This window comes from Oryzias latipes, chromosome 24 (genome assembly GCF_002234675.1).
Source record: "Oryzias latipes chromosome 24, ASM223467v1".
Taxonomy (NCBI): Eukaryota; Metazoa; Chordata; class Actinopteri; order Beloniformes; family Adrianichthyidae; genus Oryzias; species Oryzias latipes.
Window position 1 is genome coordinate 7188296 of NC_019882.2, and position 60948 is coordinate 7249243.

General features: G+C 39.8%; 3 protein-coding genes across 5 annotated transcripts; all 3 read right to left on the reverse strand.

Annotated features, from left to right (window-relative positions):
- Positions 1–33458: 33458 nt before the first annotated feature.
- Positions 33459–46133, reverse strand: ppp4r3a (protein phosphatase 4 regulatory subunit 3A). The gene is made up of 16 exons (XM_004083465.4): positions 46004–46133; positions 45074–45283; positions 44695–44750; positions 44495–44593; positions 43758–44375; positions 43009–43086; positions 42779–42895; positions 41861–41977; positions 41642–41773; positions 41297–41399; positions 41053–41211; positions 40758–40927; positions 40128–40270; positions 36339–36529; positions 35530–35741; positions 33459–34822 (listed from the first exon to the last, which is right to left on the reverse strand). Exons 2-16 carry the CDS (start codon positions 45213–45215, stop codon positions 34691–34693), a joined length of 2469 nt encoding a protein of 822 aa, XP_004083513.1. The 5' UTR covers positions 45216–45283; positions 46004–46133; the 3' UTR covers positions 33459–34690.
- A 998-nt stretch (positions 46134–47131) lies between these two features.
- On the reverse strand, positions 47132–49455 carry LOC101174968 (enhancer of rudimentary homolog). The gene is made up of 4 exons (XM_004083466.4): positions 49322–49455; positions 48819–48906; positions 47810–47930; positions 47132–47730 (listed from the first exon to the last, which is right to left on the reverse strand). The coding sequence occupies exons 1-4, from the start codon at positions 49322–49324 to the stop codon at positions 47628–47630; spliced, it is 315 nt and encodes a 104-aa protein (XP_004083514.1). The 5' UTR covers positions 49325–49455; the 3' UTR covers positions 47132–47627.
- Positions 49456–49947: 492 nt separating this feature from the next.
- Positions 49948–60400, reverse strand: LOC101161692 (papilin). 3 transcript variants are annotated; one of them, XM_011491596.3, is made up of 20 exons: positions 60217–60399; positions 56934–58406; positions 56710–56799; positions 55614–55723; positions 55480–55540; positions 55303–55405; positions 54303–54439; positions 53852–54172; positions 53582–53758; positions 53358–53508; positions 53203–53283; positions 53074–53092; positions 52901–52982; positions 52210–52482; positions 51957–52133; positions 51724–51874; positions 51568–51648; positions 51212–51368; positions 51059–51137; positions 49948–50763 (listed from the first exon to the last, which is right to left on the reverse strand). In XM_011491596.3, the coding sequence occupies exons 3-20, from the start codon at positions 56764–56766 to the stop codon at positions 50461–50463; spliced, it is 2520 nt and encodes an 839-aa protein (XP_011489898.1). In that variant the 5' UTR covers positions 56767–56799; positions 56934–58406; positions 60217–60399; the 3' UTR covers positions 49948–50460. The 3 variants fall into 3 exon arrangements, with proteins under 3 accessions (XP_011489898.1, XP_011489897.1, XP_020570258.1); XM_011491595.3 differs by having other exon boundaries at positions 53074–53089; positions 56710–58406; positions 60217–60400; XM_020714599.2 differs by having other exon boundaries at positions 56710–58406; positions 60217–60400.
- Positions 60401–60948: the final 548 nt, after the last annotated feature.

Genomic DNA, 60948 nt, shown 5'->3' on the forward strand with positions numbered 1-60948 from the left:
GTGTATCGGAATACAGATTGGGCACATATTTTTAGCGCTGCAAAGTGCCAAACCACTTCCAGACCCCTTAGAACCACATCAACTAGGGTTAACATGTTTGATTTTTTTAAATGTAAGACATTAGACCAAAGCATCTCGTTTTTTGAGGAACCGTTTTTCTAAGGAACCAGGAGCTGCTCTCTGACCCATCTTTCGAGGTGTCTCCATTTTTTTCCCAATCTAAGTTTGTTTCCTCACTCTGAACAGGCTTAGCGTTTGAAGCAGAACATCTGAACTAAACTGGCCACTGTAGCTGGGCATTGTAGGATGTAAACAGAGTAGTTCAGGACCAAATTAAGCAAACTTGGTCCAAACCAACAGCTTTTTCAGTCTGAATACACCCTAAGACACTTTCATTTAGTGACTTTAGGTTAATTTGGTTTATATAATTTTAGGTTTTACTATCTTTGTTTTATGTTTTGTACTTTTATAATTTTTTTTACTCTTTTTTTTAACTGCTCTTTTGTATTGGGATGCACGTTGTGATTTATATCTATGAAAGGTGCTTTTCAATTAAACTTACTTGATGCGCTTGGTCCTTTCATTTAGCCATTTCTACTCAAGATTAAGTCATTCTATTCCATTTTTACAATAGATTGAGGGTTCTTGCAGTTGTACCTTCGTATCAGCAGTGTTGAGAAACAGTTTAGCAGAATGAAGGAAAGGTGGATCAGACTCATTCACCGCAGTCATGAGGAAACCAACTAATCTATTTCATTCATCATGTGAGGAGACAACATCGCTACAGTTTTCCACAAGGCACCAAACGTGTCACAAAGCGTAAATGTAGTAATGATAATGAGGAACAGGCTGGTTTGAAATGCACCGCCAAAGTGCTGATGGGAAAACCTACCAGTATGTGATGAGTTGAGGGTGAGTGTGTGAGAGAGAAAAATACAACATCTCAGAGTGTGGAGCTGAAAAATGTGCAGAGTGCATCTTTAGATTTGCTAAACCTGTTGCTTATGTTTTTCTCAAACTTGTAGTTCTCAACCACATTAGTGACAACTTTCATAACACTCCGAAACAGTTCAGTGAACTGTTTGGTGGAGTTTTCCTTCCGGGGATGTGGGAGTCAGGTTGTCTGTAGGAACAATGCATGGCTTTAAAAAATTTCAGCAACATTTTTTTTTTAAAGTCAAGCTTTTATTGAGGCTTTGGCCTCTCAAGTCATTCAGACACAGGCAGATGTAAACGTAAAGCCATATGCTCTTATCTTCTCAAGAGTACATTAAACGTTAAAATCAAACAAGTGCAATTACCCTGTAAATTTCAACATTGTGGCATTACAACCAATAATATTGTGTAAAAGTTTTTGCCACCTGTCTCTCTTGGCCTCAGTGTACCTTAAGCAAACTCATTGCTCAGCCTGGAATCTGCTCTGTCTACACAGAGTCTCTTTAAGCAGGGAGAGGCCCGTGAAGACAGACTCAAGGCTGGAGTATTGACTCACCATTCGGATCGCTATCACGGTGGGAGCCTGCACACATGAAGAATGAGTCTGTGGTGCAGCAGATAAGGCGGCAGGTTAGCGGAAGGGTCACGGATACCTAGAGTTGAATGCTGCACTGTAACTGCTGCAGAATGTATGTATAAGCTGAGCATATATGTCTCCTTTGTCTCACTCCGGTTTAGACGAAGGTCAGCAGGATGACTGACAGTCAAGGATGTAAAGCGGAAGCTCAAACAGGTCAATCTACCTTTAAAAGTACGTTAGCCACATAGAAGTTGTGAAAACACGCTTGGCCACTCTGCAAGAGAGTGAAGAAAAGACATATAAACACAATAGAGCGTTTACACACAAACACACACACACTTATTGAGTTCAAGGGGCCACAGAGTGCAATGTGTTAGGTGTTAGATTACAGCAGCAGAAGCATCCAAAGCGCCGCCTGGTCCTATCTTTATTTAACCGCTGATTAGAGCAGCCCTTTGAAGGCCTCTTTAATTGCTGCAGTAATAGGGCAGTTAAAGGGAGTGTTTTTTTCACTTCTTTTATTGATTTTGCCCCTAAAGCCTATAAAAACGCCCACGCTCAAATCCGAAGGACTTTTAGTTTCTACGGCATCCGCCTCCTTTCTTTCTAACCGCTCTTTTCAGCTGCTCGTTTCCTTGTGATTTCTTTGACCCTATTTCATCACACATGCTTTGAGCCGCTCTTGTCTTTCAACCCCTGTATTGTTGTGCTTTCAAATTTAAATTTCACCAGCAAGGTGGAATTACCACTTACCAGTTTAAAAGCGTGGTCAGTCAAACTAATAAATGTACACTAGATGTTCTGGACATTTCTAATTAGGCACATCAAGGTCAATCATAAGTGAGAAATATTGGAGATTTTCAGGTTTTGCTTCAGTGTATGGGTTGACACTAACAGTCTGCAAGTGGATATTTATAGCGGTTTTCCAACATTAAGCAGCACAAAGATAGTTTTTTATACTTCAGAATCTTCTGGAATTACGTTAAATGCGTAAAACGGTTGTAGAGTTACAGCAATCGAAAGAATGTCAACATAAAAAGGGTTAAAAGGAATTAACGGATGAACAGTATGGTACTCAAAGGAATCTACATTTTTCTCATTATATTTTTCATGTTAACATGATTTTTTTTGTCTCATTCACTCATAATAAAGAGTTTTCATAATTTTTTTTTTCATTCTGTCACAAGATTTAGCTTCATGAAACGAGTGAACGTTTCTATCTGATGTCAACAAGCAATTTTAGGTTGGGCAAGAATAAGGCCGAAAACACACGAAGTGTACTGATATCCCATGCAAAATATAAAACACATAACTACTTTTAATACTTCAAAGATGAAATTATTAATTTTTGCAGGCAAGCAAATTCCTTTGACAACTGAGAATGTCAAAAAATGCTCCACTGACAGTGACTGCCCCCTTGCTCCTTGTCACGTACTGTTTTTGACGGTCATTGCCATAATAGGTCACTCTTGGGGGGCTGCTGACGAAGGGCGCAGTTTATGGCTGTCTGTAGATGGACGACGCTTTGGACAAGGCCTTGATCCTTGACCTTCCACCCTCCTAGTTGAGATCCCAGCTGATTCAGCTGTCCTCTTCCGCATTTGTCCGTGACCCCTGTCAAATTCGAATGCCAGGAACCAAATGCAGTGTCCCTGCCCTTACTACAGACGTGACACTTTCTTTTTCTCATTGATTATTTAATTGAGTTCCAAATGTTCTCATAATCGGTTATTTTAATTAATATAATGGTATTTTTAACTGAAAATGGTCAGAGCCAAGCCAAAGTCATAACCTGGAATTTCGCAGTAGAGGGTTGACTTATCTATTGAATTATTGTAAAAAATATATATATCATTAAATTGCAATAACAACATTCAGACTGCATTGGAATTACAGAAAATGAATGGAAGTGCTCACCAGTTCCAGTCAACTCAAAATGTGATGCTAAGAAACTGTAGGTGATTTTATTTTACTGATTACATTAAGTAGGAATGCGCTTTGCTCGATTTGCAGGCACCAACTCCTGGTTAAATACCACAAACTTTAAATAACTGTGACCTTCTGAAAGCCTTGCATTTCTTCTCCTGCTCATTCTTCCCTGAGTTGAAGGCATGCGACGTGACAGCTAAGTTGGAGACTGGCACCCTGAAACAGATTAGAGGCATGTAATTAGGGATTCCTCATCAACTTATTTACAGCGCAATCCCCTGCACCAAGCAAGACCTCTGACCTGACCCAGAAAAGTCCTGACATGGTCTTTTCAACCCTAAACAGCAAGGGTGTCTAATCGTTGCGGTCATGACGGGGCTGAAGCTGAGGGATAGGAGGGCAATACGGGAGGGGGGATTAAGGGGCAGGACAAAAAAAGATTACGCAAAAAGGAGAAGATGGGGACATCTTCAAAAGGTATGTTGAATATTCTTGTGTTAAAATTCGCTTCAAATGCTGAAAACATAGAAAATTCTACCCGTGTACAGGTGTGAGTAATGTCCAGGTAGGTATGAGGAAAAAGAAAAAAAAACTCAGTTGAGTAATCCTATCAGTGACCTGATAGGTCCTGGTTTTAAGAGGTTGGATAACAATGTTATGGGAACTGAGTGATTCACTGAAGACGGCCAAATCCAAACCTCGTCAGCTGATTGTTCCAACCCCTCCCACAAAAAAATCAGCTGATTTGGTTGTCCCTGAATAGCTGACTACATCCTTTATCCAGTCTGGACCCTCCATTCTCAAAGCCCTCCTTAAGAGAGTCATACAGCTCTGTGACATACAAAAAGATTGTGCACCTAATTAAAAAACATTGAGGATTTTAAATGAAGTTCAAAATACTATTTCCTGAGGTCAACTTAAAATCATCTACTCCAGTCGTAATCACTCCTAACGTGATCCCACCAAGCTCCATGGTGAGACACAACACTTGGTCATCTACTGTTATCCCCGGCTCAGCCATGTTCAAATCCCAAGCGTAGTTTAGAGCATGCAAGGTCCAGCATGCAAAGTGGACATTCTTGCAGCAAAGGCGGGATTAGAGCAATAGAATCTGGGTTACAGACACTATGCTCTCCATCTGTTGTTTTGATCATTCCTTCACATGACCTCACGCAACGTTACCCTCCCCCAACCTTAAGTCGTATCCCCCACTATTTCTGCAGAATAAGCAGGCGGTGTACATGCAGCAGCAATGACGGTGAAAGAAGCGTCAAAGCTGATTAGTGCTGTATTGGTAGGAAATTAGCAAAAATAATAGTAATATTAGTTGCATATTGAAACTTTTTAATCAAAATTTTAAAATAATCATAAATGTAAACACATGACAATGGAAAAATTGTGATGATTATTTTCTTTAGAGACTGTTTGCACATAATTTTCTAAATGCGTGTGCCCAGTGCTGAACTCTCTTCTTGGCCGCATGGACCAGAGGAAGGGTTATGGTTACATTTAGGGTTATGGTTTGGTTAATATGTGCGACCAACAACAACATTTAGCCTTGGAGGCACTTAAAAAACATACGGGCGATGCAACAATGGCCAGGAATTTCCATAACTTTTTGTGCTTGGTTGCACGCAAATACATACAAATAAAATCAACCTTTTTTTTTATTTCTCTTGCTGGTGTCTTATTATAGTAATATTCTAATAGGCCAGTCCTGTCTACTCCTCAGTACCACCAAAACTCTGCAGATGCAATAAATGCACATCTTCAGAATCTAAATATTGTTGCACATATTACCTCCTCTGACATGTTTAATGACTTTGATGTAAACATGACCTAATTAAGCCATTCAGAGGGCGGATTCGGCATATGGGTATGTCGACACAATTAGTTCAATAACTCCAATGTATGCATTCATCACCATTACAATTTACAGAAGAGAACACCTTTTTATATTCCATCTATCACATCACATATGCAATGTAAAATAAATAGTTTTCCATGAATCTTAAAACTAGCAGAATTTACATCAGAATCCATTGAAACCTCACAACAAAACTGGTTTTCAAAGATTTTAGTATTCCATTAAAAGTTACACGATTGTGTTTTTATGACTTGTTTTTGGCAGTATAAGCTTCTTTTAAAGCTGTCAAATAAAGATATTATAAACTGATATATTTATTTAGAACAAAAATAAGTATCTCTCATTGTACAGTCTCATCTTTTGTTGTACAAATGAAATATAATCACAGCACACGTTCCTGATGTAAGGGTGGTATCTCAACGTGTCTAAAAGTGAATGATTATCCTACTGAAAAGGTGTAAAAGAATCAAAGAGATGCAGTAAAGGGGCTGGAGCACCTGCCTCTTTTGCCTTTTTCTACTAAAGTGTTCATTTCCCAAAGACTTTTTTTCTAATTATTTATTTTAGAGCCACAATGTGGCCTTTGGCAAGAACAACGATGTTTGTGTGTCTCTTTTCCTGTGTGGTATAGTTTTGTGACTTTCTGGACACAAGTGAGAATTCAGGACATCTTTGAATTACTTGCAGATTTGCAGGTTTTATAATGACTAGCAGGTGCGGGATTAGAGCGAAAGACGCAAGTAGATAAAATGTTGGGAAAGAGACTCACAGTGTGGATGAACGAAGCTTGGCATGAAATGGACAGCAATGATGGATTGCCCCGATTCAGAAAAAAAAAAAGATCCAGAGGTGATTTTCATCAGCCACATAAGATACAAATGTCAAGTGATCTGAAAGAAAAAGTTGGAAAAAATGTGATATTTTTAGGGTATTTAAGAACATTTATTTTTCGAGTTTGTAAAAAAAATACAAAATACCATGATAAAATAAAATAAAAAACTGTAATTGTGGCAAAGAACAGAATATTTAAAAAAAAAACGAACAGTAAGTAAAAGGAAGTGAAGATGCATGAAAAACTGGAAAATATTCAATAATCATAAATTAGACAAGTAGATCAGGGAAATTTTAAAAGAAACCAGGACTGGATTGGAGCAAGTCACAGAATGTTATCAATGCTTATTAGGTATCAAATCAAAATCAGAGGGTAAATTATGGTGGGTTACGCCAAAAAGCCATTTTTCAAACACCTAGCTTTTTTATACAGTCTCTCTTTTTCGGAATTTATTTAAAAGCTGCAGCGGTGTTCTGGCTACTCTACATTCTGTTAAAAAAGGATTATTGTAAAATAAGTTTTTACAAACTTTCGTAAGCTGAGCCTGAGGTTGGACAGTGAGATTTCATTTTAAATTTGGTTTAAATCAGTATTTGTTCAAAACAGCAGATTTATAACCATGAAAAACAGCTAATTTTTGATCATGCGCTTCACCAAATTTCCTTCTATCATCACGTTAACATGAATTTGGTGAAGGCAGAAATTAAACTGTGATCGGGACAGATCCTGCAGACTCTCAGGTGGAAGAATCAATCGCTGAATCGTTTTACCACAAATGTCATTCAGACTAAGTTCCAAATGTTGGAGAGTATTTGCCTCAGTCTCCCAAGAAAATTCCTTTGCCATTTCTCATCGAGATGGCTCTGAGAAGGCTTTTAAAGACCTTGACATTTCATCAGATGTGTTTTCCTTCAGAAAGTCATAATTTTACTGGGCAGGATTCCTAAGTAAAAGCAAATTCTGTTTTAACATTTTTTGGCGTGAAGAGCCTTTATTGATCCATGAGATAAGACCGAAAGATACAAACACCGATGCTTTTCGTAATGGATGTTTGGCGATGATTAGCTCTCTTGAAATTTGTTTTGTTCTCCAACAAAACTAGTTAATACTGATAAAACTTAAAGTTTAGTCTCTGAATACACAAAAGACATAATATCAAGTATGACAGCAAGAAAAAACAATTCTCTCTTGTGTTTGCACACAAAACAATGGCAAGATTTTTGCCTTGAGCTTTAAGGAAACTACTGAAACATAATACCCGGGAAAAGATAAAGCAAATAAAAGATAAAACAAAGAATTCAAACTGAGGTCAGTGAGAGATACAAACAGTTGTCCCTCTCTGATAGTGAAGTGTTTCTTTTTCCGTCATTTTGCATGATCTGTGTGATCATAGCAGGGCAAAAGACAATATTACACACTCAAAAAAGGACCAATGAGAAAATGATGGATGGAAAGCCAAGCCTGCAGAAAGACAAAAGCAACTGGCCGAAGGGGCCCTAAGTGTCATTTTCCTCCACTTGGGGTGAAAAGAATGGTGTGGAAAAAAAGGGAAGTCTAGAATTTACCAGAGTAAAGTTTTCTTTCTTTTCTTGGACAGCTGAGAGTCTTATTATGGGATTAAATTTAACCAGTGTCCCCCCTCAGGAATGTGGAACAGAGAGCTGGTGGTAACGGGTGGGTGGAAGAATTTTGGGGGGATGATGTGGGTTGGGAGTGTAGCTTGTGGGTGGGTGGGGTGCAAGGTGGTGGTGGTAGTGGTGGGGGATCAGGGAGGCAGTATGAGGGAGAGTTTGGAAGGGTGCCTACAGCAGGAGGGGGATAGCTCACAGGGCCCCGCATGGCCCCTTGCCAACAGTGCAATTACTCCACATTTGAAACAGCTGGCACATAATGGGCATTCGGGCACTTTGGTCCTTTGATAGGACTTGGATTCCAGGTTGTCCCAGCGCACGTGCTTCACCACAACATGGAAACTAGATATCATATCAGCCAGGAGCTGAGGATGCCAACACTGCCAGTCAGAGTACTGTCATGGATAAGACGACGTCACATAAAAAAAAGTAACTTAAAAAAATGTCATCCCCCACCACAGAAGTGGTGACAAAGCAATGGCGAGCACACAATTGGGTGGGAATACAAAGATCCTCCTCGTCTGCGTTTGATCCACAGTAATATGCATGCAGGCTAGGACCCGTGACTCGAGTCTGGGGGAATTCTGTGTTTATAAATTCAGCGTGTTTGAAACTTGGTCCAAGTTTATAATCCACCCACTGTGTGGCGGCTTTGTGCTTTCCCTCAAAGCGCTCACACAATGTAAACACCGTGTTTAAAAAGGAGGTCTTTTTTATATTAGTTCTAAAACAAAGGGAGCACAGGAAATGGGCTCTGTCTTGAAGAGAAAAACAAACAGGCGGCCTGTCACTCAAGCTCATATGGTGCCGTGGTGTCATGGGGCTTTGAGGCTCCAGCACCGGTAGCTCACATATTGAGTGCATGTGACATGTGCTGAATGCTGCATCCGTTAGCAATAAGGCTGACATTCTGTGCGCAGATTCCCTTCTCTCTGTCAGGTGGTGAATGCAAAGACGATGATTGATAACTCGTGTGATCAAGCGCAGAAACCCTCCCAGAACCCAGCCAGCGAGGCCAAAACCACGCAAGTCTCTTTGTGACTTGCAGAATGCCTCATCGCACTTCCTCCCTCTGAAGATCACACACAGGACGCGCGCTGCCATCAAAGAGGATGTGTAGGTTGAGAAATAAAACCAATAGAACTGTGTGCACGCATTTTCAACTTGGCAACAGTGCGGGGTACAAACCAGATGAGCACCGTATGCTAAACATTATAAAACACTCAAGCCATCTGATAGAGTTTAACTTGCATGTTCCACTTCACTAAAGGTGCCGCAAACAAGGGGAGTCTCAACGCACATGCTAAGTCAACAGAGGTTTCCCCTCTTCTAAAAAAAATCTTAATAAAACAATTTTTAGAGTTTACTTATCTGCTTATCTTCTCAGCTGCTGTTCAGTTTGTGTATCAGTGGAATAATAAACAAAAACTGTAGGAGCCTCTCAACTACACGTGTTTGGATTATTTCAATTCATAAATGTTTATCCACAGAGGAGTTTTTTTCTGTGGGTCCATCAGCTGTTACTGCTGTCCTAAAGTGCTGCTTGAAGCTCCTAAATTGAATTAAAATACAATTAATCATTCTTTAAAAGTCTCTCAGTACATGTTTTTAAATTTGGTAAACTCAATATTAGACTTGTTAACTATTTTTGTAAACCACTTCCTTTCGAGAAATGTCTTCTTTTATGGTCAAAATTTAGAAAACTGTGGTAAATGGCATATGGCGTATACTTATATAGCGCTTTTCTACCTACAAGGCCCAAAGTGCTTTACAGTCACAGACACCCAGTCACACACACGTTCACACATCAGCGGCTCCGCTGCTGAACGCTGGCGCCAACCTACCACCAGGGGCAAGGTGGGATTCAGTGTCTTGCCCAAGGACACATTGACTCATGGGCGTGCAAGGTGGGAATCGAACCTGCAAAATTACAATCATGGGTCGACCGCCTTACCGCTGCACCACAGCCGCCCAGAACTATTAATTAATTCATCTTTCAAATAGCAATATTTTTCTCATACATGACACGTTTCAACTTTGAATGAGAAAAATGTAAACATTGTGATGAAGTAGCGTCACAGTTTGCAGAACAGCGCCTAAACACCAGCCTAAATTGTTTGTTTTTTAGTTCTTTTCTCCCAGCCCAGTAGCAGTTGTCAGTTTCACTGCACACACCCAGACAAACAAATCACTCACATTTCATATTTTGTCTATATGTAATGGTGCACACTTTGTTTTGAACAGAATCTTACTCACCATCTTACTCACCAAGTTTCTCTCCACAAACAGCCAAACCAGAGCACTGTACACATCAGCATACATATCCACAGGAAACAGGAAGTGACTTCACATGTCAGAATTGTTGTTTTTTTCCTCTTTGTTCCCTTTTCTGTCTAATTGATTTTGTTTCAAACCTATTTCTGTATTTCAATTGTTTCAATGTTTTTTCTGCTAAATATCTGTAATTTTGGAGTTATTTTTAAGAATCCTCCAGGAACATTTTTAAGGAATTGTTTTGTTAATTGGCCTGTGGGAGGGGCTAAGTCTTTATAAATGGATGAACCTTTCCCAGTTGAGGGAGAGCATTCTTGGTTGCAGTGGTGGCAACAGGCTCGCCTAGAAAATTTGTATTCTTTCTTTGATTATTGTTTTGGAATCAATAAAATCCCATTGTTTCGAGTCTGCTGGCTTGGTCATCTTATTTCAGAGTAATTTATTTATTCACTGCTAAGAAGAACCCCATCATAAACATACATAGGTATCATGAAATTGATCATCTTTCCTAGCAATTTTCTTATTGGCCCTGAAATTAAACACTAACAGCAATTAATCAGTTGAATTGGTAAAATACTAATTACAGTTTAAATAACTGTCATTAAGTTTCCATTGATCAGGGTGATGACATCAATGAAACTCTGATAAAGGGGTGGGTTTAAGCATTGGGGTGTTTGGTAACACACATGTAACTATTTATCCGATCACTCAGATCATCTTTGGATCTATTTTAAAAGTATTTGTAGTGGTTCTTCAATTGTGATAGTTCCTCCAAAGTAGCAGTTCATTAGAAACGCACTGAATTGTGGGCTTGACCCCTGGTTTAGGAGCAAGTCCGCCCCCACTTTCCATCACCCATTTGTTAACACTCTTTCCCGCTAGCTTACAGCCCCTCATACCCGACCTAACATTACCGGTGTAACAAAAATGGTGAGCAATATTGGCCGTACATTTTTTAGCCTGATGTCAGCTTAGTTGAGGAAAACAAAGACTTACATGAATCCAAATTTGTCTACAAGTGGATGCAACAAGGGGAATAGGGAGCTTGTGGCACACCGATTCTAGCTTCTACATCACAACTACAAGCTTTTTCAAACAGCATATTTTTGTCCCAATGATTTTAATACGGACATTTTCAGCAAAATTTTCTTTAAATATGTCCTCCATCATCAGAAATATGCCACAAGAACATGGAAACAACCTGGTTTTCATCAGAATGGGTCTAACAAAGATATAAAAGCAGTGTGGGATGGGTGGGATGACTAAGGCTTGGATGGCTGGGCAGGGATGGGATTCCGTATTGTACATGAACATTACTAGTGTACCCTTGTTCTTTTTCTATTCGTTCATGGTGTAACAGTGTTTGACTAGCCTACAAAGTCACCCAAACTGAAGTCAAGAGCAAAATGATGGGTTGTTGTCAAAAGGACCCGGAGAGACATCAGTCCAAACAAGGGATGAAGTGATACACCTTTTTTCTTGATTCGGTTCAAACCTGGATTTTTTTATAACACACAGTACAGAGTACAGACCAAAATTAATTCCCATTCATTCGAAAGAATGGGAAGGTGTGTCCAAACTTTTGGTCCGTACTGTGTATATATATATATATATATATATATATATATATATATATATATATATATATATATATATATATATATATATATATATATATATATATATATATATGTACATATATATACAGTTGTTATAGTCAGCTCACTACATGGGAAAAAAAACAATAATCTTTGTTTGTTCATTAGGATTACAGTGATTTATGCATCATTTCAAAGGCAAAGCTTTCCAGCGCACAGTCAAAAATGTTTATCCGCCGACGGCTTTCCAAGAACATCAACTTGCAGCTGACTGTAATGTGATTACATGCAGACAACATAAGTCACTGCCTCACAACCATGGCTCCCATGACTGTGTTGGAATTATGCTAATGTGAGGTAGTTTGTGTGTGTGTGTGTGTGTGTGTATGTGTGTATGCAACAGACTGGTCCGGAAAAAAGCAGCTTATTATAACAGATCAAAACACTAATTTAGTTGACATTTTTCACACATCCTGTTTGAAAATTCCAGTTTTCTTTTCTTTTTTTTGCATGCATTCTCCTTAATCTTTCATTTGCTTTTGGGGTTTTCCTTCAGTTTCAGGTGGCCAGGCCTCAGCATCTGCTCAGTTGGCACAAATTCTGTCAGATGCTGCCAGAAGAGGCTCAGTAGCACCATGATGTCAGAAGAATCTCTTTCATCTAAACTGGCCTCTTTCACCAATTCCACTCTATGGCCTGTACTTGATTCTGAGCCTTCTTTTGTACGTATGGGTGCACGCGAATGTACATATTTACTATTAGCGTCATTTTCTCTATTTGGTGGTCCTCATTTAATTCCTCCATCTATTTGAAGAAAGATGGTAAAGGATAAAAAAGAAGGAAGGAAAAACTGCACTTGCAAAAGTGGACTGTACCGCAAAAAAAAAAAGAACCCAAGAAGAAAATCGGCCAGACCAGCAAGTTGTCAGACTGGGTTCTCTCTCAAGCTTTGTCACCATGCTAAGCATTGTCCAACTTTTGAATGTTTTGTTCTTCTATTGTTTCACATTGCAGGCTATGTTTTCTTTTCCCCGTGCGCAAATCCCTTCTGCACTTCAGTTTGCTAGATAGTCCATTCACCTTCTGACAAGGGTTCACATGTAAGTACAGTGTTCCCTTGCTGTATCGCAGTTTACTCTTTTGCGGTATTGATGTTTTGCTGATTTTTTTAATTTTTCATGCTCTTTTCTTTTATCAAACAGGGAACTAACTGTGTTCTGCATCCTGATTGGCTGGAGACCTTGACAACCAATCTCCTCCATGTCTTGTCTGCTGTACAGATACGCCCAGCTTTCCAAATCTAGATAAATCTTTATTTCATCCCGTAAGACCGTACTTTTCAACAAAGGTTTGAACTTTCAGAGTTCAAACAATCATCAGAGAAGCATTAAAACATCTGTAATTCTACTTTGCGGATTTCCCACCCAAAAAATTGGTAAGAACTGTAAGAGTACCAAATCATCTTTAGTAGCTCAGGAAGTGCAATATGTTCATGTGCAGTACATTTTTTATAATTATTGAAACAGCTGGAGATCTCTGAGATTTTCATTGTGTCATAAGTGTCTTGTGTGACATGACAAAAAAAAAGGATTTCTGATTCATCCATCGCGGCTTATTTATGGAACGTAGCAATAAAGAAGGGAACACTGTAAACCAAGACTGTCATTTTCTAGTTGAAGTTTATTTGTTTAGTACACATAAGACTTTAAAATCTTTTCAATTTTTCACAAAAAAGGGACTACCCAATGGTGCAGATTTTGGCATTAACCAGACAGTTCTAGTGTGTAAGTATCGTAAAGACTCCCTTGGGTCAATATTAACCTACTTCTTATCCTTGAACCCTGTCATTCAAAAACATCTTGAAGTTTAAGGTCAAGTGACATCTAGATAGTTCCTCAAACTTTTTACAGCGTATGTCTGGCCTTTTTTTCTAGGAAAACTGATCTAAAATAAAGCGGCAGTGCTCTTTAAAATGTTCATTCTCTTCAAAAACAAAGCCAGGGAGCTAAAACTCAAACCACCCAGGGGTCAGACAGACCAAGCCCAACACCACTCCTGGTGTCTGGAGACATTTATGACGTCTGGCCTCAGAGTGACTTATAGCACTAATCTGATAGGTTATTCAACCCCTGTGAGCTTACAACAGAGTGAGCTTTGATGTCGTATATTGTTATGGCATCTGAGCGTGCTCCATGGCTCACGGACGTGATTGGGTTGTGTTCTTCATTGCACATCTGTGTGTTTGGATTTAACAGCTTGTTTACCGCAGACCGGCTTGAATGTTTTCAGCTTCCAAACTCGATGTATTTCATATCAAAAGAATCTCTGTCACTCAGACAGAATGAAATCTATACTGAAGGGAGTTTTCTCCCCGATACTCTTAAGATAAGGCTCCACTCTGAGCCAAATTCATCTAACACTCCAACAAATGGATTTATGTTCAGGTGACACATGTGTCTTCCAGATCAGATGGAATGAAAGAGTGTGAGTGATTGGCGCCACAGGTGGCAGGACGCGTTCACCACAAGTTCAGTGTTGACCTCGTCAGCTGTCATGATGTCCCTGGGCGCTTCAGCTGAATTTCTTCTTCGCCTTTATGCGGCTCCCCGCCTGATGGCACAGAAACACGGGAGCTCATTATCATTTCACTCCCTAGGGAATTGTAATTTAGTTTCATAATTACTTTGGGGATCTCAAAGTGCAGTGGGAAAGTAGGCTAATGTGCGAGTAAAGACGACCATGAAGTTCTTCAGCTCTTTTCCTGTTTTTTACACTTCCTCTGTTTCTGTCCACAGAACATAAAGCCAAAGGAGTTTCCATTACTTTACTGTGTGTCTGTTGTGTCATTGCTTTCCATTGTGTGTACTCTCTGCAGGTCAAAGGTCACCACAGGAGGTCACGTTGCAGTGAAAGTGTCCAGACAGCTCACTTTGACGCTTTTTATTGGGGATCCTTGAACTTTTATGGAGCTAATGTCTGAAAACGATACGCATCATTTTGGGATCGGGTGGTTTTATTGGCGTAATGGCTTCAGGAAATGGCTGGACACTTCCTCAACATAAAATTGATATATGAACAAGTGTTTAACAGGAGCAAGTTAAAAAAAAATACAAACATCCCGTTGGTCCTACTGAGCTGAAGCCCTCAGATGTGTGTTTAGACTTTACAGAAGCTGAGGATAATGGACATGGGAAGAGCATGTACTCTCAGCCAAACTCAGCTTGGGACATAAAGATTTGCTTTTGTTGCAGATGGGATTTAACATTGGATTAAAAGTGTGTGAATGGTTAACTTGTCAAAATCCCCAACTGATGTGCAGCTGGTAGCAAGAGGAAGGGGAAGCACTGTCACAGTTGTAGATTTTCCTGCAATGAAGTACAAAGAAAAAGGGAAGTGATATAATCCTCCACTGGACATCGTCCAACATACTCCAAGCTGTTCCTCTGACACCTTCCCTTACTGCACGCGCACGCTCAAGCGTCTGCGATAAGTGCAGGGATCATAGGGGATGTATGGGAGAGATGTAGAATAATTTCATTTGTGGGGGGACTTTGGATGTGTGTGAAACATGTAATCCTGAGACGTTCCAGCATTTTTGTCCCCCACACACATTAAGTCGACAGGTGCTGAGGCAAAAGACCTTCTCCATCCTCCTACATCCACTCGCCTGCCCCCAAAGGAACACCTCCTCTCAACTCAATCTAATCTGAACTCCTTCCTTGGTGTAAAAAACCTCAATTATTTTTGCTTTTTTTTCCCCTCCTTTTTTCTCCTCTTTATATGTTCCACCTTGCCTTCTAGTCTTTGTTTTTGTTTCTTTCGTCTTCCAGGTTCCCTTTCCATTGTCTCTTTTTCATGTGTCACTTTCATCTTTCTTCACATTACTTCCTCCTTTCTCTGGCAGCACAAAATTTTCCTTCGCTCATTCTTTCTTTGTCCTTTTCTTTTTCCTCATCCCTCTACTTCCCCTCCCTCACCCAGTCCTTTCTTTCTCTGTCTTTCTCCCTCATGTGTGTTGGTGCCAGACTGTTGTACAGAGAGACTGCTGGCGGTTGGTGCTCCTGCCATCCGTTAGGCTGAGCACACACACACCCACACAGGCTCACACACATTCACAGAGTCAATGAGGACAATGTGTCTGTGCTAAGGAGAAGTCAAAAATGCATGGCAGGGCTGCCACCCTGAGGCGACTACTGGAATAGATGTAGTGGAGGGGGGGATCAGGACAGGATGATGAAATACTGGCAGTCTTTCAGTAATGGCTGAGCCCGTTGGGGGCCAGGTGGGTGGAGCGAGTGGCTGTGAGCTCACTGCTGCTACAACTCACAGCAGCTATTATGCAAGAGAAAGAGGGGAAGGGAGGGACAGAGGAGCAATGTGAACAACAGGAGCTTCACTGTGATGATGGAGCTCTTGGAGAGATGATGCGCAGACTGTCATCAGTGCCATAAATCCCCGAAACACATTCTCGCTCTCCATTTTTACAGCTCTTTTGTCTCTGAAAATGTTTATCCTTTCAGTGGCATCCCAACGAAGAGCAGTGGCATTTTTCTTCAATAAATAATCACCACAAGACAAATGAGGATGTCTTTAGTCACAGCGTGGACCTCTGGCAGATAAATGACTTCAATTATTCTGGATGAATGGATGAAATCAAATATGACGAAAACCTCTTTAGTTAGATAAATTTGCAAAAATAATCAACTGCAGGTCAAATCCATTTAAATAAGTATGATATTTTTTAAATGAGGGATTTTAAAGATAGGCTTTTGGTCAAAAAGTGCTTTAAGGAATTCTTATATGGCCTCTAATGAATTTATATGGATTTTTTCTTCAAACAACTCAAAATATTAGGAATAAGACGACCACAGCTAAGGGCAGTGGTGTTGCAAAACCTTAAAGAAAAAAGTGCAGCGTGGAGCAACAGACCATGACTGATCTTGATTAACTGCTTGAAGAATTACAAATATGCTCCTTTCTGGACATCAGGTTCTTAATGTTTCAGAGAGATGTTGTTTATTTCTCTTTAAAGATTAAATGCAAAACTGACTCTTGTAAAATCCTGTCCTTCATCCTGGTGCAAAGTTTGCAATTCTTTGCTAATGCTTACACGTCATTTCTGTCACTCTATTTATATCTATTATCACTCCATCCTCCTTCTCCTTATGCAGACACACTCTGTACTGAAGTGACCTTGAAGGGAGCAGAAAAATGTATGGTTTATATTTTCCCTTTATGCACAAAATGCTCTAAAGTCCCATTCTAACAATCTTTTCATCTATTTTTTTCTGAGTAGTCTTTTAATTACAATTATGCCATTTTTAGCCAAAATAAAACTAACTGTTATTTTCTGGGACATAGTTTCTGCAGAGCAGCGATAGTTCATTAGAAATTCAAATTGTAGGTGGGACCGTTAGTGTGGACTAAGCCTGGCCTCATTCCTCGTCCCCCATTTCTTTACATGCTCTCCGGCTAACTTACAGCCCCTCACAACCCCAACCTAAAATGCTACAAAAATGCAATATTAACTATCCAGCTGTACAATTTTGAGCCAGATGCCAGCTCAGAGAAGAAAGATGAAGACACATGGATCTAGTCGTCTACAAGTCGTCCACCCCTGACTGACAAAAAATTTTAATTTTTATATCTGTGTCATGGTTTTGAGTTTGTTGTCTTGTTTTTCGTCTTGGTTCTTGTTCTGTCTTGTTTTCTGTTTCCTGTTTTATTTTGAAAGGTCCTGTCTTGTCTTGTTTCTTGAGTTTTACTTCCTTTGGTCCCCATTAGCCCTGATCGTGTCCACATGTGTCTTGTCTTCCCTGTCTGTATTTAAGTCTTGTCTTTGCCTTCCTCCTATGCTGGTTCATTACCTCTGTTATGGTGTTCATGCTGTCTAGTTCCATGTTCCTCGCCACGTTCTCGTTTTAAGTTCCTTGCCACGTCAAGTAAGTCTTGTTTTGTTCCGAAAACCTGCTCTGCAGCGCTTTGTGTTTGGTTTTTGTTAATTAAATCCTCTAGTCTCTGATCCGCGTGCCTCCGCTTCTGCTTCTGGGTCCAACCGGCTTTCGAGCCACCCCCCAACACATGACAATCTGTCCTCCATCATCAAAAAAAGGCCACAGGAAGATGTTAAAAACACCAAAAATACAATTTTCATTGGAGTGAGTCTTTAAACATTTTCATGGTAACCTTATAAGGGTAAAAAAATTAATTTACTTGGATTTCTGTGCTAACCACACTTCTCTCAGTTGGCTTAGCATCTCTTCTTTTCTCATCACCTTCCTAGGGAATTGTCCATCCAATCAGCACACAGTCGATGAGAGGCATGGGAAAATCAGTGATGAACATAAACCTCAAAGAACCATCAATTACAATGCAATCATGGGTGGTGAGGACAAAAGAGTTAAGACAAAAAAAACGATCTTTTTTTTCTTTTGTAAAGTCCTCTGAGAAGACTGTTTAGATGTGTAACATCTTGTGGAATTGAGGCCGACAGGCCTCTTCGAGCCCAGTGGGGTATTTATAATTTGTTGGGGAGGGAAGGAATTACAGAACAATGGCATTGTCCCTGTTGCACTAGAAGCCTGCCTGCCTGCAGATTGTTAGTGGTAATTTGCTTTATGCTGAGTGGAAGTAGGATTAAGGATGAAGCGAGGCGTGTATTAATTCCTCCGCAGGGATCACATGCTCTTATCATTCTCCAATCACAACTCCATCAGTGGGGGTTACATAACCATTTCAGACAGTCAGGGCGACCACCCAGGGCTTGTGCGCACCTTTGCCAAATTTTTGAGATCACAACTGGCGTACGTGGTAATTCTCCGGTAGAGGATTTTGTTGTCCTGATGAGTTTTAGTTATCCATTTTCTTTTGCTCAGACAAGTGGGGGTGCAGAAAGACAAAGACGTGATGAATTGCACCCAAACAGCCTTCATTGGACATGAGAAGGGCAAAGATGTATTAATTCCTAAAGATAAATCATCTAAATTTTATCCAAATGAGTGCTCTGGTCTACCAGACATCTACAGCAAAAAAATGGGGCTGGGTGGAGGGCAAAATAAAAACTGGACACAGCTAATGCAGCAGGACAGTATCTTTGTACTCGTCATTGTGCGGTCCGCTGTGTGATGGCTTCCCTCAGGCTGCTGCGCTCTTCATTGGTGGTAATTTTGTATTGTCACATACTGCTCACATCAATTCTACTCCACGGGCCTCATCATGTGAAAAGACTTCTACACTTTGCTTTCCTGCTGGTGCTGCTCAGAGGCCCCGCAGAGGAGTTCACGACAAGGAAGCCTGTGGGTGACAGTTTGGAAAAGGGGAAGCTTGGTGAAGCCGCTGAGGGCTCTCAAGCCAAATCCTGGTGCTACAACAGCAGTAAGGGAGCAGAAGACAAGAAAAGAAGAGCCAACGGAGAGGTATCCCATTTTGAATAAAGGATGTATTGTGACCACACATCATTTTTAATTTACCAGTTGAAAAAAGGATTAGTTAGCAGTTCTAACAAAAGAAAAAGGCTCCCGATGTTCTCAACAAATGTGGCAAACATAGTTGAGGTATCGGAGCCTCGTGAGATTCTCCTCTTCCTTCCAAACCTTTTAGGCTCTTCAATGATCTTCCAGGCCAGACGCACTTAAAACTCAGATGTCCACTATCCTGCATCCGGTCAGCTTTGATCTTCCATTCTCTTCAGGGCGGAGGGTGATATTTACATTACATTACTAGTGAAACACATACTCATGAGTGCCCATATGTGCATATAAACATACCCCATCGCAGAGTGGTACTGAGACCTCCCTGAGGGGTCGTAGTGGCAGAAGACATCCTGCACAGCAGACCGCAGGGTCGTCATTATTAGAGCACTAAATGGGAAAAAAGCCCAGCTTCATCGCTCAGAGGGAACTTATCACGGTGTGAGACGGGAAAATGAGGGAAGTATATGTGCAAATGTGTCAGGGGATTCAGACATCAATGTGGAGGGGGTCAGAAAGGAAGAGTGCTGCACAACAAAGACACATCAAGACGAATAAAAGAGACAAAGGGAAATTTTCCTATATGTATGCAGACCGCAAAGTCCATCTGGGCCCCCCTCCCTGAGCAGAGTATGCAAGGCTATTACAGTAATGAATGCAACAGTCTGAGTGACGTCATGCATCCCTACAGCGCATGCTGATGTATGGGACAAAGAGTGTAAAGGAGATAAACCGGGGGGAAAAAAAGACAAGCAATGAGGGGGAGACGGATGAGGGCTGAGAGTGGGAGGACAAAAGGAAGTGCAGAAAATATGAGGGAGACGCAGAAGACAGGGTTCAAGACAAAGAATGCATACATGGGGAAACTGGTTTATCCCTCCCTTGTTTCACTCTCCTGCTTTGTTACAAATGCAGATGCAAAAATCAGCATGAACACATTTTAATTAACTATACACACAATGCACTACCTCCCCCTCTTCATTACATACACAATCCCCTCCACAGCCCAGCTCACAAAAACAATCAAATACACATATAAAGAGTCAGTGGCTCCACCACCTGATATAATTAGGTTAATGAAGGTTGTGACAATACAAGAGAACCACTTATCTGCTTCTTCAATCCTAATTGACTGGAGATCAGTATCAGTCCCTATCGTAATACACAATACCTCTAGAATGCAACGCTCACTTCCAGCGAAAGCTAGCACTCATGGAGCTTCACGCAGAAATTACATGACAAGCTAATCCTGTAACCACGTCAGGGAAGCCAGAAAAAGAGTTGTTTTTTTTTAGATTTTAAATGCGCCAATAACTGGGACTTGTCCTGCAGCGGCGGGCTTAATTTATGGGCCACTGAGCAACCCAGAACGGCTGGTGGTTAAGTGTTTCATTCAAAGGCACCTTGATGACATCCTGTGAATAAATTCTTCCCTCTGAAAAAAAAGAGTATTTTGTTGTTTCTAAAAATGAATGGAAATGAATAAAAGATGTGGAAAGCAAAAACCAAGCATCAATTGACCACAAACATCCTTTAAAACATAGTCTTAAACCACCTGAATTGAAAACTTGTGTAAGACTAAAACAAAGACGTTAGACTCTCAAAATTACCTGCAAAAGAAATTTATATTGGCAGTCAAGCTGAAAAAGCCACATTTTTAAAGTGCAAATGTGTCCCTGAGCCTGGGTTACGATCTTTGTCTGTGATAGTGGGAGAAACTCAAGCCTCTTGGCCAAAGTATATCATTCCCATGTCTGTGGCACAAAAACACAGAAGGTCTTTATTTCAGACAGGAATGGCAGGGGGCGACCTGAAGAGTCAAGGAACAGGGCGCGTCTTGAGTGCGACCACCCCAAAGATAACTTCGCTGCCGGCGCTGTGAGAGCTGCAGAGGAATTTACCGTGACAGCGGAAACAGCTTCTCATCAGGTGGACATTCATAAAGACAGAGCAACATGCGCACACACAGAAACACACAGACATGGATGTGGACCTTAGCAGTGAACCCTGCTGAGGCTCACCTCCCTGCAACCTTGATGGTGGGATTGTGTAGAAAAGTAAGCCTTTCCTCACCTTTGATCCTCAAAATGTTCACAGCTTCCCATGTGGAGGGCTGCCCTGTCAGCACACTGTCAGATTAAACACATTATCATAATTCTTACAAGCTAAACATGTCTACTTATTAAAAACGAGACTGGCTTTCTACTAAATGTAAATGCCTGGACTAGACATTTCTCTATTATGCAGTGGGTTTGATTTCCAACTTTTCAACCAGGTTTTTTAGCTGTTTAAATTTGATGGGAAGAGATAATATTTGGATTTGAATCAAGAAACAGAAAGCTTGACGTGGGGACACATGGGAATGATTATATCCCAGCATCGTTGTCTTTTGAAGCTCTACACAGTATGTCATTAAAATAAAAACAAAAAAGAAAAATCAGTAGAGCTATTACAACGTCCTACTGCTGCCATCAAAGTTAGACCTGCTGTACCAGCAGGACCCCAACCAACCAGGTTGCATTTTAAGTCAATCTGCTGTTCCTAAAGCAGAGCCAGCCCTTGGTTCCAATCCAGGCCAATAATGAAGGGATGCCTGTGAAGAAAGCCTGAACTCTCCTGACCTGGCAGCTCCGGATAAAACAAAATGCATCCTGGCTCTCAGTGCAGGTATTTCCGGAGTCCACCTTTTATTTCTGAGTAAACCCAGGTATCGGCTTTCAGACTGAGAGTAAGGGAGTTTTGTGTGCAGGATCCATGCATGCATGCTTCCCGTGCACAATCTTCACGCATGCACGTATGTTGCTAACATGTGTTTCTGATGAGTCAATATGGATCTGCATTTCAAATAAAGATAATGGAAAGCAGAGCATGGGTGAATGAAAGGGAGAGGGGGTTGGAGAATAGTATCTGTAGGTGGGGAGGGGGACATTCCTCAGGCCTTATGTAGGAGGTAAATTAAAAATATCCATGGCTGCTTGGAGGGGGTCCAGGGAGGCTGACACACAGCGCTCAGTCAGGGAGCTCGCTGGCGATCCGGTAAGCACTCACTCAAGGCCAATTACGCTTCCTGTGATGTGCGTTCAAGTCCCCTCCACACGGTCCTGCCGCCCCACCTTTGGCCCTGCAGCCACACCAGCCAGAGAGAAAAAGCTGTCAAGGAGTCAGGATCAAACCTCCAATCAAGCGCTGGCTGTCACACGCCCAGGTAATGATTAATGGCTTATATTCTTTGACCCAAAGAAGAAAGGAGAACAGAGAGCGCGCTACAGATGGGAGTTTTCAACTCATTACAAAGCACAGTAACATGTGTTGGGGAGACCAAGCATCCTCCCTGTGTTCGTTCAGCTCTGCACCGGGCACTGGAATGCAATTACAGTGCTGAGAGATGAAAGTTCATTCCGCTTAAAAACCAAGTCTGTCAAGAATTTCTTTGCTTCTGGGAATAAATGAGCAAATTAGGCAATGTGAAGATTTCCATTCACCTGATTCCGCTTTCAGATGACGAGATGTTCTCACTTTCCCTCTCATTCCCTCACATTCACACAAAGGCTCTCGCCTCTGGCGCCCAACCGCGTTCTGTGGTGGAAACCAAACACTGGGGTGTTTTAACTGGATGTGATCCTTGTTTCCGGGTAGAACGCTACCAGAAGCCGATTGATGGCTCTCACCTAGAGGGAGATGTTTACAGGAAAATTGTGCTGGCTGGAACTCTCATATTGGATTCAAAACATTGGTACCAAATGGTTCCCCAAGTGATAATGAAGAGAGTGTGGTGGAGGGTATCCCCCCACTACACACACATTTCTATTCAAACAGGCTTTTCTAGCCTTTAACCCTGACCTTAAACTTTACAATCACAAGCATGGTAGTCATCTAACAAAGACCCACTATACCTGAAGAGTGTTTTTGATTTATCAAACTTAGCTCTCTTTCAAATAGATGTAGTTGATATATTTTACTGCAACAAGGCAAGAGAAACTAAATATAGTAAATACTGCATGGGGGGAAATATTTGAATTATATATTTGTTATAATTAAAGTATTGTATAAATTAACAGAATAAGTTTTAGGTGCTATTGAAAATTTGGTGTACTTTTTCTTAGTTGAAGTCCCACTCTGATCATCTTTTGATTTATTTTAATTATGATTATGACATTTTTTAGCCAAAATAAAATAAACCCTGTGTCGTTTTCTGCAGGGTTCATCCAAATTTCACCTCTAAGTTGCGGAAGGAAGTGTTGGCATGGAGTAAGCCTGCCCCCACTTCCCATCATCTAACTGTTTACACATTCTACCTCTTGCTTAATGTCCCTTACAACCGCTCACGCCTCCACCCGCATCCACCCTAACATTACCGGAGCAACAAAAATGGCGAGCAATATTAAAACTATTCAGCCATCAGCTCGGACGAAGAAAACAGAGACGGATCTAGTCGTCTACAAGTGAATTAATCCGAATAGATCGAAGCAGGGTGCTTGTGAACCTCTGTGTTCTTTTGTTTGTTTGTCACAGCTACAAGCATTTTTTTGCCTGCTCCAGATTGAAAAGGACTTGAATAAAGAAATACCCAGAAATACAAATTTGAACTTAATTTAATGGTAATATATGTTCTCCATCGTCAGAAAAATGCCACAAGAACATGTTAAAAACATTAAAAAAAACACTTATTGGAGTGCGTCTTTATATATATTTTCACCACTTAAAATAAGAACTACATAAAATGCCTTTTGCTTTCTGATTGAAAACCAATGATTAATAATTAAAGAATATATAAATAATTGAGTTGCAACCCAACACTTGTGGATATGACTGTAATACAGTGATCAACGCCTAAGATTTCTGTTTTTGGGTGAAATAGAAGCAAAATTCTGCTGTAGGGCACACTCCAAGTAAATGTTTCCTTTTATCTAAATAATTGTTAAGATGAGTTGTGAAGTTCTGATCTGTTCAGAGTGGTTTAACGTCTGAGATGTTTTGCCTTTAAAACAGAAATAAAGGGAGACAATAAATTTTGTCCTAGATCTCTAAGAATCTTGGAAGAACAATTTGTAAAAGAAAGTAGAATTTGATCTTTTGGACAGTTGTTTTCAAAAATGATGATGCCCCAAAGAGTTTTGTACTGGAGTTTAACTTAACACCACCGACAAATAACAATGGAATTTTCCCTGTTTGTACGAATGTGAATATTGTACACACAATCCAAGCTTTTTCCTTATATCACTCTCTGTTTTTGGCTGTTAGCAGCATTAGGAACTGCAGACGAGAGGAAAAGAGGAAGAACTTTTGGGTAAATATGAGCTGGAGATAGTAGATGGGGGGAAGTGGGAGAGAGATGTTGAGTGGTGACAGTGATAGAGAAGGAGCGGACTACTGGGACAGCAGAGGAGGTGAATCCATCGATCCAGGACAGTGAGCTGGCTCATATTTCACCTCCTCAGCAGTATAGTTGGCGCTTCGCTATGGAACTGAGCCTTATATGCAGTCTGGACAGGGTCACCTCCATTCTGTATGCAATCTTTCTTTGCCTGTATGAGTGTTTGAGCCATAAAAACAGATCCACGTGTATTTGTAATAATAAAGTTTAAGGATTAAAAAAGAAAAGCCATGAAGCTATTAGCAGGGGAACTAAAAAAAAAACCTTCTTTCTTGTCAAAAAAGTTAAATACAATCAAAAAAAATGTCTTCTTTGGGTTTTCTGTGTGTCACATGCCGCCCTCATCAAAGACAAGTGATATCCTGAATGAATCGTGTCAATCCATAGACAGAGGCCTGTAAAAGGGTCTAGGCTCAGTTCTCAAAGCCTTCCACTGTCATCCGAGAAGACTAAACCATGTGACAGACGACCGAGCATGTGGCATCTCCGTGACCCTTGACATGGAAAACCTTTCCCCTATCTGCCCCTGCTGTGGCTAACGGATGGCCCATAACCTCTGTGACCACTGACCACTGGGACTCTTTTGTGTCAGTGGTCAAGCACATCAGAAGGGTCAGGCAGGGGTCAAATCCCAAACAGGTGAACTTTGACTCTCCAGTGCGAGCTGTGAGTTGAGGTATTCGGGTAGGGTGTACAGGGCCACTGATAAGATTGGGACCTGTGGATAGATGTCACATAAGGCTGGTACAACATTAGGAATGAGTACATTTATGAAAAACAGACCACACAGACTTGATAAATGATAGCAAAGTGACACCTTTCATCATGCAATTGTCTCCCGATAACCTCATTTCCACCAGAGTGAAGTCATGAGAGGATTGACATTAGGGTAAAAACTGTTTCTCTAATTAATAGATTTTAAATTTTAAAAAGTAAGATATTATATTAACGATTCACTTAAACAAAATTGTGTTTTGGGTGTTTTCAACATGTCTTATAGCCTTACCCTGATGATGGAGGACATATATAAAGAAAAATAAGCTTAAAATTGTATTGTGTTTCTGATTTTCTTCTTATTTAAGTAGCAGATGAAAAACGAGATTTGGTAAAAATTGTAGTTGTTAAACAAGTTCGCTGCTCTGCTCCATTTTGATGTATCCACTTGCAGACAATCCATGTACATCTTGGATTTCCTCGACCAAAGTGGTGTCTGGCTCAAAAGATAGATCCAAAATTGTTCGCTATTTTTTTTGCACCGGTAAAGCTACGTTAGAATTGTGAGGGGCTGTAGGGAGAGATAGTAAACAGATGGATGACAGGAAGTAATGGCAGGCTTATTCTGCACCAACAGACTTGCTCACAACTCAAAAGTGTATTTCTCAAGAACTCTGCAGAACCTAGAACAGTTTTTTTCATTTTGCCTAAAAATGGCACAACTTAATTAAAAGACCACTGGAAGCGCTTTTACAATAGACCAAAAGTCAATCGGAGTAGAACCTTATAGTGCATATATGGAGTTTCGATGTTCTGCTTTCATGTTTAAGTTGTGGTTTTTCCAAAGTAAATGGAAAGTTGTCATGAAAATCTGTTGTATTGTTTAAAGCTTTAACCCAGAACGTTCATTCTGCTACATCATGCAACAACATGTATCCTCTTGCAGGTTTGCCTTTTCAGTTTTGTATTTATTTATACAGCTGTGCAGGTCTCACATTAATGAACGTGTCATGGCTTTTTTTAAACTGATGGTTGTCAAAGATGTTGACATTGTGCAGCCTGGAATGTGTCACTGGTAATAGTTGCCTAAAGAACTGTTTGTTCATCTGTTTGTTTCACCTGCAATTAAGTTGCACATGAGTAGATTTTAGTTTTGCAACAACAGCAGCAGCAGTGTATATGTCATCTGTTACAGTCATTTTTGTCATAGGTGACACTACAAGAACACAATCTATTGTTTGCTTAAAGCAATAAAAATGTATTTTATTAACAGAAGGACACAGACAGGAAGTTTAACCAAATATGACTGAGAGAGAGGCACTCAAAAGATTTTCAAAATAAAACACCCTTCAATGGCTAAAAGGGAAATTTAGATTTTAGAAATTGTGTCAGATAGAAAAAGCCATTAAAACTGAGAATTATAGATTGAACTATCTTGTCTCCTTTAAATAAATGTCTGGTGTATCTTCAGGTAAAAGATGTAATAAAGGATCCTCCAAAAATTCTTTGTCGTTGCACATTTTGAAGGAGACACTCAATTATTTAATTGAGTAAGGATCCATCTTCTTCAAAAAGAGGAACTGACCCCTTGACTGATCTGACTTGAACCTTAATTGGGATTAAAGGAGATATAAACCCTATTTGACAAATTCTCCTTACTTACTCTTTGGAATTAATTTGTTGACCTACCTTTTAGTTAAGATCTGTCACTTCAGTCACATAATACATGGAACAGTCCTTGTTTTTTTTTTTTACTGGAGACAAGTACATTGGGACATTTCTTCAAAAGACTTTCAGCGTCAGTTTGGTTCATATTCAAACTGACAAACATGACCACCCAGCCAGTGACATTTACAGTAAACAGTTTCAGTCCATTAGCAAGCTGTGGTACCTCATGAGCAACATGACCAGTGGGTTAAACCAAACCCCACGTGCCGCCATCACCACCTCAGCTGTCTTTGTGTGAACGAAAACTGCTCTATACTCTAGCACAGGGGTGTCAAACTCATTTTCACCGAGGGCCACATCAGTATAGCAGCTGTCCTCAAAGGGCCGGATATAACTTATACATGTAACTAAATGTAATGAAACATACACGTAACTACTCCTTAATGTTAAACAACTAATTTATTTATTTATTATAACTTTTGAAAGTGACAATTACAGTTGCATAGAAAACATATGTTTGCTTGTTACTCTATCATAAATCCTTTTAAATTTGATTCTGTCAGGTTAGGTTATATGGACAGTGTTTAAGTCCTAATGTATAGTTGCCCAATCTGATATTTCAAGGCAGATTCCCCCTATATATATATATAAATACACACCAATTTTTATTTTTTATTTTAAGAAATCAAAAACTTTTATGCTCTCGGGGGCCACATAAAATGACATGGAGGGCCACATTTGGCCCCCGGGCCTTGAGTTTGACATATGTGCTCTAGCAGGAGGAGGAAATATGGTACCTTAAGGATTCTGCCTTGTTGGTTCTTTAACCAATTAACATAAATTATTTCTGCAAAAAAATGTCAGCATGGTAAGCTGCTTTTGGCAAACTGTGGCAAAAAGTTCACATCATTGTCATGAGAAGCACAAAGAGATACAAAATAACAAATTTAGTTACCTCTTGCATATTTGGAGACAGTTTTGGATTTAATTATATTTTACAAATTAAAAGCAAACACTATGGAATCAAAGATTTCCTAAAACAAAATCTGTAAATCTTTATTACTTTACCATGTGTTGCACGGCACAGGAGACAGCTTTGTAGACTTATTGCCCACACTGCACAGCCTGAACTTCTGAACTCGTGCTGATTCAAAAAAATCATCCCGCTTTTGCCCTTAACTCACATTTTACATGTACCATGTTTAGTTTAAACCTCAAAGGATACATCTAAAGCCTGCTGAACCGCCGTCTTTCTCTTCTCGGGTAATATTATTTTGTTGGCAAAGGCTGTTTGCTGGTAGTTTATTTTTGTTCTGAGCCACACGACTCCCATAGGATCAAAACAACCCAGCACATGTTGAGACATAAAGACCTAAAAAGAACCATTTAAGTCTCTACTTTTATAGTTTTTACATTTTTAATTTGTGGTTGTTGAATCAATTTATTTTACTATGATGATCATTTCATTGCCAGAAATATTTCTAACTTTCTCTTCTGAGTGAAGTTTAATGGGCCTTTTGTCATTCTCTCTGACCATCTGGCTGGTCAAATGGACAGTAGCCTCAGAGGTCACAGCTGTCAGAGCCCATCTTGACCTTGTCAATATTGCAGCTGCGCTTACGGGTAATGGAAGATGCTCTGTGAGGCTGACAGTCATGTGGGAGGTCGTGGACCGTGTGCTTGAGCGTTCCTGTATTCATCTGCATACGTAGGAGAAGTGACTGTACTCAAATGTGATGTGTGAGGGTCTCAGTTAGTCTTGACACCCTCACTAGTCAAGGGTGCATCTGTCAGCAGCATGCAGGTCTGGGTGCCTGAACGTGCGCTGAAAGGCTAAGTGAAGTGTGTCACCTGGTTCTGGGAACGCCCCTTGGCTTTGACACATTGACTAATTAACACAGCGTATACAGGAGTAGTCTGTCCTATAAACAGCCATGCTGGAATGAGAGCAGGGCTGTCCTCACTGCGATAACTAGACGTTTCTGCTCTGGAGCCAGAAAATAATGAAATGCCGGTGTCAGACAGGAGGCAGGGGAAAGAACTGAGCCTGTGGAACAGAAGGCTAATAATAGCAGCTGAAACTGTGCTATTCCCACCACTGACTGAGAATCACCATATTTCTACACACACACGGGGTCAGACAGACACACACTGGTTTGGCAAAAGTTTGAACGGTAACCTGAGCAAGCCACCGCAGAAACCAAAGCAATCAGGAATCAAAGCAAATCCAGCCTGCGTACAGTATGTGCGTGTGCGTGCATGTGCTGAACAAATGTCTGCGCTGGTGAGTCAAAGATAAATGGAAGCAGAGTGTGGTGAAAACCGCTTTTCCCTCAATGAAGCAAGACAGTGCACGTCTCTAATGTGCCCTACCAAAAAGGATAGAGGGCCTTTCATTCGGAGCGTGGAGCTCTGTCTCTTCTCCTGCAGCCCCTCATTTCCTCCATAGTTTTCACCCCAAGAGCATCTTGAGCCCATTGCCCCTCTCTGCTCTCTCCATCACCCACAAATATAACAAAATCCCTCCCCGACAAGACAAAAGGCTTTTTGCTCTTAATTGTATCCAGCTGTGAGGCAGACGAAAGAGGTGAGATCGGGAGAGAAGTGAAGGAAAAGCAGGGTAGGAGAGGAGACATGAGCAACAGGAGTTTTCGCAGAGGAGAGGAAAGTTCGAAATAAAAGATGTGTTTGTTCAGTACCACAGGCTGACATGTCTCTTAAGCTTTGCCCAACAAAACCATATGCCACTTGGCCACAGGCAGAAGGCGGGAGGACAGAAAGATGAGGTGTGGGGGTGTACAGTGAAGGGTAAGCTCATAATATGTCTTTGATGGATGCAGATAGTCATGAAAGAGGCCATACGTGCTGCAAGGATGCTATTCAAGGTAAGCCAGACATTGAGACCGAATCCTACAGATGAATAGAAATGATGCATGAAGAGTGGACAGCGAACAAGGCGCCAACTGAAGGAGCTTCTTGCTCGACCTGCAGCCCTCACGCTCCCCTACAGCCTCTCAGAAGCCCGCTGACCACACACGCCGCCTGGCAGAATACGGACGCCAGCGCCACACGACACAGAGCCGCCGTCAAAATCTCAGACGCCCCAGCAGCGGGGGCCATCAGCTTTGGCTGCATGTAAGAGAAAGTTTCGATTACACACGGGTTTTCGCTCCCTGGAAACAAAAGTGGACACAAATTGCGAATGTCAAACACAGTTTTGACTGCTACTGTACCCAGCTCAGTTTAGTTAGTTTTGTGTTACAGACTACAACCTGAACTCTGTGTAGGTAAAGGCAAGATATGCTTTAGTCCAGTTTAGTAGACCTAACAGGGGCACTTCTTGATTGTATGTGTGACTAGTCCCACATGTTCGACTCTCACTGAACCATAAGCTCGATCTTCTTGTTTATTGACTGGAAACTGATACCTTTAAGTGCCTCATTCATGCTACCTAAAGTGAGTCAAAAGCAGCAGTTCAGACATCGTGGTTGGGTCATTCACCTTCTAGCACTGGGTGGCTTTTACATGTTGGATGTCTGCCGCAATGTTTTCCTTCACAAAAGACTTTGCATTTCCCAGAGCTCAGCGTAGGTTAACACCTCCGGTTATAAGTGCCCAGAGGGCTGGTGAGGTTGGTTTTATTTTATACCGTGTGAGCTTTACGCACTTTTAATAGGGGCTGGAATTTATGCATGTGGGGATTTTATCTGCTAGATTCCAGCGTGTGAGTTCACATTTCAGGGACACCATTAAATATAAAACTCCTGGAAAGTTGGCTGCTTCTAGGAATACAAGTGTCAGACTACCGGCTATCAGGGGCTCACGGTGTGGATTTACGGTGTGCCCCCTGAGAGTACCCACAACCCATCTCAGTCATACATTGCCACTGTTTATCACTCTGACATTTCCATTTAACCTGCAATACAAGAGCTCTTAGATTCACACTTGAGTGTCCAGAACTCCATGATGAAACACAACACTGGTGGATTGGTTATGATCTCTTCTGCTTCCCTTTGCTTCCATATAATTTTTCATCCAAAGTTTCTGGTACGAAAAGCCCCAAACAAATCCCATAAAACAACAAAACCAACTGCAGGTACATTGTTGAATCAGATACCCTCTAGGCATTATTACATCTGATCCCTGCTTCACTTTGTGCTGCAGCAGAGGAAATCATTTGAACCCGAGAATCTCAAATACCTCTGCATCTATTGGCATTGTTTATGATGGAGCTGGTGCAATTTATTTTTGCAAGACATATGAATAGAGATTAAACTTGATTGAGCTTCTTATTTTAGATGGATAATACAAAAGTTAAAATATACAAGGGAAAAAAGGGAAGGACAGCAGACAAGACAAATCATATTTGACTGTCAAAAAATGCAAAAACAATTTCTTTTATATTTAATATCTATTCTTGCTGCCTTCATTTGCAATAATTTGTGTCTTGCATTTGTTTAAATGATATTATACTGTGTCAGTCTTTGGACTTAATGACTTACTTAATCTGTCATTCACCATTCCTGCTTCCTAAAAGGAAATCTCGTGGAAAGCGTGTTAAACTTCTCTTCCTGACAGCATCTCACTTCAGGCTAAATGTGAACCAGATGTGACGGATGATGGTTTCTCTCCACTTTTATTTTGCTACCGACGGATGCTGACCTAGGGCATCGCGGTGGCCCCGGGGTCCCCGTCAGCCTGCCGGCCCCCCACCCCACCTCAGGGACACCCAGCTCCAGTGTTTAACATGATGATTAATCACACACAGCGGCGGACGTGCAGTGCTAAACAAGGCCAATCACCTCCATTAAAGCGGGGGAGCTCCAGCAGACACAGAGAGCACTTTGTGCCGGGAAACACAGGTCATTGTCTGCTGCAACGCCTGGCCCAGTAGGGAGACATGAAGGTGGACTTTGTGTGGATGTTTTGACAACCTCGGCCAGGTTTTTAAAAACCGCATGTGTGCCACATTTCCTATCTTATATCCTGATTGTGGTTTTCAGAACCACACAGGAATGACATTAGTTTCCTTCTTCTTTTTTTATACTCGGTCCTAAACGTCCCTTTAACTGTCTCTGTTTTTATCATCCACTAAAATTAACCAGTGAAGACCATCTTTGTTGTTTGGGGGTTCTTGCTGATTTCACACCAACAGATTGAAGCTCTATTCTCAGGAAAAATGACCAAATTACCACAAGCAAAGTAGTCCCTGGTTTGTTTTTGTTGGCTTCTATTTCCGAGACTCTGATATAAAGAAGACCGTCATAATAGGCACACTTTGTGCCTTGACCTGGGATTTTTCTTTGTCAAATCACATTTGGAGAATGGCCCTGTAAAGGGCTGGCCAAGTGGATAGGCTCCAGCAACCCTGAGACCCAGAACAAGAATAAACGTGTATAGAAAAATGGATGGACGGCTTTAGAGAATACCTATACAAAGAAAAAGTTTAAGACTACAGAGCACTGTGGGGACTGTAGGATACCTATTTTCAATTAGATCCTTTTCCATAAGACATCTGCAAATTTCAATTATGGAAAACATACACCTGTGTGTGATGGTGTACACTGTGATTAAAGCAAAAACAGAAGATAAGAAGTAGACCAAACGATCGGGCCAATCAAGAGAGCTGTCAAAAAGGCTTTTCATTGCCCCAGCAGGAAGTTGGACAACAGCATCCCCAATGGGGACTCCTCAGCCTGGCAGACATACAGGCGGACAGCGCCGGGAGAGCCACTTGGCACCAGAGGAGGAGCTGGCATTCTGGTTCAGTAGCGGCTGGCACCAGGAGCATGCTGGCCTCTCCGGTGGCAAAAAAAACCCCCAAAAGGCTGACACAGACTCTGCCACACTCCTGTTGAGGAGCAAACGGAGCCTGGCAGGGAGGGCAACTCTTCAAAAGCGGCTGTTGTCTGGAGATGGCTTTCATGTGAATGGGAGCGCTAACAAGCGTTGAGTGGAGGCTCTCGCTGCACGCTGGACATCCAGCCATCCTATTCTCCTGGGATTTTTTTAATAAACAATGTTTGAAAGACACAGAGAAGACAGCAAGTCTTTGGTGGCCTCGGTTCTGTTTGTTTTGTACTCCAACTCCTGCTGAGTTGACCACATAAGCTGGGAGGGGCAGACACTTTTTCGGGTCAACCTTACCCCCCTCCAGAAAAGTCCGTGTAACGAGTAAACAAATATACTCACAAACGAATCCTTGACACTTAAAGACTTTTTCTGCATAAAAACTAGCTATTCAAAGAAAACTGAATTTTAAATAACCTTTTTTTTTTGTCTAATGGTAAACCGTAATTTTATCAATACGATAACCTTTTGTTTGCCTGAAAATGTCCTTATAGCAAACAAAATCCTCAATTTATCACCAAAAATTCAATGTTTGATTTTAATAGACGTTGTCAAAACATGTCATTTTAAATTCACCTGTAAGTAAATAAACTCACTTCACCCACTGGACGTGAGTACAATGAGCAAGGAGTATTCTGTGGAACTGGAGCGCCATCTGCTGCAACACAAGAGTACTGATCTTTTATGATGCAGAGCAGGTTTGTTTAACCAGCTGATTGCAAAGAGCATAGAAAATGTGTTTTCATTTTATTTAATTTAGAATTAAACTGCTTTTTCATAAAATAAAAGATTTGGCTTACATTGTAATTCATATTGTTTGCCTGGCTGTTGCACGATCAACACAAAACATACTTCGGAGGGGGGAAAAAAGAACAAAACAGGCAGGTTAAAGAGTAAAAAAAAAAAGAAATCACTACCAGGACAGGTGTGGTAGGACATTTTACAGCAAAGATAAATTTTAATGGTCCCAAATTTTCTGAACAACTAAGTGTACACTCGTGTAAAAGGAAAGAAAAAAAAAAGATATGACAAAATTCATCACATCTAGAATTCCACTCAATCTTTAATCAAGACGGGATTACAAATTCTCCAAAAAATCTGCAGTTTCAAAGGGCAAAAAGGGTAAAACTATCTCACCTACTGAGGTCTTTAAAAACCTGTTCATGTGTGACTGAAAACGTCCTGAACATTTAAAGGCAGGTCTTTTGTTACATTAAAAAAAAAGGAAGAAAATAAAAACAGGTGACAGATTGAGACATACAAAAAACAAAAACAAAAAAAGAATAAGCTGCTGGCTTTTCTTTTTTTTTTTTTTACTCCTCAGAGAATGACCGCCGAGGATGGACGACACATTAAAACAACGAGGACGACTGCCATCTGGTCCTATTTACTAACTTAAAAGTAAAGCAACAGATATAGAGGGGGAGAACAAGCGCACGGATAAAAAGAAGTGGAAAGGAACAGAGAGAAAGTAGATTGGAGGTGGAGATGGTGGTGCGCGCCTTGTGGTTCTGGGTCTGAATTGGCCGACCCATTTGGGCCGAAGTGATGTCCTTCCCTGAGTGGAGGGGCGGGGGGAGGGGGCAGTGGATTATGGTCCGAGCACGTCCGCTCTATGGGTTTTGTACAAGTGTGTACATGTGTATTAGCATGTGTAGTCCGTTTCTCCAGTCGTTTTTGAAATACCCCGACGAGTCCACTGAGATCTTCTGGGAAACCTTTCCTCCCTCTAAGCGGTCAATGGTTTGCTCCACCTCACAGACGGCATTTCCACTCCTGCTCTTCTGATTGGCACTTGTATGAATAATGCGAGTCTGAGGAGGCTTCGTATCCGATAAGAGTCCTCTCCTCTTTGGGGCCGCCCGCCGACCATGACGGGTGACATTTATTCATTCAATTTGTTTACAAGTTTGATCATTCCTGTAAAATATTCCGTCTGGGCTGGCGACAAACTGGACCGCTGAACCTTTACGAGCTCAGTTTGGACTTCTTTGTGGGTGGCACCGTGTCTTCTTTATTCTCCCCGTCCTCCTCCTCCTCTTCTTCCTCCTCCTCCTCCTCATCGTCGACAGGATAGTCCACCAGTCCAACTAAACCTTGCTGATAGACAAAAAAGATATTAAACTATAATTTTATAACAATTTCACAAACAGTTTGATAACATAAACACAAATTACAGAAATATTCCATAGAAAAAAATGCCTTTGTCTCAGAAAATGTGCAAAAATGTATAAATATTCTTCCTTTTTTTACAGTTTTCCCTGGTTTTTGCTTTGATATTTAGCCTATAAGTGATAAATCAGAACAACCCAATACAACATCGACTGTGATGACGACTTTAAACCAAAAAAAGAAAAAACAGCCGAGAAAACTAGCAAAAAAGGTGTGAAGTATTCTAGCTCGCAGTTCTTGTGAAAATATAAAACAGAAAAGATTTTTGGAACAGTCAAAACAGTTTTTCAAATTGACTGGAAAACCAAAGAGATGCAAAAATGACTGAACCGTACAGTTAATCCGTGCGTTAAAAAAATGTTTTATTATTTTTAAGTTATGTTTTATAAGCATTGAAGTCGAGGTGTTTCGAAGTATAAGTGTTAATGTTAACATTACAAACATTCTGTTTAAATGCTTTTCTACAGTATACGCAGTGTTAGTTGAATTTCTCTGAGTGTTTTGGTTTATTTTGCCAAAAATAGCAAAATTGAAAAATTTTATTTGTGAAGTAAAACATTTTTTGTCTTTGGAAAAATATACGTATTAAACGAGGAACGAATTGAAAAAGAAGTAAATTGTATAATTGCACTGACCTTTGTGGTTACAGTCGTGGTCGGGGGTGAACCCCGTGACCCTGAGCCTGGAGATCCCGGTGATCCTGGAGATCCAGGGTTCAACGAGGCAGAGGAAGGAGGGCTGGATATGTTGGTTTTAGTGGATCCAGAGAAGGAAAGCTTGAAGCTTGGACTCTGTCTTCCTGTCAAAGTTGATTTTCCCAAAATATCCTTGTCTTCCGTGTCTTTCACTGGTGTCAGAAGAAGTAAACAAAAAAATTGTAGTCACCCAATAATCGACCCTTTTATCAAGACACTGCAGTTCACCAAGAACACTGAAGAAGTTTTTTTTTAACCAAGACCTGGAGCATATTTAAGTAAAGTAGTTGTAAAAGTTACACAAAAACAATAGTATGTAAAAACAAAATTAACATATGACTTACGTTTAAACAAAACAAATGACTACATTAACAATACACAGATGTATTTATTATAGAAATCCTACACAAATATTACCCGACTAAGAAAAACATGTCTTGATATCACTAGGTCAGAGAAATAAAAATGCTAAAGAGCCGATTTATGAGTTATAAACATTTCTTAAGTGTTTAACATTCTATATATGAGGGAAACAAGTTGCTTTTGCATCAAACATGTCTCTAATCGTGGACATTTATAGTAATAAAATGGACATTGGTAAAAGTCCTGTTATTTTTTTTAACTCTAACAGCTTCAGGAAACAGGAGCAAAAGAAATTTTTAAAAACCAATTTGCAAAATTCTGCAAAAGTCACTGATTTTCTTAACTGCATCTTCACCCTTCTAATGCTGAAATGTTTATATACTAACATTTCTTTCTCTCCATGAACTTGCTTATTGGTTCCATGAGGTCTTCCTCGCTTTTCATCTTGTCAGAAGGTGGAACCACTGCCTCGCCGTCCTCTAGGTCATCCTCATCTGTGTTGAACCACATCTCCTCTTCATCCTCTAGTGTTCGTGCATCACGCCGAAAGCGATGGTTGCGCAGGATAGAACGCATGCTGCAGAGGACGACAACGAGGAAACCACTTTTAGTCTTCACAAAAATATCAACTTTTGCTACAATGAAATGTATAAAGAGATTAGGACGTCTATAAATCCACAAATGTTTGGTGATTTTAGTGATGTTATAGATAAGGCATGCAAGTGTTGAAATCATGATGAAGAGCTTGGAAACCTGAGATGCTTCTTTCGATAATAACAAAAATAAATCATAGACTACAGTTTAATTTTACACTTATTTACATAATTATATATGTAAAATCATATTTTTAAAAGGACTATTCTTAACCCTTGTGCTATCCTAGGCACTTTAACATTTGGAGTTGGGTCATCTAGATCGGTGTTTTTCTACCTTTCTTGAGCCACGGCACACTTTAACCTTGACAAAAATCCCACAGCACACCACCGTCCAAAAAAAAAAAAAAAAAAAGAAAGAAACTCATAGTCTGTATTGATCTACAGCCCCTCTGCAATCTCACATGCATTTTTGTGATAATTGTGGCAGAAAAAGCTGGAAGCTGCAGCTGTTTTTCTAGAAGATGTAATAAAAGTTAAGTTAGAAGATTTAAAAACTTTTTGATGTCTGTTTGCTGTGGTTTCAAGACGTTTAACAAGGACGACTCATTGTGCGCTGAGCCGCTGTCACTTTAACCCAATGCATCATGGGAGATGTAGTGAAAACAGCCGCTGAACGAAAAAAGACTCGCGTCTCTGAGCTTCATTGTTTTGTTCACTTGTTCCACGGTCTGATACCGGATTCTGTGGAAAGCTACATCGCTAAAGACGAGCTTTAGCTGGTACTTTTGTTGGAATTGAGAGACTTACGAGCAGATCAGAACAAGGAAGTGAAGACTTTAACCACTTCTGATGGGTCAGACTGATGACGTATGATTAAGCCTCCAAGAATGATTGGTGGAGACAGTTTCCGAAAACAGAGCTGAAGCTGCAGCTAAATCACGGTACCGTCATTCTTATCAAAATGTCTTTAATTTAATCAAATAAACACAAAGAAAAAAGTGTTTTATGATCTTTTATATTCCTAACTACTCAGTGTTTTATCAGGGCCTGTTTGGATGAACTAAGAGCTGATATCCTGGAGATTGTGAAATGTTTTTAGATCAGTTAATGAGGGCAATATCCCAAGGCACTGGTTGAAAAACATTGATCTAGACCAGGGGTCGGGAACCTATGGCTCGCGAGCCATATATGGCTCTTTTGATGGTCACATGTGGCTCGCAGACAAATCTTTAATTATACTTTTTTTTTTTTTCATTAGACCAGTCCTTCTCGGGCGCAATGCGATGCCAGAGGCGCGCAGTAGTAGCGGTGCTTGGAGAAAAAAATCTGTGCCAGCGCTATCAGTTACTATTATCTATTATTTCACAGAGTTTGTACCAGCCTGAAACCTGTGAATTGCCGTGCCTAAAACTGCGCGCTCCCGTCTCTGAGAAAGAGCGCGCAGATGCGAGGACGGGATGTGTGAGGGAGAAAGCAGAGGGTGGGGCTGAGGTGTTGTGGGGACAGGCAGCAGGTGAATCGCGCAGGGATTGTAAAAACCTAAAACCCGCTGCCCGTCACTCACTGCAGCGTGTAAGTGTGTGTTTGGCTCCGTATCTGCATGTGAGCAGTCTGTCTCACATCTACAGAACATTCATACCTACGATGACGTTTAAAGTCTCAACGCCTGCATGAAGCAGAAACTCACCACGTATCAACCAGACTAGACCATCAGCAAAACTACCACGAGAAATACTCATCATTTATTAGCAACAGCATAACAATGTTATTAAAAAGAATCCTCAGACTTATTGTACTTTAAAAATGTTGAAATTAAATCAAATGCACACATTCACTTGTATATTTAGTTTTAAACAAATTGTCGCGGACTGAGTTGGATGGCTGTTGGGCCGCGTTAAAAGTTCTGGAGTTCATGGAACGCATCGATCAAGCAGTGATCTGATTGGCCCTCAGTTCTGTCGCTCAGCCTGTTGTTTGGTAGTTTGGACCAATGGGGTTCAGCTGTGGGCCGATTAAGGGGAATGGGAGGGGCTGGAGCGGGAGCAGGGGAATATAAAGTTGGGAGAAGCTCTCTCGTCTCGGCGGGAGAGATTCAGGAGCTGCTGAATTAATTGTAGGGCGTTTGTTACGGTCTGCAGTAATCAGAATAAAGAACTTTAAAAGAGGTTAAGTCTCCGTGCCTCAGTGTGGGAAAAGGACACTACATAATGGTATGGCTCTTTCGAAATTACATTTCAAAATATGTGGCGTTTTTGGCTCTCTTGGCCAAAAAGGTTCCCGACCCCTGATCTAGACCCACTAGACAGTGCACTGAACCTTTTTTCTTCAATGATTTGTGATCTTCACTGGTGTCCATGGATTACATGAAATCTTTCCACCTTTATCCACTTTTGTCATGGTAGGTAGAACATGTCAATGTAAGGGTGGGGTCATCTAAGATAGCACAAGGGTTAAGTCTTTTATAGTAAACAATATCCATGTATATGAAATAAACTTTGGCACACAATAGAACACATTTTTAGAGAAAGTGTGTGTGTTCACCTGGGGCGATAGATCTACGTCACAATGTGAGGACCCACTCGTTTACGTGGATTGGGTGAATTGCGTAAACGGATCAAAATACCACTTTGGGGTTTCTTTTCGTGAGGAATGAATATTAGAATACAATTTAAAGCTTAAACAAAATACTTAGCATAATATAGCCCCTTTAAGTTCAAATCTTCCTAAAAGGGAGTTATTTACAAGAAAAACAAACAAATAACATTCTGCTAGTTTCAAAGTCACAGCAATCTAAATTATTTTAATACAATCTTCTCTTTCGGCTTTTCCCATCAGGGGTCGCCACAGCGAATCATCCTTTTCCATCTCACTATCATGAACATCTTCTACCCTAACATTAGCCAACTTCATGTCCTCTGTTAAGACATCCATATATCTCCTCTTTGGCCGTCCTCTTGCCCTCCTGCCAGGCAGCTCCATCTCCAACATCCTTCTACCAATATATCCACTATCCCTCCTCTGAACATGTCCAAACCATCTCAGTCTGGCTTCTCTGACTTTGTCGCTAACACAGGCAACATGAGCCGTCCCTCTGATGTACTCGTTCCTTATCCTGTCTAACCTGGTCACTCCTAAGGAGAACCTCAACATCTTCATCTCCGCTACCTCCATCTCAGCCTCTTGTCTCTGTCTCACTGCTACCGTCTCTAACCCATAGAGCAGAGCTGGTCTCACCACTGTCTTGTACACCTTTCCTTTGAGTCTTGCTGACACTCTTCTGTCACACAACACTCCTGACACTTTCCTCCACTCGCTCCAACCTCCCTGCACTCGCCTCATCACCTCTTTTCCACACTCCCCATCACACTGAACTGTTGATCCCAAGTACTTAAACTCCTGCACCTTCTTCACCTCAGCCCCCTGTAACCTAACGCTTCTACTTTGATCCCTCTCGTTCAGACACATGTATTCTGTCTTACCACACCTGACCTTGTATTTTAACACAATACATGTATTAAAACACACATTTTGCTTTTAGCTATGTCATGCAACATTAGGACCGGGTCTTTGCCCTCTCACCTGTCCAGCTTGGGGTTGTCTTGCCGCTCTCGCTGCTGCTCATACCGGAGCTTAAGGCCTTTGAAGGTCTGGACGTAGTCCACATCTTCCAAAGCCTTCCAGTAGTTTTCAACTATATGAGCTGTTAGAGATTTCACATCCTCCTTGAAGGAAAAAGCAGATAAAGAACAAGTGCAGCTTGATGAGAAAGAAGCATTGAAAAAGATTGGTTTGGGACACAAACTAAACTAAAAAGAAAATGGGTGTAACGAAAAGTTTAAGAATATTTTAAAGTTTAGGCTTTGTTTTTGCTTTTTTAGAGACCAATGGGAAAAGTTACTTTTACCTGGAACAACAAAACAAAAATGTTGCTGATGTCTCAGCATTACACATTTGACTTTAAGAAAACATTTAACAGATCAAGTCATCGGTGCTCTGCAGAAACAAACAAATGAAAAACTATAAAAAATTGTTTTTCCAACCATAACAAAAGGAAGAAGTTTTTCTTAGAGTCCGTTTTGAGAGATATCTTAGTATCGTTTTCTAGTCTATAACATCTACAATTACTAAAAACTTTTCTGTAACTTTTTTTTTTAATTTGTATTTGAAGCATTTGAGTTTCAGAAAGTGAAAACAACGGGGAACACTCACTACGCGGACATATTCAAACATCTCAATGATGGCAGAGTTCATCAGATTGTAGCGGGAGCCGTTTTTGAGGAAAGCTTTGACGACAGGCTCAAAGAGAAAGTTTCTCATGATGTATCGATTGTAGAATTCATCCTTCAGACCAATGATCCTTCGCATGAAGCGTAGGGCACCTGTGAATACAGAAATAGGTCCTTTTGTAACCTATTTTATGTCAACATTAACAAGGAATTGAAAGTGTGGAGTGATTTGAAAATGAACACATCTTGAAAGTAGAATTTGAAGACGTAAAACTTACAAAGTGCCAGGAAGGCATGCTGAGAGGCAGTGAGCACTAGTACCCTCCTGAGAATATCTTTGTTGATGATGTAGTTCTTTATGTGATACGTGTGATGCTCAACACAAAATGTTAACAGCTCCAAAATCAATGCCAATAACTGCGATGTTTGAAAATCATCTACAAAGGGAAGAAGAAAAAAAAAGAACATTTCATAAAGCGTTTAACAAAGTATGATAACCAAAGACATCTTGAACTTTAATACCTTTGCTGGGTTTTTCTTCTGTGGTGTTGGCTAGTAGTGGAGCGGAGAGGACATGCATACAATGTTTGTAGAAAAAGCTCAAGAACTCTGTCTTTTCTGTTTTCTGCAAAGAAAAAGAAAGCAACATTTTTTTTGAATTAGTTGCACACCTTCTAAAAATACACAGAACATAATGTTCCCACCCTTAGCAGTTTACTTGGGAAGGTACAGATCTCTGGCCCAACCTGTTAAACTGGGGGCCCTGATATTGTTTCTTCCCAGGCAGAGAAACTTGATCAGCAGGAAAATCAAACTGCTATCGGGAAATTCTGTCACAAGTGATTAGAAGTACAAGAGCAAACTCACGTTAGCAGTTGCCAGCATGTTCTCTGGATCCAGCAGAGTCCGTAGCAACCCCATAAGCTGAACTGCACCACCAAGTTCTGGGTCTGAGTCACAGATCATGTGCTCTATGATCAAGTTGATTAATAGAATGTCCTGAAAACAAAATAAATGTGTTTGTATCAACCTAAGAAACAATTAGGGCCACCTTTCATTTAAGCCTGTCATTTGCTGTATACTCACATCATCATTCTGCTGAGATTCCTGCATGACAAACTCTCTTACCATGGAGGGGTTGTACTCCACCAGATACGAGAAGATATCTGTGGCTGCCCCGCGCACTTGAACATCATCCATTCCCTATTCAGCATAAAAGAATGTCAGCCATTAAAACTTATTTTTTAATCTACCAAAAAAAACAAAAAAACATTCCAACTTTAGTAACAGTTAAGGAGGGGGGCAATATTTAATTACATTTTATAAATTTACCATAAGGCAAAGTCAATAAAATATTGTTTTGTTGTATAATTATTAGAAAACCTTAACTATGTTCATGAAAGTCAAAGTAAAGGAACCCTAACCCTAAGTAAATTCATCTAAAATTTGAACTATTATAAAGGTTACAATTTGCAGCAGATATCCATTTTCTATGAGAAAAATAGTCCTGCCAATTCTAGTATGAGAAATAATTTACTCCTCATTTGGAACAATATGGCCAAAATCTAATTTTAAAGTTTTACGCCAAAACAAAACAAGCATATTCATAGCAAAGTAAAAGTGACAAATTTAAGAGAAGGAACAATGTAGAAATCAGGAGTCCTGCACACTGGTTAATAAAAATAGCCTCCATTGAAAGGAAAAAAAATCTCTATTGTGTTTACCAGTTTGGTTATTAATTTCTGTTTTATGTTACAAAGAGAAAACCAATGTTTGCTTAGTTTTATTTTGGTATAAAATGTACCAACATATCGATGAGGAAAAATCTGATCATAAAACATGGTCTATATGATAACATCCTGTACAAAAACCACAGGCTGGAGACCGACAAGTTCTACAATTCTAAAGCAACACAGCAGAAATATCTATAATATCAACAAAAGGAGCCAATTTCTTTGTATCTCTGACTCATAATTTGTCCTAATCCCAACGCCAATCACTCACCAGTATGACCTCCAGTGCAGGTAAAATGCCCATGTTTGACAATGTCTTAAAGAAGGCGTCTCTGTTTTGAGGTTGTAACGTTTGTGAAAATGCGCAGAACTCCTTTAGGAAGCTTACCTGATAAGACAAAGAAATTCGATGAAACAAGGTAAAAAAAAAATTATATATCAACTAATGTGGAGAAGATTAACACTTTAAATAAATGATATCAGTATATTGTAAAATAATACCAGTTCATGTCTTTTGTCGTCATCTGTGGACTCATCTGTTAGCTGTGCAAAGAGGTCCGTCAGGAATTTTTCATCGTCCTGACACCAAACAAGAAACAAATAAAGAATGAAATATCCAGTAAACCAGTAGAAAATTGAAGCACAACAGAAATGAATTTTCTAATGCTAATGTGCTGCATTTCATGTTTACAGTAACAGAAGAATAAAATTATGCAACATAATTAACCAAAAACAATAACATAATTCAAATATTTCTTTTTAGGTTCAATCTATGAAGGATATGCATGTTCATAATAATAAAAAAGAAAAAAATTGTATAATAATCTCTAACACTCTGAATGAAAAACTCTGATCATATTTGCATAAAGAGTTTTTAGAATATAAAAAGGGAAGAAATATACAGCACTGGTTGATTACACACAGCACAGTGTACCAAAAGTGTTTGAGTTTCACTTTTCCTCCTGGACAGCACAACGGATTTACACAACACTTCTCCATCTCCATGGGGACAGCAATACATAAACACTGCTGAGCTGACAGTACAAAACACAAAGGTCACATGACCATAAACGACTGTCAAAAGAGCCTCACCCATTTCCATTTTAAGTGTGACGGGGAAAAAATATAAATATACTACTTCCACATGAGGTTTGTTCATTTAAAAACATCCATTCATCCCCCAACTAGTATTTTTTTTTCAAACATGCATTTACATTCACAACCTTAAGGGGAAAAAAAGGGGGTCTCACCTGTAGCATGCCCACAATCTCCACCTTATTGAAGAAGATGAAGGAGTGCAGGGTGGACAGCATATTTTCCTCAAAAACAGAGGGAGTAGGCAGCACCATATCCTGAATATACTGCACTCGATATGTCTGGTGTATTTTCTGACGCAGTTCAGGATCAGAAATTGGAATCACCTCCTTAAAACGAGCCGTCTTAGTCAGGAACTCCCGATGCCGCCGTGGCTGCAGCAGTGAGGGGTCAAACTCTAAACAGCCAATGACGTCCATGATGCACTCGTCAGAGAACATAACTTCGAAGAGAGCAGTGCGATTCAGCAGGAAGATGCCTTTAATTATTTCATATAGGTGGTGCAGTCCCTCTCTGTTGTCCAAATCCTCACATATACGAAAAAGTTCCAGAAGCTTGCGAATATACCCTTCATTCTCCACGGCCAGTGCAAGTTTCTCACGTCGTAGCGGCGACGGGAGAGAGGAGGCCACCAGCTCAGCCAGGTCCTCCAAACGATTTAGTTCACAAGGTGGCAACTCCAGACCCGGTGATGACATGTCATCAAAGCGCTCCTCCTCAGACTCGTCCACCACATCTTGAGTAATGTCCACTGATGGATCCTTTCCCTGCACCTAAACAGTCACAAAATATAGGTGAAGAGAGCTGAACACAATGACATCACACACATTTGAGGAGCAAACACACAACTACAGAGACACAAACACCCCAGGAAAAAAGAATTTTCCCTTACTTGGCATATTTTCTCCCAAATTTCATCACATCCCGCCTTTTCCTGGAAACTGAGTGCTAAGTCGTAGTTTTCGCCTTCTGACCATACAATCAATGTATCCTGCACGAGACAAAAATATTACTTAGAGTATTAAGAAATTGCGCACAACTGAAAAATAACTTGATTCTGTGCAAATACATTGCAACATTCCATGTGCTGACCTGTTGTTTCTGGTAGGCTGTGTTTGGGTTGATTTTTGACTCCAACAGTAGTGAACCTGTCATGTTAAAACAGAGCATATATCAACTACAAACCAGTGCTAATTACTGTGCATCACAACTAAAACAGCAGGCAAATCAACAATGTGTAAAATTATGTTTTTAATTAAATTGAAAGTACCCTTTTAAGGCCGCTAAGAACAGAGTGTAACGCATGTTTCACAGCTTTACAGGTAAAACGTGCAGTCTCACTTAGGGTTCTATATATCTCACTGGGGATTTAAAAGTTTGCAATATTTGGTTCCTTCTTAAAATAAAAATGTGGGGCTGAAATCAGTAGAACCAAGTAGGCTGTGTTTACATTGTTCTATTCCTCACTCACCGTCGCTCTCAGCTCGCACCAGCAAAGAAGTGCCTTTCAACCGTTCCACATAGGCTGAAGAGACATGCCCAGTCCCACGATCATCCCACTGTCTGTCCTCATTGAGGGTATACACTTTAACTCGTCGACGAGTGTCAGTCATCCTGGCAGGCGATTGTAGCCGATGTCCCACTCCAGGACGTGCTTGGCTCTCACAGGATGGTGCCTCACCTGTAACAGAAAACGTCCCTTAACACCTGCTTACTTCTGTGAAGTTATTACGACTTTTCAGAGAGTTAGAATAATAGATCGTTTCACCTTCACCATATTACACATAGATTAGTTATTCTGTTCTAGTTTGGATCTGAAAGCACCATTAATGAACATTTGAGACGCCCAGGCCAGGGAAAGCATAGTCTATTGTGGCATCAATACCGGTTAACTAACACACTGGCATTTGCTTGTATCATCACAACAGCTGCCGTGAGCCTTTGCTATTTCTTTTTACACACGCAGCAGAAATAGAAGTATACCCTGTACACTCCATTGGCAGAATGTTTGAACAAACCACATCTGAGAACTGGTACAGTTTGTTCGAAGCAGGTAATGCTAGCTTCACACCAAACATGCTAACTAGTCCGCTATCGACTAACACCCCGGGCATTCATTAATGAACACATGCTCAAATGATTTGTATTTAGTCTGTTAATATTTATTTTCTGACACAAAACACCGTTTTAATCTAAACATGGCCGGGGTGTTTTCGTAATAAACAATGTGCGAGCTAACTAGCGTTAGCCGCTAATTTTTTTTTTCCTCCAAGTGTTCCGCCATGTTCTGGCTCGGGGCCGCGTTAAGAACACACTCTCGCTACATATACTTACATAACCCTCAAAAAATATGCAAACGAACAAACAAATGTATCGCAATAACTGCAAAGTTGCGCTTTACATTATATTGCTATTCGCCATTCATTCCAGACGTCTTGCTCGGATAAATGCTAAGTGTCCCCCGTGAGTATTCAGCCATCTTGGGTCCCTTCAGTCAATACACGGGGTTTCCAGCACAGCGAAAACAGGGCAACCGCGACATTTAAAGAGACAGTAACACAAAACGTGTTTTCCTGATAACTGCGACGAAAAAACACTTTGAGAAGATTGATGTTTTAAGTTTCAGCTTTCTACGCAATTTAAGTTAGATTTTGGCACAAATTTTTTTTAGCTAGATTATTTCTTGGTTGTTGCACAACTAATTTGCAAGAGTTGGAAATCCTACAACTATAAGGTACTTTATTTTGTAGAACCTTAAAACTCCACAGTCATTACTTCTAATAAACAATCAATGGCTTTGTAAAATAAAAAAAGATAAAATTAACATATCCAGGAGCAAAATTACAAATGCACGTTTCATACAGACCACTTTTTTGTGCTATGTTGATGTATAAAGTTCTCAGTCATGAATCAGATTATGTTGTGTTTGTTAGCACCATCATTGTTTTAACCATTTAACCTTTTTCCATGGCAACAAAAAAACTACTGGAATAATCAGATAAGTTTTGACATGCATATTAAAAATCTGATATTAAAAAAAACCTTTGTTAGATGCTTCTATTCTTTTGTGAATGTAGACATTTAGATTTCCAAGTGTTGATCTTAAACATATCAATTCATTTTTTTAATTAACGTAGCTTCCGGTCCTTTTTCCCCTAGATGTCAGAGGTTTACCTTGTGTCCTTATAATTATAGTCTATAAGGACAAAGACAATTGGATTTTGTGCAAAGGCAGCTCGTTTTCCACTTACACTGTAACAAACAGATTTTTCCAATGTGTTACACATTCTGATGTTAAAAGAACAGAATTAAGATAAATGGGCTAACATGAAAGGGGGAAAAATCAGAGTACTTAAGTTGTATTAAATCAGATTTCTTAAAAGAAAACACCATTACCAGATAATTTATATCATATTACATAATTATTGAAATTTTCTGGCATTTTAAGATTTCATAAAATTTTTGCTAAACATCTTAATGAGCAGTTTACAAAAATCATCATGTGGTGTGAAAATGTTGAACACTCAAATTGAGAAGTCAGAAAACAGTTTATTTTGTAAAAATCAAAAGCAATATGGAAAAAGTTGCGTGGCAAGTAAAACAAAGGGGTTTACAAAACACCATTTTACAACACTGTTCAGGGTTTAATGGTAATAATGAAAACAAATTCTTCTGTCCTGTATGACATAAATAAAGCAAAAGTGTCCATTCTTCTAAAGTAAATCAGACGCATTTAAGGCCTGTAGAACGTTTACAAAGGAAACTCTTTTTAACCAAATTTTTAGCATTTTCTATGCTTTTATTATTGATGGTTAGTGGTGATCATCAGTCTTATCCTACCAATTTATTAGAATGGGTCTTAGAAAGTCGACAAGGAAGATCCAGTTCAAACTGGGGAACATAGCTTCTTATTTCTACTCTATTTTTCAAACCTACTACTTTCTTTTTCTTTTCTTTTTTTAATATTACAATACAAAAACCCCTCTCCATTTGACTTGTCAGATCCACACACATTAAAGAAACCTTTATTTTGCTGCCTGTTGAGCCTGACGTCGCAGCAGGACATATATCTTCTCTTTAATCCAGTCTTTGTTGTATGGTTGGTATGTCTGCGTGTCAGCTCTGTACCTGCATTAGACAATAAGTCTGTTTTTATGGGAACACAACATCAAACGGGAAATTGGCTTTTATTTAAACTCATACTTACACAAGACAGCTCAGATCTGCCAGGTCATCAATGAAATCAAACAACTGACTAATGTCATACGTAATGGAGGGACTGTTTGGATTCATCCGCTTTAGATGCTCTTCATACATCTTGCAAACTCCTAAAAAGAAGAACGATGAGCTGAGTATGACTGGTAAAGTGCCACAGATATTTTTAAAAAATGTGCATTCGATAAAAACAAGACTGTACAATTAAAAATAAAAAAACTATTCTGGTGAAAGAGGACAGCACAAATGCCTAAGAACTACCTAAAGAAATCTGCATGTAGATCTATTATAAAGCTAAAACAAAACATTTAGATAAGAAACCTTGACAAAAAAGGAGCTAGAGAAAAAACATTTGGCCAAGTATTTGTGCAAAAGGTGAGGTTATGTGTATGCAAACACATATGACACGAATTTCTTGACATAATGACATTAGCTGACCAAATTACATGTACTCTAATGATTTTTAAAGTAATCGAATGGTGTGAAAACATGTGCCACATGGGAATCTTGGAGTTTTGAAGAGTGACTGAGGCCAAACAGGAGTTTTTAGTGTGGCTAAAAATAGAACAAGTGGTTTCGCCCTGTCACTGTAATAGAGCTATGCCCTCAGCAAAATGTATGTAGAAGACAAACGCAGGCGTGCTAAAATGTTGGCATTAATATTATTATTATTATTATTTAAATTAAGAATAAAAAGGGAAAAAGTCTTAAGGTATTCCAAATTACAAAACTTCTTTGTTTAATGAATATTGCCAAAACTCTGGAGGGTTTAAAAAAGTACTCACAATAAAGTTCAGAGGTACAGAAATAATGTAATATGCAAATGTATTTTTCATTAAACTAAATATAAATGATTTGATCTTTTTTTGTTGTTGTTTAAAACTAAAAGATAGATCCACCAAGGCAGGAAACGATCAACTTGTATTTAATAATAATAATAACAATAAAGTTATGCAGTAATGCTAAGTAAATAAGGATAATGATGGACTGATCGACTTCACCTTCCATGCATTCGTTCACTGACTCGTAGTCAGCATATGTGCGGCCCTCTGGTCTCTTTGTGGGCTGGACAAGCAAAATAGTGTGCGACTGCAAAACAAAAATAATTCTTAGAATAATTATGAAAGAATAAGTTTCATTTTCTCCCGAATAAACAATTACCACAAACTGCATTTAAATAGGTCTGTCTTTGCAGAGAAATGTTACAGAATCGCGAGAGACGACTGAGAGTTCCAGTAACTTCTCTAGTAACAAATCTAAAAATATTCTAAATGAATGTTTCAGCGTTCTACAAAAATTCAAACATTTGACAGGCGAAAATTGGTTAAACAGAAGCTCAAATGACCAAAATTAACTGTAATAATGACAAAAACTAAATGTATTTGAAGTAACAAACGCTTCCACGTCGTTAGCCTAGCGACTTGTTTAGCTTAGCTTTGAGAGACAGACTTAAGATAATATTATGCCAATTTTATCTACAAAAAAATAAGAACGTAACCCTTACCATGTTTCTTGACTGCAGCCCCTTTTACTTTAGAGGGATTGCAAAATGAAAAGGGAAATCGTTAATTTCGACAAGTAAACCAGCGTGAAATTTCAGTGTTCGTTGTGGGGGGAGAAATAAAATACACTCACCGGAAACTACGTGAACCTCTTCCGTTTTCCTTCAAAATAAAACTCTTTCTCCATTGAAACGACCTAACATTTTTTTGTTGTTGTTTAAAATAATACTGGTTTTGTATTTGATGTGCAAAATATTGGATGGTTTAAATGTCTAAGTATGTAATGATTTAGGGAACAAAATACAGTCTAAATCCAGAAGATTTTCTTTTGTAAAGTTGCAGTTTGTTATAAAACTACCAGTGAATTTGGTTAATAGATTTAGTAGAACCATTAATTTAGGTAAATGGATTGAGCTGTGAGAAATGTCCACAAATCAATCACATTTTTAAATGTTCCAAATTTACTTTAATCTTGTATATAAGAAACAGCCTGTACCTCACCCTACCACCTTACCTTAAAAATGTAAATAATTGTTTAATAGACACTAAAATAATAGTAGTCCTGGTCAGACAAATATATCAATAAAAACTCCAACACGCTCACACTCATAAATAACAACACAACAGCTGCAGTGTAACCAAGGGTTGAATGATTTATTACATTTAATGTTTAGCAACTGTAGTCACTTCAAAGTTTTTTGTGATGCTGATTCCTGCCCAGAATTCACAATAAATAAATGAATATGGGAAGCATCATGGAAAATATTACAAAATTAAGAAAAGTTTGGAAAGTCTGAGTAAAATGTTGCAATTTAGTAAAGAATAAAGAAGATAATTAATATTCTAAAATCAAGATAAGTGTTAAAACTCTGAATGTGGTTAGTTATGATGCATGCTTCATGTGTTGACACTAATATTTGTTAAAAAGTGTGAAATTAGAGAAAAATCTGTTGGATGTTGGCATCAGAACAGCGTAACTTGGAAGAACCGCGTAACTTGAAACAAAGTTAAAATTTATTCAGAACACATTTTTTATAGAAATGTGTAGCACTTTTACAGAAATACTTTTCCAACTTCCAGAGTCCAAATTTGTCTTTTCTTAATTTACCACCAATCTATGCATAAGTATGTACCATTTGCCTTATGCCCTGTAATAGACTCCAACATGGTTAGGCCTGACTCGTACAGATCTTAGAAAACCTCTCCTGTAGATCCATCTGCGACGTACAGGGACAGGTACTGTCCTGGAAGCCCCACATTGTTTCTGGCAATCATGCTCAGATGCAAAATTATTGGCATTGCCATGGCAGCCTCCGTACCAAAACTCCTTGCATTTGCCAACAGCAGCATCATAGGCAAATCGGGCAACCCACTTTTCACAAGGGCCTTCATCACGAGGCAGGGAGCATGCAGAGGCGTGATCAACAGGGACAGGTGGATGTTCCTGTTTTCGTAAAGGGAAGCAGAAATAGTTGTAAAACGTCTTATTGATTTGACAAAATATGACAGAAAGAGCTTTTATGGAGATGATGGGTCCTCAATACCTAAACAGAAGGGTTAACCAGCTTGGTAAAAAAAAAACTCTAAATTGAAATATTAAACATTTGGTTTAAACATGTTTCACTTTTTTTCTTGTGTGGTGCCCAAAAACAGGCTTGGGCAGAAAAACAAACTAAAATGTTTAGTTGTTAGTCCAGGTTAGCTTATTGATCGCAAAATGACCTAAAACGGTCTCTTACCTCAGCTGTCTGATGTTCAGGACATCCGAGCTGTCCATCCCCTTCAGCTGCAGTCACTCCATCCTTACAACATCCAAACCTAAGAACCATTTAGCTGTGGGTTACTTTAAGCTTTTCCATCAGAACTAGATTAAGTCCAAGAATGGATGCTACCTGCTAAAAGAGCAGTCTTCAGTAGGACAGCCGTCGTTTTCGGGGCCAGTGGCTGTAGAGTAGCCATCAGGGCAGCATCCATGCACTGACTGTGCACAGTCGGGGTCTGTCACAGCAGGTTCGAGGTCATCGGCATTGTTTGTGTCGGGAGATGGTGCTGAAATGAAATCAAAGAACTGTTTCATGTTGAAATATTTTTTAATGTTAAAAAAAACAAAAAACTAATGCTGACCTGATCATTCTAATGGTTTTGATTGGCTAAGCAATACTCACATTGACCATGAGATTTTATTAAAAGACAAAAAAACTTGTTATAAAACAAAAGCTAGATTCTTGAGATGTGCATTTATAATTACTGGGAGATTCCTCTGGAACATGAGGCACAAATCTTCGTGTGGTACCCTCTTCTGTCCCTGGATCTTGAACACTTGGAACACCTGCAAAATGAGTACATGAATATGTATTACGACAGTCATCGGATCACATCAGAATTTGTTAATATTTTTGCTCACTTTGTGCCTCATGACACGGTTGAGTGTTGCACGACTCAACAGAGTTGGGTTTGCTTTCTAGTCCGCACTGGTCCTCAGAGTATGGATGCAGATCAGTGTCGAAACAGCTGACCTGCCTCTCCCTCACACCTCCACCACAGCTCCTGGAGCACTGCAAAGACAAAAAAGGAGATTCTGCAGCCTCGGAGCCTTTTTCTTTTAAAAGACAACAGACAAACATTTTTTTCACTTACGAGTTCATATTCTGTCACGTGCCATGTTATCTGTGTGTAGCAGGCTGGTCTGCGGCAGGCCTGGACAGAAGCAGGTCGGACCAAACCTCTGCAGGCGCGGTCAGACAGGTGCTCTCCTCTTGGGCCCACACAAATCACCTCCCTCATCTGATGCCCTTCACCACAGGTCACTGAGCACTGAGGAAAAAATGCAGCAATAAGTTCTGGTTCACTTGCTTTGAAACACAACAGTTTACAGCCGGATGACACACACCTCACTGAAACTAGAGACGCTGTACTCTACACATGGAATCACATTGCACTCCTGCTGAACTTGTGGCTTCTGCAAATGTTGGGTGGTGCAGTAGGACTCATCCACCACCTCGGGGTTTGATAAATCCTGAAACACACATTCCACCCTGCGATGCTGCACGCCGCCATTGCAGGATGCAGAGCACTCGCTGTAGACTCCGGTCCTGTAGACGTACGTGGAGTGAACGGAGTTACTGTCATAATCCACAACCACAGATTCTGGATGGAACGATACCTGCAAAAGAAGAAATGGCAACAGTGGGATTTAAACAGTTAAAGGAAACAAATGCATTTAAAAAGTTATAATTAAACACAAGAGGGAGAGTTCTCCTTAAGTATTTTTTTAACTCTCCTAACACCTATTGATAAAAATATGCAGCAGAAGACTTTTGGAAAATCATTAGTGATTTTTTTCATAGCTGCAAAGAAATTCAGGTGTCAAGGGGTTTTAAGAGGCCTGTGTACTAACTTTGGATGGGAGGCACACATCACCAGTAGGTGAATTAACAGCAAAACCTTGAGAATTGCTGGAATTCATAAAAGATACAGAAAAATCTTTGTATAACATTCTCACAAGTAAAGTCGGATAGTTATTTAAATGTATATATAATATATGTTCAACACTGTAACAAGAAAAAAATTGTGATTCCTACGTCTGATACTGTCTGATACTCTGGACATCCAGCTCTTCCAAATCCTTGAGCTAAAGTCACTCCATCCAGACAACAGCCATACCTGAAATGAAACATTTTTTCACATGATTGAAATTAAAAGGTTTGACAAAAAAACAAAAACAAACTCATTTTGGAATTGAAAGGGGTTTTACCTGCTGTGAACACAGTCTTCTGGAGGACAGAGAGGAGAGGAATGATGAAAAATCCAATACAGACATTCATATTTTTTAAAAACTGCACCAATAATTTCAGGTTCATGCATTTAAATTTTCTCCACTGACCTAAATGTTCTTCCAACACATGAGGCACATATCCTTCGAAAGTGCTTTCAATTGCACTTGGATTTTGAAAGCTTGGAACCGCTGTAGAGGAAACATTTTAGTGGAAAAGCACTAAGTTTTATATCATAGCATTTTTTCAGTCATATTTTGCTTACTTTGTGGCTCGTGACATGACTGCGTGTTGCATGACTCAACAGAGGAGGGTTTGCTTCCTAATCCACACTGCTCCTCGGGGTATGGATGCAGATCAGTATCAAAACAGCTGACCTGCCTCTCTCTTACACCTCCGCTGCAGCTTCTCGAGCACTACGTGACACAGTGGCCATGAGTGTGACGAGCATTGTTTATCAAAAAAATTATCCATTTTTTATTTACTTACGAGTCCAAACTCTGTCACATGCCATGTTATTTGTGTGTAACAGGCAGGTCTACGGCAGGCCTGGACAGATGCAGGTGGGACTAATCCTGAGCAGGCATGGTCAGGCAGACGTTCTCCTCTTGGTCCCACACAGACCACCTCTCTTGTCTGCTGCCCTTCTCCACAGGTCACTGAGCACTGACGGTCAATGCAAAAACCAGCAAAGTTACCGCTAAACCGCTCCTTAGTTCATGCATTGTACTGCCAGCCTGTATTAGAGTAAAAACACACCACGCTGAAGCTGGAGACGCTATATTCTGCCCTGTGCTCTCCACAGGAATGCATATTGCAGGATTTCTGACTCAGTGGCTTATGCAAGTGTTGGATGATGCAGTAAGACTCGTCCACCACTCGGGGGTGTACAGGATCCTCAATCACACACTCCACGCTGCGATACTGCAGGCCTCCATTGCAGGATGCAGAGCACTCGCTGTAGAGACCCGTCCTGTAGGTGCACGGGTGGGTCTCTCTTAGATGAGGCACAGAAGGCAAAGTGAAATGTAGAGTTTCTGTGTCGTTGTCTAGTCCCATAAACTCCTCGTGGGTCAATGCCTGAAGAAAAAGAAGATACCAACACAGAGATTGTGCTTCCATTTTTGTTTTATAACTTCAATCTAGCTCTGCAGCCATGTGACTTTTGGAATATATTAGAAAATGTTAAAGGATTGTCCTTTTTTTTTACCCGGCAGACCCCTTCAACACAGATATCAGTGTGTCCCTCGTTACAAGGAGTACCATCAGTCACTTGAAGTCGATGTTGAGTTCTGTAGAAGACGTTTTGCCCACTTGGTACACAGTTCACCTCGCAGGGGTTGGATGCTACAGCGTTTAAAGCATAAAAAAAAGAGATCATGTTTGTCAGCAGTGCATCATGGGTAAGAAGTGACAACTAGATCAATTTTTTTGTCTTTTTGTACAGAACAGAGGTCTGCAACCTGAGGCTCTGCAGCCACATGTGGCACTTTTATCCCTCCATTATGACTCTTTGGGTTTGAAGAAAAATGATAAAGTCTTGAACAAATAATCTTTTTTTTTGTATTTTTAATTAATTAACTTAGTTAGTAAAGTTTAGTCATTTTTGTTTAGATTTTTAACATGACAAGTAACTGAACACAATAATATTAAAAAGGTTCGGGTTTCACAGCCTGGGTTACAGGGGCATGACCTGAGTCAACTTCTTGAAATGTATATGTATTTGTTGTTTGTGTGATCTTGTTTGAGATGTATTGGAACTAAATTTCCCTCTAAGGGATTACTAAAGTATGTTTCAATTTGAGTATAATTTAAATATATATTTATATAGATTTTTTTTAAATGGATATATGGATTCATACGTTTAATAGTAGTAGGAAAAAGGGATGATGGTGCATCTTAATTTTCTTTATAGATGTAAATCTGCTGCAGCAGGTCAATCCTTTTTGACATAGGGTTTATTTTATTCAGAAAGGAACTTGTATGTACTGCTATCAAAAGTTAAATATATATATATCTGTTATAAGTCAAGTGTAAATATTTGGACACTAAATGTTTTACTGGAATGGTCACGAAAAATAAATTGAGTGTATTTCTCTAAATGGTGAGGTGGGGCTTTGCGTCTCTCACTGGGTTTTGGTCAGTAAGAAGACCCGATTGGCTCTGTAAGCATTAAAGGTTTTAGACCCTTGGTATGGAAGATTACAAACCCTCGTAGTGCGGCACCCAGCTAAGACGGTTTCCATGGTAGTCCACCGTGTCAAACTCAGAACACTGCACCTCTCTAAAATCCTTCAAACCAACTGGACATGGCTGTTAAGACAAAATAGTAATTAAGCAGCATATAAAGCAAAAACTTGTGGATCTTTTAAGAAAAAGATAATTACCTGCGTACTACAGGTGCGGTAGGACTTGGAAGATCCTACACAATTGTGCCCTCCATCTGTCCTGTAAGCGATTGAAACTTATAATGTATATTTATGTTTCCCATTTCTCTTTATGCATTTATTTTATGTCTTACCTGGAAGTAATGCATTTCCTGGTTCTCATTGCAACTCCAGTGCCGCAAGTACGGCTGCAGGGCCCGAAGGCCCCAAATTCTCCCCAGTAATCATAGACGGGTGTATTCAGCTAAGATTGAAAAAAACAAACCGTGCAGTAAACAACATAAAAATAAATTCAATGATATGGGAGAAACCTTCCTGCATTCAGCCAGTGGATAAACCAGTCTGCCCAAATGAACAGCCAGCCAGAGCATGCAACGTGAAAACTGGAGCAGCGAGCCACAAACCAACCCATTATTGCTTCATGATGACCTGCCTCTTTGATATATGAAGAGCATCACTGCTGGCACAAGTGTCAGGACACGTCATGAAACCTTTATGGAAATGTACGGCGGAGACGTAAAAGTTATGGAAACAGCTTTGCAAGTAGAGATGAACAAAGTCTCACAGCACTTTCAAAGAATTTGAGCTAAACTTTAGTTCAAAATTTAGACAATTGGATAGAAAAAATTTATTTGTATTTATGTTATTATGGTTTTCCTAGACATGTGTATTAGGTTACATCAAATGAAAGTTGTATTTAGTTCTGTCTGTTTGGGTTTTTTCTTTTCTTTTGTTTTGTCGGAGCGTTCTGGCAGGATGCTTTGAAGCCCTTTATTCCAAAAAGTGCCACTTCTTGACATGTTGATGACAGATTTGACCACAAGTTTTTGACTCATGCAGCAATAAAACCAGGGAGCAGACAGTCTCCTCTTGCAAAACAGTCACGGTCTGATAAAATCAACCAACTTCAGTTCTGTTTGTCAGATGAAGACATTTATATTTGCAAAAAACAGCACAACAAAGAGAAAACACTCTGAAAAACCAATTCTTGTTTTACATCTCTAAGACTATTTCCAACAGTTTTGGCCCAGGAAAAATCCATATAAATAAATATTATTTCCAAGTAAAAGTACAATTGTCTGTGGAGACATGGATTGTCGATTACTTACTGAAAATTTAAATCTTTATATTTTACAAAACTCTTTTTCACCTGTAAGAAATATGAAAAATATAACATAGATAATACTTAAAGAGACATGCATTTTAAACAATATTATCAATCGAACTTACAGTCAAAGCAGGTATAGTTAGCAGGTGAAGAAGGCCCAGGACTTGCAGGATATTCATGATCACCAAAAACCACCACTGGACTGGCAACACCTGCTCAAATTATAATACAGCAAATTCTATCTGTTGTATTATTTATCACAGCTTTTAAAGACTGGAGTAAATATGCATAACAGATGAAAAACACATACAAAAAAAAACAAATCAGAAACATTTGCTCGTCTCACCTTTTCTTTGGACTCACCAGCAGCACTAAAAGGATGTGCAACTGGGAGGAGAGGTTGAGCCCTGACAGCCAGCTTTCTATACTCTGACCTGCTCCACTCCCTGAAACCCTAGCCCATATAGTGTCAGATTACAGCCACACACACACACACACATATGCCTTTTCAGTTTCCAAAGATAGTTTTTATTCTGTTTTTCAAACTATAATGCAGAGGTTCATGGGGCAGAATGTTTAAGGAAAAAAAAACATATAACTTTTCTGCACAAATTCCATCAAGTGACACTTCAAACCCTCCTCACTCATCTAATGGGATGCAGTAACCTGCATCATCTGGAAAATCAGTGTCCACCACATGTTCTGATGTTTTATCACACATGCTATAATGAAAACCAGTTCCTAAGAACCTGACTAAAAACCAAGCAAGCATAAAAACTCTTCAAACTTCGTAACGAATGAGCTTTTATTTTTACAGCCGTCTGACCACTGATTGCTCCTCTTGCACATCCCATAGCCACTAAGTACAGGCCGATAAGTCACAGCAGAGGAGCTTGCAGGAGGTAATCATCGCCTTCAGCCTCAGTTTAGGTTAAATTTAGGGAGAAAACCTCAGGGAAGCATGCTTGGATAAGAGGAGAGAATGGAAGATGGACAAAAGGTAACCAGAGGCAGCTGGAGGAGCATCGAGGCAGATAAGAGGCCATGATGTGGTCTTAATATCTACTCAAAGTGCTTGACTGCAAAAAGTCAAGACGTTTATATATTAAAAAATACCATAAAGACATGAATCAGCATTTGTGCATATTTTCTAAGATTTCATAATTTTTTTATTAACTTCAAAATTCTGAAGTTCATTATATTCTCCTATAAAATTCTGTTTAAGTTTTAGAGCATATGGGGTCTCAGATTAAGATAAAAAATAAGAAAGCATAATCTTCTGCATGTCAAACACAATTCCAAAATCTCACAAAGCTTCCTTTGCAAATCAAAACTCAGCTCTTTCAAAGTGCAACTCACAAACCCCAAAGCTAAAACCACCTGCCCACAGTGTTTTACAAACAAAGTCTCGCCGTCTGTCTCTCAGAGTTGCCGGTTCAGCTTTTGTGCTTGCTTCTCTTTGGCTTCAAAGGCGCTCTTGGTGCTGAACAGGTCCTCCACTGATTCCACTATCTCCTGCATTTCCTTGGAAAGCTCAGCGTAACTCTCCTTCAGCTCGTCCTGCTGGTGCCTTAGCTCCACCGCCGCACGCATCAGTTCGCCGGCCTGGTGGCTGCAGTGGCTCCGGAGCTGCTCCACGTCCGACAGGAGCACCTCCATGCTCTTCATCAGCTGCTCCAGACGGTCTGCTGTCACCTCAAACTCTGAGGCATCCAGGTTCTTCATCTTTGAGTTGTCTGGTTCCTGGATGTCAGCTTTTTCTTCAGTGGTGTCTGTCATCTTCATGAAGGAACTAAAAGCACCTCAGTACTGCAGAAATCTGAAAGTAAACAAAATCATTTATCTGTTAAAGGTGTAAAAGTTAAAAATAATTAAAACCCTCAATTTTAAAGTTATTTTGCAGCTTTAACTCTGACTATGTGCCTCTCAGCTGGTGAGGAGTTTAATCTCCCAGTAGGGGGTGAAAAATGCACTTCAGACTAATCTCCACCACTGATGCACCTGTGTGTGTGCGTAGGTGTGTGTGTGTGTGTGCATGTGTGTGTGTGCATGGGTGTTTGCGTCCAGGTGCCCTTTCACTGGCATGTGCTGTTCTGTAATCCTGCGTGGACATCAGTCCCAGGCAGTGCTCTCCCTCAGATGACCATGGCTGGCTCAGATGAGCAGCAGGCGGGATGTCAGATTACGTGGCTCTCCCTCCAGTGCTTTGGCTGTGCGAGTGGACAGATTAACCCCGTCCTTGTGAAGACCTCAGCGGTTAGCCGTGACACAAGCATTGTAAACCGGAAATCTATGCGATGGTATTTCTTGTGTTTTTTAGAATACATGATGCCTAAGCTGTGTTTGAATTTTCATTTTGAAAAAAATATGAATGAAATATGGTTAAAAAAAACTCAAGTAAATTAAAAGGTTTGTGCAGCAAACAGACTTACAGGACAAAAACTCCTAAATTGGATAAAAAAAAATTATTATTAGGAAAAAATTCTTAACCTTGAGTCAAAATTTATGTTAAAAAGAATTTATGTGAAAAAGGACCTAGTCACATTTTTTTGTCTTGGATCACTAAAACAATGAGGAAGGATGATGACGTTTTATATCTCATGATATAATCATTAAAACTTACAGTCTCAACAAGTTTTAACACATTTTAGTGATTTGACCTATGTATTTTCATGGTACTGACATGTTTTTATATTTCCGTTTGCCAAAATTGTTATTGTGAGTTTTGCGTTGTGTTCATGTTCTGCTTTGTGTTCAACCTGAACAACAGCGAGAAAATTGTTCTGGTTGCAATTTGATTTCCTTTTTATTTGTGTGTAAGCTCTTTGGGACTTGACAGAAAGGTCAAGAACCGACAACAAAAACTACACACATTTATTAAGAATGCTGAACAATTTTTTTTTTTAGCAAAAATAAAATTAATTCAGGACGTGGTAATATAAAAAACATACATTTTTGTAAAAACTGTAAATTATTTGTATCATTTTATAAAATAATATATGTTTTTCAACTGCTTCAAGTTGAATATGGTAAATTAAAGCACCAATAACAAATAGCAACATGGTGTGCAGCATATTAAAGAGCTGGTGAAGGCTTCTGCCCTTTAAATGGCCTAAGAGATAAAGAGTCCCCATGATGACCTCACCACCCTCACTTCTTATCAATGGGAGACAACCTGTTTAGGGGGAGGCCAACGTCAGGGGACACAGAAGTGCATGTAAGCAAAAGTAACTATACTTTAGAAAGAAATGAACTAAGACAGTTTTTTAAAAAGAATAACTGAAGCTTTTATAATTTTTTTAAAATTTAAATTAATTGATTAATTTAATTTAGTCCGAAAAATGCATTTTATGCAACAATGTCAAAAAACGATCTCGTGTAAAAGTCAGTCTTTTATAAGTATGAAAATTTAGAATGATATGAAAGAGATTGTTAAAACAAAAAAGGTAAAAACTAAAAAAATATATAAATAAAATATATAGCTATTCTTAGGAGTAAAATAAAAAGTATAAAAACCATATATGAAGCAAATATAAGTACAGATTTACCGACATGTCAGGCGTAAGAGATTAACTAATAAGTATAATTTTAGACAAAAAAAGAACAACGACAAATGTAAAAATTCTTACGTTTTCTTGTGGTTATTTTCTGAGAGCATTCAGGATGTTTTCCACTCACAAGCTGAAGATTATCTGGATGAGTATGAGGGATGGAGCTTTTCTGCACCACTGAGGGTCTGCCCCCTGTGTCTGATTCCATGTTCCCTTTAAGAGCATTCGATCACAGAAAAAGAGAACCCTGAGCAGACATTCAGATTTCTATCAATATGAAAGGCAATTTTTGACAAACAGCTCCAAGTTTAGCCAGAGAATTTCCCAAACGTGTCCACATGGGGGCAGCCTTACAGTATCCAACCGTCCTCAATCATATCCACACTCCAAACTTTTTTTTCTTTTCTTCAGACAACAGTTGTTGTTTAATTACTTCTGTGTATGCAATCCGTGTCTTTTTTTTTTTCTTTGATATTTCAAAGTTTAGTCTCCCAAAGATGCCTCACCATTTAAATCATCAACTTGTTGATCTTTGCACGTTCTATAATGTGTGTGAGTGCTGCTTGGGGGGTTTCATGGGGTATGGATTATTTCTCTCTGGGCCTTTTTCAGAGCGTCCAATCAGGCGTGAGGCAGAGAGGAGAAAGGGGGCTTTGTTGTGGCCTCAAAAAATAGATTCCCTCACGGGGGTTTAAAAGAAACATGCTCGCAACAACTGCCCGACCCTTTCAATCTGCACAACCATACTTGAACCCATTTCAAAGAAAGCATAGAGTGAAAAAAGCGTCAATTAGGGCACGTCTGGAATTC

Excerpts from the sequence above, each read along its gene's own strand:
- ppp4r3a (XM_004083465.4), bottom strand. The coding sequence starts at position 45,215 with ATGACTGACACTCGTCGACGAGTTAAAGTGTATACCCTCAATGAGGAC. Across the intron at positions 42,896-43,008 it reads ACGACAAAAGACATGAACTG|GTAAGCTTCCTAAAGGAGTT; the intron begins GTATTATTTTAC and ends TTGTCTTATCAG. Across the intron at positions 41,774-41,860 it reads AATCTCAGCAGAATGATGAT|GACATTCTATTAATCAACTT; the intron begins GTGAGTATACAG and ends TTTTGTTTTCAG.
- LOC101174968 (XM_004083466.4), bottom strand. Across the intron at positions 47,931-48,818 it reads AGTGAACGAATGCATGGAAG|GAGTTTGCAAGATGTATGAA; the intron begins GTGAAGTCGATC and ends TCTTCTTTTTAG. Across the intron at positions 47,731-47,809 it reads GCAGATCTGAGCTGTCTTGT|GTACAGAGCTGACACGCAGA; the intron begins GTAAGTATGAGT and ends TGTCTAATGCAG.
- LOC101161692 (XM_020714599.2), bottom strand. The coding sequence starts at position 56,766 with ATGAATATCCTGCAAGTCCTGGGCCTTCTTCACCTGCTAACTATACCT. Across the intron at positions 55,541-55,613 it reads AGGAAATGCATTACTTCCAG|GACAGATGGAGGGCACAATT; the intron begins GTAAGACATAAA and ends AATCGCTTACAG. Across the intron at positions 54,440-55,302 it reads CTGGGTGCCGCACTACGAGG|CATCCAACCCCTGCGAGGTG; the intron begins GTTTGTAATCTT and ends TAAACGCTGTAG.